Genomic DNA, 68,189 nt, shown 5'->3' with positions numbered 1-68,189 from the left:
CAATTCATTTTTTCCAATTGAGGGGCATTTTAGCGTGGCCAATCCATCTACCCTGCACATCTTTGGTTTGAGGGAGTGAAACCCACGCAAACATGGGCCGAATGTGCAAACTCCACACGGGCGGCGACCCAGGGCCAGGATCAACACGGGTCCTCAGCGCCATAGGCAGCTGTGCTAACCACTGTGCCCCCGTGCCGCCCTGGCGACCCAGCATGATGAACAAAAATGGAATGACAAACTAAAGAAGTTTGACAGACTTTAGGACGTTAGCGAAATAGATCCTAGAGTAGCAGAGCAAGCTCAACGAATCGTTCATGGAGTCTCAGAACGATAGAGCACCGAGGAGGCCATTCAGCCCATCAACTCTTTGAAAGAGCTTCACAATTAGTCCCATGTGCCCTGTTCTTTCCCAATAGCCCGAGAACCTAGATTGATGAACTGAGGATGGATGGGGGGGGTGGGTCAGAATATCCCAGTTCCTCCTTTTTAGAAGCAATTTTCAGACCGGTAATATTTATCAAAGAAATATGGCCCTGAGTGAGGCACCGAGTGGAGCAGCACATGATTGTTCCCTTTGCTAAGTTAACATAGCTCAGTGGGAACTCCTGCTGTTGGCACGTCTCTGTGAACCGTGAGAGGATTGAGGCAGGGCGGCTGGGCAGCTATTAATATAGACCCTAGCCAACAACGGAACACCGCGCTCGGGAGGAGTGAGGTAGGTTGGCGAAGGATAAGGAGCAGGATGCTGTTTGCTGTATTTTTTTTTTGTAAAAAGGAATTTGTATCGATGTATATTTCTGTTAGAACTGCTTTATCCCAGGGCAGCAGGGTGACGCAGTGGTTAGCACAGCAGCCTCACGGCACCGAGGTCCCAGGTTCAATCCCGGCTCTGGGTCACTGTCCGTGTGGAGTTTGCACATTCTCCCCGTGTCTGCGTGGGTTTCGCCCCCACAACCCAAAGATGGGCAGGGTAGGTGGATTGAACACACTAAATTGCCCCTTAATTGGAAAAAATGAATGGGGTACTCTAAATTTAAAAAAAAAAAGAACTGCTTTATCCTTTCCCCGGTGCAGGGTCTACTAGGCCCACACTCCGGAGTCCCACCACATAGCCACTCCCTCCAGACTCTGGCCACATGTCCTGACCCAACCAGGTGGTGTTCAGCCCGTTCACCATCCTGAAGCACCTGGAGGAAGAAAAGGTAAAGGACTGGCCCTTTCCGGGCCCCCACCAAGGCCAGTCTCAGCCTGACTAGACCACGGGGCATGAGGCCTTGCCAGCGAAGCGGGAATGCCCCAACCAACCCGGAGCGACAGGTGCCCGCCCGTCCCCACCGGAGGGTGAACCCAACCTCACTGCCCCACAAGACCAGACCGGCCCATGTACAACCCCCCCCTCCAGTGATGCTGACACCGCCACCATCATCCAGGACCCCTCCGAATACAATCACTTACCTTACGCAAAGCCAGCCCTGCCATTCGAGAGCAGCTGCCGACCCAGGAAGTGGGGAAAACGTGCTGGTCTGAAGGTGAAACTTAAATTATGCAGCTTCAAGACTCCTCTCCCCAGCGTAATCCTGGCGAAAGTCCAAGTGATTGAGAACAAGGTGGACGACCTCTATGCTAGAGGTCAGAAACTGCTGTGTGCTCTACTTCATCGAGACGTGACTCACTCCAGCCACACCCGATAGTGCCATCCAACCCAAAGGTTTTTCAATCCACCGAATGGATCGCACGAAGGCCTCAGGCTTGACGAAGGGCCGGAGTGTTTGCCTCCTCATCAACACCACCTGGTGCCTCGCGTGCCACTGCTCCCCAGACCCAGAATACCTAACCGTGAAGTGTCGCCCTTTCTACCTCTCATGTGAATTCACCTCTGTACTCATCACAGCTGTCTACATCCCACCCTGGCGGAAGTGAAGAAAGCACTTGACGAACTACATTATACCATCAACAACCAAGAAACAAATCACCCCGAAGCCCTGACAATCGCGGCTGGAGACTTCAACCAGGCCAACCTCAGCAAGGTTCTACCCAAACTCCATAACATACCTCCTGCCCCACCAGAGGTGCAAACACCCTGGGCCACTGCTACACGAGCATCAAAGGTGCCGACCACTCCATTCCCCAAGCACACTTTGGCAAATCTGACCACAAGGTTTTCCAGTTTACAAACAGCAATTCAAGCTGAGCCAGTCAAGAAAACCGTACAGTGCTGGTCTGAGGACAATCTCCACCACTGCTCAGAGTCTGTGGACTGGGCCATATTCAAGGCGACGGCAGCTAACCTGGGCAAGTACACAACCACTGTCACAGACTTCATTAATCAGTGTGTCCAGGACTGTATCCCTAAAGAAGACAATAGGGGTGAAATGAAAAATGAAAATCGCTTATTGTCACGAGTAGGCTTCAATGAAGTTACTGTGAAAAGCCCCTAGTCGCCACATTCCGGCGCCTGTCCGGGGAGGCTGGTAAGGGAATCGAACCGTGCTGCTGGCCTGCCTTGGTCTGCTTTAAAAGCCAGCGATTTAGCCTGGTGAGCTAAACCAGCCCCTCTTTCCCCAATCGGAAACCCTGGCTCAACCAAAAGGTCCACTCCCTGCTGAAGTCCTGGACGGAGGAGTTCCAAGTCTGACGACCCTGACCTGTATAAGAAATCCAGGTACAACGTACGGAAAGCCATAAGGGATGACACAAGCCAATACCTTGATCCACTGCAGTTTCCCTATCACCGCACCGGTCCACAGCAGATACTATCTCCCTGGCTCTACAATCAACACCCAAACAACATGATAAGGACTGTGGTGGGTCGTATCTCAAACAACGACAAATCAGACTATAGAAGGGAGATAGATCACTTGGTTGCATGGTGTACCGATGTCCTCTCTCTAAATGTGGGAAAGACCAAGGAACTGATCATCGACTTCAGGAAGCATAGAATGACCCCTGCCCCTTCCCCATTCCCCCCCCCCTCTCCACATCCAGACATAGGAGCAGCTTCTTCCCCACAGCTACTAGACTCCTCAACGACCCCCCCCCCCCCTCGGACTGATTTGTTCCCACTATTCACGACACCCTATGCTGCTCTTGCTCATGTATTTGCTTTGTTTGGCCCTTGTTCCGCTCTGTAACCAATCACTGTTGATGTACCATTTGTCAATGTACTTTGTTGATTATTCTTTCTCTGACTACTGTGTCTGTCCCCTCGGCTGGAGAAAAATCCTTTTCACTGTACTTCGGAACATAGAACATACAGTGCAAAAGCAGGCCATTCAGCCCATCGAATCTGCACTGACCCACTTAAACCCTCACTTCCACCCTATCCCCATAACCTAATAACCCCTCCTCACATTTTGGACACGAAGAGCAATTTATCACGGCCAATCCGCCAAACTTTCACGTCTTTGGACTGTGGGAGGAAACCGGAGCACCCGGAGGAAACCCACGCAGACACGGGGAGGAAGTGCAGACTCCGCACAGACAGTGACCCAGCCGGGAATCGAACCTGGGACCCTGGAGCTGTAAAGCGACAGTGCTAACCGCTGTGCTACCGTGCTGCCCATACATGTGACAATAAATCAAATCAAATCTTGATGTTTTGCATCACGTTGGGCTGCTTGTTTTGGAGGTAATTGTTATAAAAGGAAAGACCATTGAATGTGATTCTTCTGTTTGCGGTTTATCACCATTCTGTCCTCTGCCATCATGGCTCCATGTACACCCTGAGTCAAATTCCCAATAAAAACAACTCTGCCTTAGATACTGTAACTAGACCTTGCCCTTGTAGTTATGATTATGGGTTGTGGGGTTGCTAGATAGGCCAGCATTTATTGCCCATCCCTGCAGTCCAGGTGGTGTAGGTACACCCACAGTGCTGTTAGGGAGGGAGTTCCAGGAGTTTGACCCAGTGACAGTGAAGGAACGGCCGATACAGTTCCACGGTAGGATGGAGTGTGGATACTACACACTACAGCCCCGCTGATGGAGGGAGTGAATGTCGAACGTGGTGGATGTCAATCAAGCGGGGCTGCTTTGTCCTGGATGGTGTTGAGCTTCTTGAGTGTTGTTGGAGCTGCGCTCATCCAGGCAAGTGGAGAGTATTCCATCGCACTCCTGACTTGTTGAAGCATTAATAGAATCATAGGATTTACAGTGCAGAAGGGGGCTATTTGGCCCATCGAATCTGCACCAGCCCTTGGCAAGAGCACCCTACGTAAGCCCCACACCTCCACGCTATCCCCTTTATCCCCGTAACCCCACCTACACTTTTTGAACACTAAAGGCAATTTAGCATGGACAATCCAGCTAACTGGCACATCTTTGGACTGTGAGAGAAAACTGGGGCACCCGGAGGAAACCCACGCACACATGGGGAGAACGTTCAAACTCCACACAGACCGTGACCCAGCGGGGAATCGAAACTGGGACCCTGGAGCTGTGAAGCAGCTGTGCTAACCACTGTGCTACCATGCTGCCCTCATTGTTTCTGTAATCTGCCAAACCTTCGCTTTGCACACCACCACCTGTATGCAAGCCATACTTTCTGTGATCACGTCGGTTCTTTAAAGATTTGTTTGTTCCCAGTCATGGGATCTACCTGTGTAAATTTATGATGCAGCTTCACACCTGCGGGACACCAATGCTGCTTCTCCTAATGCCCCAGCCTGTACAGCCTTCCCAATTTGCCCCTAGTCTGAGGTGTGGGTGATCCTCAGGTTAAATCGCCACCAGTCAGCTCTCTCCCTCAAAGGGGAAAGCAGCCTCTGGTCATCTGGGATGTTACTGCAGACAAAACCCCTCTGCTTCAGTCAACATGACTTGCCATAAGTTTTCTATTTAACAGGGACACAATACAAGATATTAAATGAACACGAGGCCAAAATATGGACCTTTAAAGTGGGAGATATATAATGCCCGTCTAACCTGGCCCACCCAATTAGTTTTCCAACCCGGCCCTCTCCTCAAGAGCCGAATCTTCGGAACGCCATCAATTAGTGATCCTGTCATATATCTTCCCCCATCCAACCCCCACACCGTAGAATTCCACCGCACCACAAACCCATCCTTCCCCCCCCTCACGCCTCTACTGTTTAACCGCCGTGGCAGGTGGCAAAGGAAGCAGAGGAAAGACGGTTTTGCTTTTAACGCAGCGAGTTGTTGTGATCTGGGACGGCCCGCCTGAAAGGGCCGGGGGGGGGGGGGGGGGGGGACAGCTTCAGTCCTAACTTTCCAAAACTGAATTGGATAAAGGCCAGAAAAGGTGAACGGTTAACCTATTCTGCGGGGGAAGAGCAAGGGACGTGGAGCCAATTTGGATCGCGCTCTCAAAAGGGCTGGCAGAGGCAGGATGGACTGAATGGCCTCTTTTTATGCTGCAGATTTCTGCCATTCATGGTGGGTGGTGGATTTGCCATCTGAGCCAGAGGGTTGGTTGTGGGGAGGAGGAGGAGGAGGAGGGGAGGGGGGGCGAAGGACAATATCAATCAACTTGTGAATTGATGGAAAGGATTGACGACCAGAAGCTGTTGAATTTATTAACTTGATTTTCCACTATCGGTCCAGTCTGTATCGATTCATAGCCTTGGTTTGCAGAGGTCATAGGGCTAGGAGGGAATTCTGTCAGAGAAGCTGCTTTTCATTCCTTCTCACCCTGAAGCCACATTCATAGAACATAGAACAGTACAGCACAGAACAGGCCCTTCGGCCCTCAATGTTGTGCCGAGCAATGATCACCCTACTCAAACCCACGTATCCACCCTATACCCGTAACCCAACAACCCCCCCCCTTAACCTTACTTTTATTAGGACACTACGGGCAATTTAGCATGGCCAATCCACCTAACCCGCACATCTTTGGACTGTGGGAGGAAACCGGAGCACCCGGAGGAAACCCACGCACACAGGGGGAGGACGTGCAGACTCCGCACAGACAGTGACCCAGCCGGGAATCGAACCTGGGACCCTGGAGCTGTGAAGCATTTATGCTAACCACCATGCTACCGTGCTGCCCCAAAGTGAGAGTGAGAGTTTTTAAAAAATAAATAAATTTAGAGTACCCAATTCTTTTTTTGCCCAATTCATGGGCAATTTAGTGTGGCCAATCCACCTACCCTGCGCATCTTTGGGTTGTGGGGGTGAGACCCACGCAGACACGGGGAGAATGTGCAAACTCCACACGGACAGTGACCCAGGGTCGGGATCAAACCCGGGTCCTTGGCGTTGTGAGACAGCAGTGCTAACCACTGTGTCCCCGTCCCCGTGTTCCCCCCCTCCCCCCTCCACCTGAGTGGGAGTTACTTTTAAAACCACTCTACACTAATCTTGGAAGTTTAAATGTTGAACATTATAATGGGTTAATTTAATTTAAGGGGGAAGGCTGATATTTGATTGCAGCAACAGAGCAGACTAATCCCGCTGCTTAGATACCAGGAGTCAAAGAACAGGCGGGTGGCTGTAAATTTCACTCCATCATGTGCTGCATGTTTCCTGGTGCTTCTCAAAAAAAAAATACTTGAGAGTGGGAATGTCGTGGGCAACATTATCCTGTGTCGGAGGGTCAGAGAGCTGCAGAGAACTACTCCTGGGACCTGCTTCATGGCAGACATTCCAGTGAGATATTAACCCTGGTTTTCAGATTAGGGTAAATTGAAATGGGAGCCGCTGATAAAGCTATACAATCGGCCTACTGTCTAATCTGCTCCGCCTCTGGAATCCTGCACACTTGAATAGGGTAAATAATACTGGCCAGAGGGTTGGTTCGTAACCACAGGACACTGACCAAAGTTAATCAGCAAAAGAACCAAGACGGGAAGATCAGAATATTCTTTTATGCCACAAGTTATGATCTGGAATAGACAGATGGAGAGGGTGGAGCATGCAACAACAACTTGCATTTACAAAGCTCCTTTACTGTGTTGTTATAGCGTCAGGATTAACATACTCCTCCTCCTCCTCTTCTTGGTACCATGCTCTTAGGAGACATGCTGGAAGTTGGCGAAGTGCTGCAATAGTTTGCCGTTGCCTCCCGCAGCATGGCTCACCAGGCATCCATAGAATCCCTAATGTGGGACACCACGGCAGCAAAGTGCTGTCCCTGGCTTCACAGCGCCAGGGTCCCAGGTTCGATTCCCCGCTGGATCACTTTCTGTGCGGAGTCTGCACGTCCTCCCAGTGTCTGTTTGGGTTTGCTCCGGGTGCTCCGGTTTCCTCTCACAAGTCCCGAAAGACGTGCTTGTTAGGTGAATTGGCCATTCTAAATTGCCCTGAGTGTCCAAAAAAGTTAGGAGTGATTATTGGGTTACGGGGATTGGGTGGAAGTGAGGGTTTAAGTCGGTCAGTGCAGTCTTGATGGGCCGAATGGCCTCCTTCTGTATTGTATGCTCTGTTCTAGTGCTGAAGGAGGCCATTCGGCCCATTGAGACTGCACCAACCCTCCAAAAGAGCACCCTACCTAGACCCCCCCCAACCCCCAACCCCATCCCCAACCCCCAACCCCATCCCCATAACCCCACCTAACCGGCACATCTTTGGAGGAAACAAACACCCGGAGGAAACCTTCTTCGCTCGCCATCCGGCATACGGGAAGGATTTACAAGCTGATAATCAACCTGTCGTGGCCACATTGTGATCACATCTTCCTTGGCCATCCAATCCTGAAGCGGGACTTGAACCTTGTGGCCCAGAGATAGGGATGCCTCACGCTGTGCCACAAGATGGCGACACAGGCTCCTCAAAAGCAACGATTATCAAACAAAATGTGACACCCGGTGAATATTGGGGCAGGTGACCAAAAGGAAATCAGGGAATTGTAAAGGACAGAAGGAGAATATTCAGCCCCTTGAGTCTGCATCCGCTGTTTCGAAGGGCAATCCACTTAGTCCAGTCTTGGGCTTTGACTCCCATACCCCTGTGTTTTCTTGTTCTCCTTCAAACGCTGGGGATCTTAAAGAAGGAGACGTTTAGGAAAGGCATTCCAGAGCTCAAGGCCGAGAAAGGCAAAGGTGAAGATATTACAATCAGAGATCATAGAATGTACAGTGCAGAAGGAGGCCATTCGGCCCATCGAGTCTGCACCGGCTCTTGGAAAGAGCACGCTACCCAAGGTTAACATCTCCACCCTATCCCCATAACCCAGTAACCCCACCCAGCACTAAGGGCAAGAGGCCTAATAGGAATGTGAGAAAGGAATTGAATAAAGAAGGAAATTACAGGGCTATGGGGAAATAATGCAGGAGTCGGACCAATTGCATTTCTCTTTTGAAGGAGCTGCACAAGTAGAGTGGCCCGAATGGCCTCCTGATTCTGTCAGCGGAGGGACTACACCTGATCTGAGTTTATATGGTGAGGCAGAGACTTTGTATTGTTTAACGGCTGAAAGCAAGGCCCAGACCTCCAGAGAGGCGAGAACATCAGAACTCGGAGGAATAGACCATTCGGCCCCTCCACTCTGCTCCCCCGTTCAGTGCAATCATGGCTGACCTTTGACTTCAACTCCACTTTCCTGCTCACCCCACATCCCTAAATTCCCTGAGAGATCAGAAATCCGTCTATCTCAGCCGCAAAATTCAATGATGGAGCATCCACATCTCTCTGGGGAAAGAGAATTCCAACGTACATTTCCCCACCAGCGAAGGGTTTCTGACTCAGCTCCTGATTCCGGTCTCTGTTAAAATTAAGCCCAATACGGGCAGCACGGTGGAGCAGTGGTTAGCGCTGCTGCCTCACGGCACCGGGTCCCAGGTTCGATCCCGGCTCTGGGTCACTGTCCGTGTGGAGTTTGCACATTCTCCCCGTGTTTGCGTGAGTTTCGCCTCCACAACCCAAAGATGTGCAGGGTAGGTGGATTGGCCACGCTAAATTGCCCGTTGAAGATGAATTGGGCACTCTAAATTTATATTTTAAAAAATTAAGCACAATATCTCTTTGCAACCTCTTTGTATCCTCCTCACAGCTTGCATTCCCACCTGGCTTTTTATTGTCTGCAAACGTAGATGTATTATTCTGTCTCTTCATCTAAGTCATTGACATAGATTGTAAATAGCTGAGGCCTCAGCAGTGACACCCCATTAACCATTAACTTGAAAATGCCCCATTTATCTTATGAGAGTAACGATTTTCACAAAAACGGGACAGAATTGTGGAATGTGATCCCCAAAACACCAGTTTATAAAAACTCTTGTGTTCTCATATCATAAAAACAGAACATATCCACTTCAGTCACTTCTGGAACAGTCATAAGGTTTATAAATGTGTCTTTAAATTTAAGGTCAAATGGAGGGGGACCTGGCCTGTTCTGAAGACTGCCTGTCATAAGATTGGGTGATTTAGGGCAGCACGGTGGCGCAGTGGGTTAGCATTTCTGCCTCATGGCGCCAAGATCTCAGGTTCAATCCCAGCTCTGGGTCACTGTCCGTGTGGAGTTTGCACATTCTCCCCGTGTCTGCGTGGGTTTCACCCCCACAACCCAAAGATGTGCAGAGTAGGTGGATTGGCCACTTTAAATTGCCCCTTAATTGGAAACAAAATGAATTGGGTACTCTAAATTTTAAAAAAGGACTGGGTGATTTGATTGTCAGAGATTAAAGAAAGGCTTAGATTATTTTACTAGGAAGAATCTGCAAGGTTTACACTAGGAGACAATGGCAGCAGCCTCTGAGTTTACAATGGGGAGCCTCTGCAACTCCCAAAGTCCCAGAAAGGTGTTGAAGGTATCAGGTTGTAAACAGTTGTGCATAAAATGTCCATTTACTTGAGTTGTGGGTCTGCATTTCTACCTGGATGCAAGGTTTCATATTTCCATGGGGAAGAAGAGGCCAGAGGGAAGCCATTTTTGAGATCAAGTTACAGGCTTCCCTACAAATTAAGGAATATTTCAGCAATTCTGTGATCGGCCGTGGAAAAGGACTGTTTTGGCTTTGTGAGTTACCATAGCTGGATGTGAGGGGGCAGTCTCTCATTGAAGAGATACATCCTGCATGCATGTAAGGATTCTGGGGGAAAGGCCAGGTGGAAGAAGAATTATTGGAACAATTTTACCGCTGGTGGTCGATTTCAGAAACTCTCTGAAAACTGAGGAAATCGCCTGGGATGGTCATTCCAATTGCAAGTCGGGGAAACAGTTGAAAGCTGGGAGCAACTGTGGACTGTTTGCTATAAAGACTGTAATTTTATGGTGAGTGCAATGGGTAATAAGTACAAAATGGCACTGTTACTCTCTGTAGTTTAAAGTATGAGTTGCTTACAAATAGTGTTTGGTTAGTGTTGTTTTTAGTGATTTGTTACAGTAAAAGTTTGAAAATGTGAACCTTGTCATGTCATTCTTTCATCTATCAATTGGAAGTTCGAATGAGATCTCTTGGGATCTGAGCACGATGAAGCAACAGCCCTGGATCTGCCACTGCGAATTTCTAATTGGACAGCCTCACAGGCTGCCACAGGAACACTTGTCTGTTTGCGTCTCGCTTAGTTTCTGCACAGGTTTATCTGGAAAACAGGAGGATTCATGGCTGAGGGTTTCTCCGTACAGTCAGTTATTGAGGGCATGTGTGTGTACAGTCAGTTATTGAGGGCGTGTGTGTACAGTCAGTTTTTGAGGATGTGTGTGTACAGTCAGTTATTGAGGGTGTGTGTGCGTACAATCAGCCAAGGGTGCATTTGTACAGTCAGTTATTGAGGGTGTGTGTACAATCAGTTATTGAGGGTGTGTGTACAGTCAGTTATTGAGGGTGTGTGTACAGTCAGTTATTGAGGGTGTATGTGTACAGTCAGTTATTGAGAATGTGTGTGTATTTCTGTACAGTCAGTTATTGAGGGTGTGTGTACAGTCAGTTATTGAGGGTGTGTGTACAGTCAGTTATTGAGGGTGTGTGTGTACAGTCAGTTATTGAGAATGTGTGTGTACAGTCAGTTATTAAGAATGTGTGTGTATTTCTGTACAGTCAGTTATTGAGGGTGTATGTGTACAGTCAGTTATTGAGAATGTGTGTGTACAGTCAGTTATTAAGAATGTGTGTGTATTTCTGTACAGTCAGTTATTGAGGGTGTATGTGTACAGTCAGTTATTGAGAATGTGTGTGTACAGTCAGTTATTAAGAATGTGTGTGTATTTCTGTACAGTCAGTTATTGAGGGTGTGTGTGTACAGTCAGTTATTGAGGGTGTGTGTGTACAGTCAGTTATTGAGTGTGTGTGTACAGTCAGTTATTGAGGGTGTGTGTGTACAGTCAGTTATTGAGTGTGTGTGTACAGTCAGTTATTGAGGGTGTGTGTGTACAGTCAGTTATTGAGTGTGTGTGTGTACAGTCAGTTATTGAGGGTGTGTGTGTGTACAGTCAGTTATTGAGGGTGTGTGTGTACAGTCAGTTATTGAGGGTGTGTGTGTACAGTCAGTTATTGAGGGTGTGTGTACAGTCAGTTATTGAGGGTGTGTGTGTACAGTCAGTTATTGAGGGTGTGTGTGTGTACAGTCAGTTATTGAGGGTGTGTGTGTACAGTCAGTTATTGAGGGTGTGTGTGTACAGTCAGTTATTGAGGGTGTGTGTACAGTCAGTTATTGAGGGTGTGTGTACAGTCAGTTATTGAGGGTGTGTGTGTACAGTCAGTTATTGAGGGTGTGTGTACAGTCAGTTATTGAGGGTGTGTGTGTACAGTCAGTTATTGAGGGTGTGTGTGTAGTCAGTTATTGAGGGTGTGTGTGTACAGTCAGTTATTGAGGGTGTGTGTGTACAGTCAGTTATTGAGTGTGTGTGTACAGTCAGTTATTGAGGGTGTGTGTACAGTCAGTTATTGAGGGTGTGTGTGTACAGTCAGTTATTGAGGGTGTATGTGTACAGTCAGTTATTGAGGGTGTGTGTGTAGTCAGTTATTGAGGGTGTGTGTGTAGTCAGTTATTGAGGGTGTGTGTGTAGTCAGTTATTGAGGGTGTGTGTGTAGTCAGTTATTGAGGGTGTGTGTACAGTCAGTTATTGAGGGTGTGTGTGTATTTCTGTACAGTCAGTTATTGAGGGTGTGTGTGTACAGTCAGTTATTGAGGGTGTGTGTACAGTCAGTTATTGAGGGTGTGTGTGTATTTCTGTACAGTCAGTTATTGAGGGTGTGTGTGTACAGTCAGTTATTGAGGGTGTGTGTACAGTCAGTTATTGAGAATGTGTGTGTATTTCTGTACAGTCAGTTATTGAGGGTGTGTGTGTACAGTCAGTTATTGAGGGTGTGTGTACAGTCAGTTATTGAGGGTGTGTGTGTATTTCTGTACAGTCAGTTATTGAGGGTGTGTGTACAGTCAGTTATTGAGGGTGTGTGTGTACAGTCAGTTATTGAGGGTGTGTGTACAGTCAGTTATTGAGAATGTGTGTGTATTTCTGTACAGTCAGTTATTGAGGGTGTGTGTGTACAGTCAGTTATTGAGGGTGTGTGTACAGTCAGTTATTGAGGGTGTGTGTGTACAGTCAGTTATTGAGGGTGTGTGTGTATTTCTGTACAGTCAGTTATTGAGGGTGTGTGTGTACAGTCAGTTATTGAGGGTGTGTGTGTACAGTCAGTTATTGAGGGTGTGTGTACAGTCAGTTATTGAGAATGTGTGTGTATTTCTGTACAGTCAGTTATTGAGGGTGTGTGTACAGTCAGTTATTGAGGGTGTGTGTACAGTCAGTTATTGAGAATGTGTGTGTATTTCTGTACAGTCAGTTATTGAGGGTGTGTGTACAGTCAGTTATTGAGGGTGTGTGTACAGTCAGTTATTGAGGGTGTGTTTGTACAGTCAGTTATTGAGGGTGTGTGTACAGTCAGTTATTGAGGGTGTGTGTACAGTCAGTTATTGAGGGTGTGTGTACAGTCAGTTATTGAGGGTGTGTGTGTACAGTCAGTTATTGAGGGTGTGTGTAGTCAGTTATTGTAAGTGTGTGTACAGTCAGTTATTGAGGGTGTGTGTAGTCAGTTATTGTAAGTGTGTGTACAGTCAGTTATTGAGGGTGTGTGTAGAGTCAGTTATTGAGGGTGTGTGTACAGTCAGTTATTGAGAATGTGTGTGTACTGCCGCTTGGGCAGTCAGCTCTTTGCCTCGGACATGCAGCTGAAGGTGACACCGGCGAAGTCGGGGAGCGAGGCCAGGCTGAGGCCTTTCCCTGTCATGTGCATCATTTTCTTCATCCGTCACTGATTGCCCATTGGCTCAACAAACTAATAAAAACCAATCCTGCAGAAGAAGTTCCTCTGCAGGTGGCTGCTCAGTTGGGCAGCAGTGACAGCCCCCCCCCCCCCCCCCCCCTCAGGGAAATGTGGAAGACAGTTATGATGCCCTCTGAAGTCGAATAGCAGCCACAGTGTCAGTGTCCTGCCGAGGAATGGGTACTGATCCAGTAAATGGCGACACTGTGGGAGATGGGGAAATGGTTGGGGAGTTGCAACACTTGCCTTCGCTCTGTTAAAATTCGAAGACTGTGGGGCAGAAACTAAGAGTTTCCTCCTCGTGTCCTGTCTTGTACAGCAGCAAATGCCGTTAATTACAGCGGCTGTTCTGTGGCAGCTGTGTGGGATTATTTCCCAACTTCCACCACTCCTTCCCTCAAGGCGTGGGGCCTGCTGTCACAGAGCTCCACGGCTGGAGGGAGAGAAAGTAAGAACGAGCCTGCAACAGGCTGACAGCCCCTCCCTGACAACCCCTCCTGTGGCCCCCAGCCCAACTCCAATGGCGTTTCCCTGCTAAAATGGGGCTAACTGAGCACAGACCTGGGCCTGTGCTTGCAACCCCAGTGTGATCTGTCCTGACCTCCATCCTGACACGATATGAAACATAATCCAGTAAAACCCAGGCTGGCACCAGAGATACAATCACAAAAGCTGCTGCATAGTCTTGGAAACTCAACTGGGTCACCCATGTCCTTCAGAGTAGGAAGTCTACCCAGATTACTGTGCCACACAATGGAGTTCACTCTTCAAACCCTGGGGCAACTAGGGCAGGGCTGTGAACCAACCCTGTCAATCGACACCCACGCCCTAAGAACAGATAACAATTAAAACAAACGGGATCCTTATGAGAGCTGGGATCTGATTATCTCAATGCTTTGCCTTCAGCGTCACTGGCACTGCGATTGGTCTCCTATGGAATGTGTCACCAAGGCTTCATGATGTGTACAACTCTCTTATCAAATCTGTGCCAACTTCCCTTCTGCCAGAGGGTGACCCAGCTTGACCTCACACAGACTCTGATCAGTCTCATCGTATTTGTTGATGGAGATATCGGAGCTCCCTCACCATCTGATTTTAGGCCTTGACCAGACAATTCACACCGCTGCTCCTGTGGCTATAGGACCCTGTTTTCACCACTGACCCAAGCCGAGGCCTCACAGGGGCAGTGCTGGGGTTTCGGAAAGGCCGGGTCAAAGCAGGGATAGATCCCTGCTGCAGCACGCCCACTGACTTCGGCTGCCAGGCACAGAGGACAACAAAAGAGCGGACAGGGCTTGAATGCAACGTCTCTGTGGTCAAAGAGCCACTGAGGGCAGCACGGTGGTGCAGTGGTTAGCACTGCTGCCTCACGGCGCTGAGGACCTGGGTTCGATCCCGGCCCCGGGCTCCTGTCTGTGGGGAGTTTGCACATTCTCCTCGTGTCTGCGTATGTTTCACCCCCACAACCCAAAGATGTGCAGGATGGGCCACGCTAAATTGCCCCTTAATTGGAAACAAAATAAGTCTAAATTTATTTTTTTAAAACAGCCAACTGACGATCATCATCAAGGTTCTCACATGTAGAACAAAGAACAAAGAAAATTACAGCACAGGAACAGGCCCTTCGGCCCTCCCAGCCTGCGCCGATCCCAGGAACAGGCCCTTCGGCCCTCCCAGCCTGCGCTGATCCCAGGAACAGGCCCTTCGGCCCTCCCAGACTGCGCCGATCCCAGGAACAGGCCCTTCGGCCCTCCCAGCCTGCGCCGATCCCAGGAACAGGCCCTTCGGCCCTCCCAGCCTGCACCGATCCCAGGAACAGGCCCTTCGGCCCTCCCAGCCTGCGCCGATCCCAGGAACAGGCCCTTCGGCCCTCCCAGCCTGCGCCGATCCCAGGAACAGGCCCTTTGGCCCTCCCAGCCTGCGCCGATCCAGATCCTTTATCTAAACCTGTTGCCTATTTTCCAAGGTCTACTTCTCTCTGTTCCCTGCCCGTTCATATATCTGTCCAGATGCATCTTAAATGATGCTGTCGTGCCCGCCTCTACCACCTCCGCCGGCAAAGCGTTCCAGGCACCCACCACCCTCTGCGTAAAAAACTTTCCACGCCCATTTCGGGCAGAGATGAGAAATTTTCTTCATGGAGAGGGTTGCAAATCTCTGGAATTCTTACCACCAGTGAACTGCGGATCCTCGGTTGTTGGGTTGAGTATATTCGAGATTGAGATCGATAGGGTTTTGGACTCTAAGAGAATTAGGAAGCATGGAGATCAGGGGGGGGCAAGTAGAGTTGAGGTCAAAGAACCCCTTTATCTTTTTTAATGTGATGTGGAGATGCCGGCGTTGGACTGGGGTGAGGACAGCAAGAAGTCTTACAACACCAGGTTAAAGTCCAACAGGTTTGTTTCAAACACGAGCTTTCGGAGCACAGCTCCTTCCTCAGGTCCTTTCTCCACCTAGTGTTTGAAACGGCAAGACTTCTTACTGTTTTTAAATGTGAAGCAGGCTGGATGGGCAAACTCCTGCTCCTGTGTCTAAAGTTCCTATCTACCTCCAGACACCTGACAATATAGCTCCATTGATGGCGCACAGTCTGCATTTCACAAGAACATTGAGCCCGAAACTGAATTGGACGGAACACTGCCACCTGGCAGCTGATCCGCACCAGTCTGCGCCAGGTAACATCTGGAGACCAGTTAATGGTGAGTAAAGGTGGTGAGGATAGAAGGGTACAGAGGGGATAATGTTTGAAGACAGGCAGGCATGGGGGCAGGTTTGGTTTGATTGAGGGGCCATGTCAAGGCTGCTGTTGGGCAAGGGCAGCACGGTGACGCAGTGGTTAGCACTGCTGCCTCACGGTGCCGAGGATGAGAGTTCGATCCTGGCCCCGGGTCACTGTCCGTGTGGAGACTGCACATTCTCCCCGTGTCCCAGCCCCACAAACCCAAAGATGTGCAGGGTAGGTGGATTGGCCACCCTAAATTGCCCCTTAATTGTAAAAAAAAAATTAATTGGGTACTCTAAATTTATATTTTTTTTTAAAAACTGCAGTTGGGTCATTAACTGCACAACTGTCAGCTCCTCTTCACTCAGGGATTACATTCTATTTGCCATTGTTCTCACTGTAGGGGCTGGTTTAGCACAGGGCTAAATAGCTGGCTTTTAAAGCAGGCCAGCATCAGGGTTCGATTCCCGTACCAGCCTCCCCGAACAGGCGCCGGAATGTGGCGACTAGGGGCTTTTCACAGTAACTTCATTTGAAGCCTACCTGTGACAATAAGCGATTTGCATTTCATTCTTTTAATTTGTAGGGGCAGAAAGGGACATTCAGCTTGAATCTCCCGCACTACCCCCACCCAAGATGATAAAATCTCACCACCACCTCGGAAATCCCAAGAGCTGCCGGCACGATTACGCAGTGGTTAGCCCTGCTGCCTCACGGCGCCGAGGTCCCAGGTTCGATCCCGGCCCTGGGTCACTGTCCGTGTGGAGTTTGCACATTCTCCCCGTGTCTGCGTGGGTTTCGCCCCCACAGCCCAAAGACGTGCAGGGTAGGTGGATTGGCCACGCTAAATTCTCCCTCAGTGGAAAAAAGGATTGGGTTCTTTAAATTTTTAAAACATGATGCTTATTTTGGACCCCCCCAGGCTAGGAAATGGAAGTCCATGTGGGATGAAGAGCAAGATCAGAATCTGCTGTGATAGCTACTGTAGCTGAATAGTCTGCCGGTACTCACATGGTTACGCATGACTACCTAAGTGAAATCCCAGAGGTAATCATAGAATTTACAGTGCAGAAGGAGGCCATTCGGCCCAGCAAGTCTGCACCAGCCCTTGGAAAGAGCACCCCACTCAAGTCCACACCTAACCTTTTTTTTTGGACACTAAGGGGCAATTTAGCACAGCCAATCCACCTAACTCGCACATCTTTGGACTGTGGGAGGAAACCGGAGCACCCGGAGGAAACCCACGCAGACACGGGGAGACAGTGACCCAAGCCGGAAATCGAACCTGGGACCCTGGAGCTGTGAAGCAACCGTGCTACCCACTGTGCTACCGTGTTCCTGAGAACTGACTCGGAAATCATTAAACAAAGGACATGCAATCCTTTTGACCAGTTTATTTTCCCTCCCTCATTGCTGTATTTAGACATTTAGTCGCAGGGGCAGCTGTGTATCCTGCTGCAGAATCATTCATCCACTTCCTGTACTGAGTTAGTGATAAGGAACAATCTGTGCTAGAAGCCATCTGTGGGAGGAACAGCATTGAGTTAAATCGATTTCACTCGGATGTGTGTGTGGGAATTATTTCATCATTTCTGTTTGAGTGGGAGTTATCCTCTTGTGACTGGCAGGGTAAGAGGAGCTCGCCACCTACTCCCTCAGCCCGGTATCCACACACACACACAATCCCATCGCTGTGTTTAAAAGTCACTGAACCAAATGGCTTAAGAAATCGATCAGCCCTGTACGCAGTCTGGAGAATTAACGTCCCACAGCCAGATCACAGGAATAATCTGGCCAAACCCAGGCTTGGGGAGTTCAAAGTACACGGAAACCTGGCACCGAATCAAACTGCTAACTCTTGTCGATTGGATTTCCGAGTTAGGGAGTTGCTGATTATATACGGAGGCATTGCTAATTGACCGGCCTCGCTAATTAGGCTGGGCAGAGGCGGGGTGACCTGTCAATAGAGACTGGCTACTTTCCAGCTGCCTGCAAGGCCCAACCTCAGAAAGAACAGAGACTGGAGGCGCTTCAGCCCTTCAAACCTGATCGAACCTTTAGTTAGATCATAGCGGGCGTGTCGTAGCTCTCATACCCACCTCATTTACCCCCGCAGATACTGCCCAACCTGCCGTGTTCCCAGCATTTCTTACTTTTAGCCTGTTAAGCAGCCAAGTCTACTTCCCCCCCACTTGAATCAAACTCAACTGGCTTCTCCTAGCCTCCTCCAGATGGCCCTCAGCGGGCTCTTGGTACAGGGGAGGGGGGGGATGGAACGTTGAACCAAGGTTCAGTCTGCCCCCTCAGGTGGGCATGTAAAGGTTCCTCTGGCACTGTCTGAAGGCGGGCAGGGAAGATCGCCCGTTCCTATCCCTCAATCAGCATCATTAAAACAGATCAGATTTGTTCTTTGTGGGATCTTGCTGTGCACAAGTTGACTGCCCTGTTCCCGACACCGACTACAACAGTGACATCATCGGCTGGAAAGTTCTGTGCAATGAAGGTGCAAGGCGCTATCAAAATGCAATTCTTCATTTTCCCCTTACAGCCAGGACCTTCAAGTCTAACACTGACTGTCTCCCCCCCTGGTCACCTATTCTCGGACATCTCTGCGTGTTTCAGTTTGAAATCATGTTTGCTGTCACTTCTGAACGGTGCCCTATAAATGTAAATTGTTGTTGATCCCGGCATCGTCCCTGGTTAATACAGAGCTCGAGGCCCAAGTGTAAGGGATCCGCCCTCATCTCTGCTTTACATCCGATAGCCCTCAGACTAGAGAATCACATTCTTGCTTTGACTCCACATCCTGGAGAGAAGGGAAGGATGGTTTAAGGAAAAAAAAAAGGAACCTTCAATTTGCTGTGAAAATTTATTTAAAATAAATCTGTTACATTGGTGGCAGGATTTAAACATTTTAAACAGTTGAATTCAGAATTTGATTACAAAGTGAGCATTGTGCGAATCAGTTTTTTAAAAAAGCTCAATTTGACGATGAATTGAAAGATCCCAAACTCCTCGGCCGCGTCCCCCGATTTGTGATTTGCTGCAAGGGAATTCTTCAGATCACAACTGGTACCACCAGGACAGAGAGAGAGAGAGAGAGAGAGGGGGGGCGAGCAGAACAATGCTAGGCGTTGCTGCAAAGGACTTGGAACACGCTTGGGTGTCTGAGATGGGCAATAGGGAGCCTTAAAATTCACAGTATGGTGTGTATTGGGTGCAAAAACGATGATCAGGACGAGAAGCAACCAAACCCCCACGAGACGACGCAGCAGTTGCGTGTCAGTGATATCAGTTAAAACAAGTTCAGTGGGGCCACTGCGAAGAGTTCCCGCTGAAAGGTTTTGGTCAACAGCGGCTGAATTTAAATATTTAAAAAAACAGCAGCTCCAGTCCCACTTCTAGCCTTCCGTGAAGTTTTCAAACCCTGACTGCTGCCCCATTCATATTCGACCCTCTGATCTTTCCTCAATTCAGTACAAGCTAAGTGACTACCAAGATATCTACTGGGAGTCGTGGAGTCCAGCTTGATCCTTCCCTCAATCCCCACGATAAAAGCATTATTTAGCAAAGATACACCGACAAGTGAATAGGGCTGCAATCCTAGCCTATTACACATCACCCACCCGTTAGCTCAGTTTGCCCAGGCCAGTTTTACCGGACCGTTATTGTCTTGCTGGAGATCAAATAACTCAGTCAAGATTGATGTTTGAAACCAAGTTCCTTCCCAGTGCGGTTAAAATTATACCTTTAATCTTCCATCCAATTAGTCACAGTGACGGCCTCAGTCCTGCCAACATTTTCATGATTTTATTTTAAATTACGATAAGTGTCATTAGCTAAATTTCAGCAGACAGTAATGAAATGAAATGAAAATCGCTTATTGTCACGAGTAGGCTTTAAATTAAGTTACTGTGAAAAGCCCCTAGTCGCCACATTCCGGCACCTGTCCGGGGAGGCTGACGTACCGGGTTTGACTGAACATTCATCATTTTGATTTCAGGCTCGATCAGAGAACTCCCCTAATAACTGGCAATCAGCTTCGTGAAACATGACCGGTTTATTCAACAGGAGCTGGGAATCCTCTTCCCAGCTAAAGTTTAAAAAATAATAATTTAGAATACTCAATTCATTTTTTCCTATTTAGGGGCAATTTAGCGTGGCCAATCCACCTGCCCTGCACATCTTTGGGTTGTGGGGGTGAGACCCATGCAGACACAGGGAGAATGTGCAAACTCCACACGGACAGTGACGCGGGGGCCAGGATTGAACCTGGGGCTTCAGGGATGTGAGGCAGCAGTGCTAACCACTGCGCCACCGTGCTGCTCTAGCTGAAGCTTTATTTAAAGGATCGACTATGCTTTATTATTTTGGAGTACAGTGTGAAGCCGGTTACTCACAACGATTGTGTGCCGTATGGCAGGATGTCAATGAGACCTCTCACCGTGCTGTTAGCTCCAGCACAGAACCAACAGCAGAGGAAAAGAACTGAAATCACCAGATTGTTCCCCTATAAATTGCAGCTGATATGACGGACAAAGTCAGGGCCAGTTGAGCAATGTGAAGAGGAAAACAAATAGGACCAGGAGTTGACGCATGCTGGCTCTATCGTGTTATTTTGTAAAATACATTTAGAGTACCCAATTTTTTTTCCCCCCTAGTTAAGAGCCAATTTAGCCTGGCCAATCCACCTGCCCTGCACATCTTTGGGTTGTGGGGGTGAGACCCACGCAGACACGGGGAGAATGTGCAAACCCGGGAGCAGCAGGGTGGCGCAGTGGGTTAGCACTGCAGCCTCACGGCGCCGAGGTCCCAGGCTCGATCCCGGCTCTGGGTCACTGTCCGTGTGGAGTTTGCACATTCTCCCCGTGTCTGCGTGGGTTTCACCCCCACAACCCAAACATGTGCAGGGTAGGTGGATTGGCCACGCTAAATTGCCCCTTAATTGGAAAAAAATGAATTGGGGACTCTAAATTTCAAAAAGAATATGCAAACTGCACAAGACAGTGCCCCAGGGACGGGATCGAACTTGTCCTCAGTGCCGTAAACTGCAGCGCTAACCACTGCGCCACTTTGACACCCCATATGGTTCTATTTTAAGCACCATTTAACTTTGAGATTTATATATTTTCCTCCCCAATTTGTCTAACCTTCATCAGATTACTGCAGTAAAAAAAAATATTCAGTAGGCCCCACCAAATTATGCAGTTTCATGGCACTGGACATAATCCAGGATTATCCTCTCACTTTAATCTGCCAGTCACAATCTGATTTGACCATCAGTCAATGTGCTGACCGACTGGGTAGGTGCAAGAAGCACTAATGGAAGATTGATGTACAGAGGACACAGCAGCTTAAAGTAGAGAGCTTTATATGTTCAGGGCAAGCTGGTTCTCTCCTTCCCTCCCAGGGCCATTCATAAAGAATGTGCATCAGCCAGGCTATTTAACCATGTGTTACACCACAGGCTTGATCTGTTCTCTCCTTAGCCCAGGGATACAGAAGCCCTGTGCAGCTGTGGCCACGCCCAGGGTCAGAGAATTCCATATTGGAGGGGGGGGGGGGGGATTGAACCAGGGTGGTCTGTTCCTGGTGGCCAGGCCCACCACTTAGCAGTGCCCGCTGCAGATAGATTGACAGATCTGCCATGCACGCTGAGCCAGGTGGTACCTTACACCGGCACTCTGTGCCAGGGGGAGAGGGTGCAACCTCTGCCTTTTAATTCTGTCAACCATCAATTACTCAGGCATGTAACCTGCCAGAGCCACAACAAGGGAAGACGCCTTCTTTCCCTCGCCAGCTTTCACTTCCCCTTTTACAGCACAGGATGTGTTGGAGGCCACAGCTTTGTACACAGGTGAGGAATGAGGATATTGAGAATAAATTCATTACAACAATCCGTGAACCAAGACTTTAAAAAAAAAAACAAGCTTCTCTGCTGTCCTAGAATTCTAATATTCTGCATTCATTAGAATATTTTTGTTAAAACTTCTTGTTCATTTGTGTTAGGGCGAAGTTCGGCAGGGCAGTGTACATGATTGATAACCGGAAACAGGGCTCACTTTCAGCAACAGAGGGCGACTGCTCACTGTCCCCCACACCCAAAGCCAGACAAAAGGAAACAGCACATTTAGAATTAAAATGATTAACCAAAGGCAGGGGTGTTTGTGGCAGCATCCATTTCAAACCTTCTTTTTCACAGGAAGCAGTTATACGAGTGTCCAGGTCACTGACTAAAACAAAATCCATTCCCCCCACCCCCGCCCTTTTTATTTATAAATGGAGGATGTGATTTTTCTACCATCCTCTTGTACTTTGTCTGGCTGGGCCCAGATACATGGCCTTTCAGTCATTGCTGATCACCCACATCACCAGTTATCAGGACTTTACAACTCTTCACCCCCTGAAAACGTTTCCCCACTGCCTTTGTTCGGTTGTTCAATGCAAATCAAATCGACGACTTAGATCGATGGGGAGCTCCTCGTCTTCAGGTGTCTGCTGTGACGCTGAGGCAGAGTGCAGCACTGGGAGAGGCCGGAGAACTTCTCAGAAAACATGGACATGGAGACAGGAAACGCAGGAAATTGGGAGCTGTGGGGCAGCGAGGAAGGGAGAGCGGAATGGAACTGCAGGTCGTGCACTGGCTTCCTGGAGGTAATGCACAGCAGACAGAGCAGGATGGAGAGCACGTGGTTATGCTGGTGGAACAAGGATTCCCGGCTGCAGGCTGCCACGAGGTAGCTGGAGTAGATTCTGTTGTGTCTGGCGTGCAATAAGTGGCTAAATATTTCAGAACATGACATGAGACAGCAGCCTCAGTTTTGGGAAGATTTACTAGCTCTAGAGTGGGTAGCGGCTGGGATTTCAGCCAGGCAGGTGTGAGTAGCAGCATCTCTGGCCTACTTTACAAAACAGAGGAACATGTGGCTGGAAATTGAAAAATCACACGACAGTCACCCCATAAAACCTTTACAAGGCCATCAGTCCAGTCACCATCAAATCAGCTTCTTGATGAAGACTTCCAGGTCATCTTCACTTTTCACGCCGACGAATTTGCCCATGACATCCCCGTCCTTTAGAGCGATTACTGTCGGGACCACAGTCACCTGCAAATCATTGAGGAAACACAGAATTCTTACACTCCTGTAACTGCAACTTTGAAAATGAAAATATGTCACTATTAGATCACAGTGCAACTGTTTATTGGGAATCAGTGACTCAAAAGCAGCCAACTCGGTGGGGAATCATTGAAACACACAGGAGAGGCCATTTTGTCCAGTTTGCTTGTGCTAGCCATTTGAAAGCGTTATCCAATCAGTTCCATTCTCCCCTGCTCTTTCCCCAGAGCCCTGCAATTCTCTTCCCCTCACTTCGATGTTTATCCAAATCACAGTTACTATTGATTCTGCTTCTAGGGCAGCACGGTGGCGCAGTGGGTTAGCCCTGCTGCCTCACGGCGCCAAGGTCCCAGGTTCGATCCCGGCTCTGGGTCACTGTCCGTGTGGAGTTTGCATATTCTCCCCGTGTCTGCGTGGGTTTCGCCCCCACAACCCAAAGATGTGCAGGGTAGGTGGATTGGTCACGCTAAATTGCCCCTTAATTGGGAAACAAAAAGAATTGAGCACTCTAAATTTAAAAAACACTCTGCTTCTGCTACCCATTCAGGAAACTTATTCAGACCAGAACAACTTGCTGCATTTAGAAATTCACTCTCCCTGTCAATTGCCTTAAATCTTGGTCCTCCTGGCTATTGGCTCTCCTGCCAGCGGAAACAGTTCCACCTTACTTCTTCTATCAAACCCCTTTGTGATTTTGAACATTTCTGTTCAATATCCTCTTAACCTTCTCTGCTGCAAAGAGAATCATTGCAGAATCTCCAGTCTCTGCGCAGAAAGGGGGACACAGCGAAGTCCAGAGCTGGAGATGCTACAAGAACAGATATTGTAGCTCAGCACCTTTTCAAATTGATTCACGTACAATGACTTGTGTTTAAGTCTTAAGTAAGAGAACACGGTAGAGATGATGATACAAGCAAATTACTGCGGATGCTGGAATCTAAAAGAGAAAAATGCTGGACGATCTCAGCAGGTCTGACAGCAACTGTGGAGAGAGAAGGCAGCTAAGGATTCGAGTCTGGATGACTCTCTGTTAAAGCTCATGATGCTGATCAGAGTGCTGCATTAAACCGCCACTCAGTCAGATTTGCTCATGTTGGGTTGGGGAAGGAACATTTCCCAGAGGATGGCCACTCTCAGCTCTACCAATAGCACTGTAGGAAGGCGCGTTCGGCTGAACCATCTGCAATGGGGGTCAGGGCCTCTTTAACACACCTCACTTGAAAAGCAGCTCCTGCGATAACAAGACCATAAGATTTGGGAGTAGAATTAGGCCATTCAACCCTCCAACATTCAATCATGGCTGATATTTTTCTCATCCCCATTCTTCTGCCTGGAACCCCTGATCCCTTGATTAATCAAGAACCTATCTATCTCTGTCTTAAAGACACTCAGTGATTTGGCCTCCACGGCCTTCTGCGGCAAAGAGTTCCACAGATTCACCACCCTCTGGCTGAAGAAATTCCTCCTCATTGGGGCCTCACGGTAGCATGGTGGTTAGCATCAATGCTTCACAGCTCCAGGGTCCCAGGTTCGATTCCCGGCTGGGTCACTGTCTGTGTGGAGTCTGCACGTCCTCCCCGTGTGTGCGTGGGTTTCCTCCGGGTGCTCCGGTTTCCTCCCACAGTCCAAAGATGTGCGGGTTAGGTGGATTGGCCATGCTAAATTGCCCGTAGTGTAAGGTTAATGGGGGGATTGTTGGGTTACGGGTATACGGGTTACGTGGGTTTAAGTAGGGTGATCATTGCTCGGCACAACATTGAGGGCCGAAGGGCCTGTTCTGTGCTGTACTGTTCTATGTTCTAACCGGAGCCAGACCGCCAGCAGAGTCACACAGATTGATGATGCTGGGCGCTGGAGAAGCTTTATGCCAGTCCGGTGTTTCCAGTTGTGCTGTGCTGCGTGGCTCCCCTAACACACTCCATCCTCCAGTACACACAAAGCCAGTGTCTCCAAGGAACATTCACGTGTAGCTCCTCCATAGAGACATGGGACAGAAGCGAACATTGCAGCATGCAAACATCCAGTCGCACCACTACGTCCTTCCCGTCAGGACGTGTGACGGTTGGTAAGAGGAGAAACACAAGTTGTGTGGATGGTGCTAGTTCGAACATTTTCCAGGTCAGGAATGATTCCATGGGCTTAACTCACTCGCCACGCCCCCATTACCCAGAATCCTGTGCTCTGATCCGATATCCCGGATCTGAAGCCCTACGTTTACCATATATTTTTGGAGTGCAAAATCTGTCACTTTTACCTGGAATGACTGGAGTTAGAGAAGATATTCCAACGATGTGGGGAACAAACAGGGGAGTGGGATATGGAAACTTTCAAAAGGACATTGGGCCAAATGGCTTCCTTCTGAGCTGGATGATTCCGTTTCACCTCTACAAGCCTCATCAGCATCGCAGAAAGTCCAGGCACAATCCCTGGATGCTCTGCAGCTCCTGCCTGGACTTTCTGCGATGCGGTCTGATAAAGCCTCACAGAGACCCCCAATATAATCCCCACCCCCGAGGCCTCACCAAAGCTCTGGGTGGCTGCCCTCCCCCACCCACACGTGGCCTCTGGACATGAATGCGGCAGGGTGAAGAAAATAAACCAACATCTCCCAATCGTTGACTCTTTGCACTGTACCTCAACTCCTTGAAATTCCATTCGGGTCAAACATCTGCTCGCTCCCCCACCAGATTTACTGCACATTCCATTCAGGAATGTACGGGAGATAAATCGACCGACTGGACTGGACTGGACTGAACCCAAGTTAAACAGGTCTGTTTAGCTGCTGTGGGGTGAGTCAGCGAGCTTCAATTCAGGCACGCCAACCATGAAAGGACAGATGCTGTGGCTTCAGGTTAGATGAGGTTCAATAGGCACAGGGAGGACAGTTCCCTGGACAAATCGGGGCAGAAAGCATTCACCCGACAGGTTTCTTTCTCCAGCTCAATCATGCTTAAAATGCTAAATTGGGCCCCAATCAAGATTGGAATTTGAACTTGCACAATGCACAGAGCGAATGCCTGGCTGCTTCTACAGTCAACTAATTCTACACTGTGATAAAAACCGAATCCACGTCATTGCCTCGGAACAGCTCTGCAATGCTCAAGACAGATTAGCTCAGAGCGTTTCACTTTCGCCTCAGTGAATCTTCCCTCAATATTCTCCGCCCTCAAAAGCACCCGATCACAGAAGCAGAGTGTCCAAATCCTTACCCCAAAAGGGAGGGCAACAGTGACGGTCGAGTCTGCAACTCACACAGGATTGACGGGCACTTAATTACTCCAAAGAGGAATGGGAATATGGTTCTGGCAGGCCTCTCATCTTCCACCCTCCATTACCCCAAGGTGGTGGCGTAGTGAGTGGTATTGTCACAGGCCTAGTAATCCAGAGACCCAGGATAATCCTCTGTGAGACCTGGGTTTGAATCCCACCTCGGCAGATAGTGAATCATAGACTCCCTACAGTGCAGGAGGCCATTCGGCACATCAAGTCTGCACCGACTCACTGAAAGAGTACCCTACCTCAGCCCAATCCCCCACACTATCGCCATAACCCCACCTAGGGGCAATTTAGCATATCCAATCCACTCAACCTGTACATCTTTGGACTGTGGGAGGAAAGCGGAGCACCCGGAGGAAACCCACGCAAAAGGAAGGAGAAAGTGCAGACTCCGCACAGACTCTCACTTGAGGTCGGAATTGAACCTGGTGCTGTGAAGCAGCAGTGCTAACCACTGTGCCGCCCTAAATTTGAATTCAATAAAAGTCGAATGATGACCATGAAAACCATTGCTGATTGTTGCAAAAAAACCATCTCGTTCACCAGAATCCTACAGTGCAGGAGGCCATTCGGCCCATGGAGTCTGCACCGGCCCTTAGAAAGAGCACCCAACTTAAGCCTACATCTCCACCCTATCCCCGTAATCCAGTAACCCCACTTAACCTTACTATTGTCCTTCAGTGAAGGAACTCTACAGTCCTTCCCCAGTCTGGTCTACATTTGACTCCAGACCCACAGCAATGTGGCTGGCTCTTAACGACCCTCTGAAATGGCCGAGCAAACCACTTCAAAGGCAATTTGGAATGGGCAGTTAATGCTGACCCAGCCAGCGATGCCCAAAATCCACAACTCTCCCGCTCATGCCCTAACTCGCACGGAGTCTTGTTCACCCATCCATCCTTCACACAATGACTTCCACTGGCTGCTTAATTGTTAAATTCTTATCCACGCTTCCAAATCCCTTCATGACCTCGCCCTTCCCTATCTCTGTAATATCCTCCAGCCCTGCAATCCTCTAAAATCCCCTCTCACACCCGGTTCCGGCCTTTTGCTTGTACTTATTTATTCGCTTGTCGAGAGGTCAGAGGCAAACCCATTCAATCCGGGTCAGATACGGAACTTTGGACAGATGGAGACTCCATACTTTCCGACACCGGAAAGCTTCACCTTCATCCAAGGAGCGTGTACGAGGGCCAAAGGGACCCAAAACCATTTCCTCCATTTTTGTCAGCAGCAAACAAGGTAAGAGAAAATGGTGGGTTGCGCAGGTCGGCCAGCGTGGGTCACGCAGGTTGGCCGGCGTGGGTCGCGCAGGTCGGCCGGCGTGGGTCGCGCAGGTCGGCCGGCGTGGGTCGCGCAAGTCGGCTGGCTGGTAAAAATGGGTCCCCGGAAAAAAAATTTAAAGAACGCGGCTCCAATGGTTTGGACAGGAGCTACAGACTCCTCGGCACCAGAGAAAGGGGGTGGGACTCAGCTTGATGGATTGGCTGGTGGTTATGAATTGGCCCAAAAGGCCGTACTCTGCCCAGTAACAGGTGGCGATTGGACCCTATCCCAGTGGAACGATTTTCAGAGTCCTGAGGAGTTTGAGTTTGACTCCTGGCAGCAGAAGGACAAGATCCTACTCTCTCTCGCCTCAGTGTTCTCTCCAGAAAGGCTGTATTTCTGAGTCTGCAGCAAAACTAAATGAATGAATGTACAGGAAAACCATTACAAGCTGCAAACAAAGACGAGAACCTTCTCTCTCCCCCCAGAAAGGGTATGTTTCTAAAACTACAGAGACCTGAATAAACCTACAATAAAACCACAAACTTAAAGCAAGGTTACATTTGCTGCATATTTAATTCTCGTGTTTACATCTGTAATTATTGGGCAGCGAAGGGCCAAAGACTTTGGGTCTTTTTCAAAGAATTATTGGTTAATTCACCCGTGTTGTGACTCCAGGTCAAGTGGGGCTGTAATTGACCGTGCACTAGCCCAGGGCAAGTGGGGCTGTAATTGACCGTGCACTAGCCCAGGGCAAGTGGGGCTGTAATTGACCGTGCACTAGCCCAGGGCAAGTGGGGCTGTAATTGACCGTGCACTAGCCCAGGGCAAGTGGGGCTGTAATTGACCGTGCACTAGCCCAGGGCAAGTGGGGCTGTAATTGACCATGCACTAGCCCAGGGCAAGTGGGGCTGTAATTGACCGTGCACTAGCCCAGGGCAAGTGGGGCTGTAATTGACCGTGCACTAGCCCAGGGCAAGTGGGGCTGTAATTGACCGTGCACTAGCCCAGGGCAAGTGGGGCTGTAATTGACCGTGCACTAGCCCAGGGCAAGTGGGGCTGTAATTGACCGTGCACTAGCCCAGGGTGCCATAATAAGTGAATCAAGGCACAACGCTGGAAGGAGCATTAAATCCTGCAAGTGTGTTGTTTCGTTCTGCTGCTTCGAGCCAAGTATTGGTTTGATAAATGAAGCTCAGCAAATGTGCAGATTGGGATGAGTTTTTTTAAACAAGTCCTTTTGTCCAGCATCAAGTAACGTAATTACATGCCGATACCTGGCTGCACAGCGGTGCAGTGGTTAGCCCTGCTGCCTCACGGCACTGAGGAACCGGGTTTGATCCCGGCCCCGGGTCACTGTCCGTGTGGAGTTTGCACATTCTCCCCGTGTCTGTGTAGGTCTCACCCCCACAACCCAAAGATGTGCCGGGTGGGTGGATTGACCACACTAAATTGCCCCTTAATTGGAAAAAAGAATTGGGTACTCTAAATTTATGGGAAAAAGGAAATACATGCCCATACCTTGTACTCGATGGCGAGGTCTGTGTGATCGTCTATGTCAACTTTTGCCAATACAACCTTCCCTTCCTGTTTCGCCACCATCTTCTCGAGTCTCGGACCAAGAGTGCGACAGGGGGCGCACCAACTGATGGAGCAGACAAAGAGACAGTGAAGGTGGCTGCGTTTACAAGGATGACAATTATTACTTTAACATCAATCGTCTCAACACCCCACTTGCATTTTGAGCACAGTCCCCAGGAACCTCCAGCACCTCACCTAAATGGTGATTTGTTACTGGATCTGACGCACCAAGTACAGGCGGAATATTCCACTTCTCAGTCAGAGTCTTACAGCAAAGAAAGAGGCCTCTCGGTCCATCATGGCCATGCCGGACATCAAGCACCTACCTATTCTGATCCCATTTTCCATCGCTTGGCCTATAGCCTTGTCTGCTGTGGTGTTTCAAATGCTCATCAAAATGCTTCTTAAATGTTGAGGGTTCCCACCTCTCCCACCCTATCAGGCAGCGACTTCCAGATTCCCACCACCCTCTTGGTGAAAAGGTTTTTCACGCAATCTCCTGCTCCTTGCCTTAAGTCTGTGCCCCCCTGGTTATTGACCCCATTACTGGGGTTAGGTGGATTGGCCATGCTAAATTGCCCGTAGTGTAAGGTTAATTGTTGGGTTATGGGTATACGGGTTACGTGGGTTTAAGTAGGGTGATCATTGTTCGGCACAACATCGAGGGCCGAAGGGCCTGTTCTGTGCTGTACTGTTCTATGTTCTATGTTCTACTAAAGGGAAAAGCTTCTTCCTAGCCATGTCCCTCATTATTTTGGCCTTCACTGCACGAATGAAAGCAACCCCAGCCGAACCAGCTTCTCTTCATGGCTGCAGCCCCATCCCAACCAGCTTCTCTTCATGGCTGCAACCCCAGCCCAACCAGCTTCTCTTCATGGCTGCAACCCCAGCCCAACCAGCTTCTCTTCATGGCTGCAACCCCAGCCCAACCAGCTTCTCTTCATGGCTGCAACCCCAGCCCAACCAGCTTCTCTTCATGGCTGCAACACCAGCCCAACCAGCTTCTCTTCATGGCTGCAACCCCAGCCCAACCAGCTTCTCTTCATGGCTGCAACCCCAGTCCAACCAGCTTCTCTTCATGGCTGCCAAGATCAGCATAATCCTCAGGCTTGTAAACAGCTTGCTGTGTTTAACCAACAGCTGTTACTTACATTGAGGTACAGGTGAGGCACCAGGGTTTGGGAAACGGCCAGAGTTGATGTCATTGACTGGATCCTGTCCTTGACCTGCATTGACAGACTCACATACCAGTATAAGCTGCTGGACAGTAATCAGAATTTGGAACGCTTGTCGATTCTTTTCCTGTTCTATCCCAGAGATAACAAAGAACATATACAGCCCCTTCGGCCCTCCAAGCCTGCGCCGACCATGTTGCCCGTCTAACCCAAAACCTCCTACACTTCCGGGGTCCGTACCCCTCTATTCCCATCCTATTCATCTATTTGTCAAGACGCCCCTTAAACATCACTATCGTACCTGCTTCCACCCCTCAACCAGCAACAAGTTCCAGGCACCCACTACCCCCGGTATACAAAAACTTCCCTTGCACATCTCTAAACTTTGCCCCTCGCACCTTAAACCTATGTGCCCTAGCAATTGACTCTTCCACCCTGAGGAAAAGTTTCTGACTATTCACTCTGTCCATGGCCCTCATAATCTTGTCGACTTCTATCAGGTCGCCCTTCAACCTCCCTCGTTCCAGTGAGAACAAACCGAGTTTATCCAACCTTTCCTCATAGCTAATGCCCTCCATACCAGGCAACATCCTGGTAACCCTCTTCTGTACCATCTCCACTGCTGGTAGCATGACGACCAGAATTGAACACTATATTCACTAAGGTTCTGTACAGCTGCAGCATGACTTGCCAATTTTTGTACTCAATGCCTCAACCGATGAAGGCAAGCATGCAAGATGATGGCCAAAAGACATCCCTCCCCCACACACACACATCCCCAACCACACACACCAAATCTGTGCCTGCCCTGAACTGTACAACGTGGTACGGTAACGAACAGTGCCTTTAATGATTGAGTCCAATGATCTCCAGAAACCGTATTATTCTAAGACAGGTACCAAGCCAAATATGATGTTCCTTGTGATGGTCAAATCCGATGTTCTTACCCTCCTCCAGTTCATGCAAACTAACCCCCTCCAAAAAATAGGATTCCAGAGCCTCTCTCCACATCTCAGTAACATCAAAGCTGGACATTTTCCAAAGCCTGTAACGCACTGTTAAGTAGCAGCTCTCAATTAAACTCTGCAACCCGGGGATTCTGCCGATCCTGGTAGCCATGAAATGGGGGCATCAAAGACACTGGCACATGGCTCACCCAGATTTTTATGGCTGTTACCTTCCACAAGATTGTTACCTTCCACAAGCAATTGGCATCCTATTTTTGGCAGAAGTGTACGTTACCCCACCTTTCATTGAATTCCACCGAGCATTCATCCAGCCAGCTGTGCCACACACTACTACGGATCTGTTAACACACACCATCTCCCAACACCAACCCTGCCATTCTGCTGCAATTGTAATCATTTTGTAATAGAAAGAGAAAACACAAGTGAAGACGCCACTCAGTAAAACTCAGCTTTGCCACACTGTGTTGCCTTGATTATTTTTATAATTATGCAGCTCTTATTAATAATCGTTATTATTAAGCATCTCCTTGAGGCCTTTTCCTGCCTAGTTAATACTCTGCAAATACAAAAGCTAAAAAAAAAGGGATTTTTTACTAAGAGCTACCATCTCACTGAGGTTACCCCCAATCCACAACTAACAACCTGCTCCGAAAACTCTGTTTACACTACATTTTGAAAGCAATGGCACAGCAGCTTACACAATATTCTTTTTTTTTTAAATTAATTCACTCAGTTTTCCAATATCAGCAGACCTCTCTTTTTTTTTTAAAATGTCAGTATCTGGATCCACCAAAAACTCAGTTTTTCCATGGGTATACCATATTTGTGTACTAAGTTTTGTTGAAATCTGCTCATTTGTTTTTGACCAAAATTGTTTATAGTCAAACAGACTAGCAACCAGGTGATCTCATTGTCTCTTGCTACCTCTGCACTGAAGGTGGGCAGAAGTAGAGAGAAAATTGATCAGCATGTCAGGAGAGGGGAATACTTCAGGTATCAGAGCTTGGGACAAAACTTGAGAAAGTTTCACACTTAGCTAAATTAACCAGCCCTCATGTAGACGCTGAATTTCTAGCTTTTTTTTTATATAAACCTTCCAGAGTTTTCAGAGCAGGTTATTGGATGTGAATTGGCCTGAAGCCTTCTCAGTGAGATGGACGATTACAATTGGGTAATTGTAATAATGCTGAGTCACCACAACATGGCAGAGGTATGCGCTATACCGTGTGCCAACTTGGTTTATTTCTTTCCATTCCCTCCCCTTAATTTCTCTACCGATTTCAACATTCTTGCCTTGGGATAAAAATGTTACAGGTTCAACAACTACTCAAGAGACTCGAGCACAGAGGCAGCACAGTGGCGCAGTGGTTAGCACTGCCGTCTCATGTCGGCGAGGACCCGGGTTTGATCCCTGCCCCAGGTCACTGTCCGTGTGGAGTTTGCACATTCTCCCCGTGTCTGCACGGGTTTCACCCCCACAACTCAAAAGATGTGGTTAGGTAAGTTGGCTACGCTAAATTGCCCCTAAATTGAAAAAAAAAGAATTGGGTAGAACATAGAACATAGAACAGTACAGCACAGAACAGGCCCTTCGGCCCTCAATGTTGTGCCGAGCCATGATCACCCTACTCAAACCCACGTATCCATCCTATACCCGTAACCCAACAACCTCCCCTTAACCTTACTTTTATTAGGACACTACGGGCAATTTAGCATGGCCAATCCACCTAACCCGCACATCTTTGGACTGTGGGAGGAAACCCACGCACACAGGGGGAGGACGTGCAGACTCCACACAGACAGTGACCCAGCCGGGAATCGAACCTGGGACCCTGGAGCTGTGAAGCATTTATGCTAACCACCATGCTACCCTGCTACCTCAATGTATATTAAAAAAAAAAGAGACTCCAGCACAGAAAATATACGCCAACACTCTACTGAAATGCTGAAGGAGCACTGCGCAGATGGAGGTCCTGTCTTTCATATGGTACTTTAAACTGCAGCAATGCAGCATAGTGGTTAGCACTGTTGCTTCACAGCATCAGTCCCAGGTTCAATCACAGCTTGGGTCGCTGTCTGTGCTAAGTCTGCACGTTCTCCCCATATCTGTGTGGATTTCCTCCGGGTGCTCCGGCTTCCTCCCACAAGTCCCGAAAGACGTGCTGTTATGTGAATTTAACATTCTAAATTCTCCCTCTTGTGTACTCGAACAGGTGCCGGAACGTGGCGACTAGGGGCTTTTCACAGTAACTTCATTGCAGTGACAATAAAGATTATTATTATTATCTGTTCTCTAAGGTTGAGGTAAAAGATCCCATTGCTATTCGAGCAAGAGGAAGGGACTTTTCCCCCTGGTGTTCTGCTCAATATTAAGTCATTAACCAATTTCAAGAAACAGATAAAGTCATTATCACATTGCTCTTGCTGCGCACACGGTGGCTCTTATGACAACACTTTACTAGTTGTTCATTGGCCATAAAACGCTTTGGGACATTGTGCCTGTGCTGTTGTGATTCTAAACAGAAGTCTTTCTCTTTCCCTTTTGCCTCACACATACATCAAGGGTACTGTTTAGTAAAAATTGGCCAGACAATGTGACTGAAATGCACTGCCTAAAACAGCAGTGGAAGCAGATTTGAGTGCTTATCTCAATGGGAATTGGAATCAATATTGGAGGAGAAAACATCTGCAGGGCTATGAGGAAAGAGCAGGTTAGTGAAGCTACTGGACAGCTCTTTCAATGGGCCACACGACATGCTGTATAACTCCATCTGATGAAGAAATACACAGATACATACATACATACATAGAAGATAGGAGCAGGAGGCCTTTTGGCCCTTTGAGCCTGCTCTGCCATTCATCACCATCATGGCTGATCATCCAACTCAATGGCCTAATCCTGCTTTCCCCCCATAGCCTTTGAACCCATTCTCCCCAAGTGCTATATCCAGCCGCCTCTTGAATATATTCAAAGTTTTAGCATCGAATTCCACAGGCTCACTACTCTTGTGAGAAGAAATGTCTCCTAAATCCTCAGAACCTCTGGTTCTGGACACACCCATCACTGGTAATATCTTCCCTGCATCTACCCTGTCTAGTCCAGTTAGAATTTTATACGTCTATGAGATTCCCCCCACATACTTTCGACTCCAGCGAGAACAATCCCAACCTGGTTAATCTCTCCTCATAAGACAGTCCCACAATCCCTGGAATCAGTCTGGTAAACCTTCGCTCCACTCCCTCGAGAGCAAGAACATCCTTCCTCAGAGAAGGAGACCAAAACTGTACACAGTACTCCAGGTGTGGCCTCACCAAGGCCCTGTATAATTGCAGCAACACATCCCTGCTTCTATACTTGAAACCTCTCGCAATGAAGGCCAACATACCATTAGCCTTCTTTACCGCCTGCTGCACCTGCATGCTTACCTTCAGCAACTGGTACACAAGGACACCCAGGTTCCGCTGCACACTCCCCTCTCCCAATTTACAACCATTCAGGTAGTAATCTGCCTTCCTGCTTTTGCTTCCAAAGTGACCTCACACTTATCCAAATTATACTGCATCTGCCATTGATTTGCTCATTCGCCCAACCTGTCCAGATCTTGCTGTAGGATCCCTGCATCCTCGTCACAATTCACCCTCCCACCCAACTTGGTATCATCTGCAAACTTTGAGATGGTACATTTTGTTCCCTCATCCAAAGTGGGAATGAGTAACAAGGCTAGATTTTCTCCCCTCCACCTATGACGTGTGATAGGATCGATTCTCTGTGGCATTGCTCATTCTTGCTGGGCAACTCTTCCAAAGACCCTGCCAGCCCTTGGCATCATCCCCAATGAGCCATTCTTCATGTAGCAGGCCAAGAAATTAAATGACTATTCAAGCACAGGAGACTTCACAGCTGAACACAGTGTCTCATTGTGCAGTGAAAGGAATCAGGAGCTGATGTCCTGAAGAATTCATGCAAACGTATGAAATAGGAGCGGAGGTAGACCACTCAGCCCATCGAGCCTGCTCTGCCATTCAACAAGATCCTGGCTGATCTGTTTACGTTTTGAATTCCACATTCCCCAGCTACCCCCCGCTATCTTTGCCCAACAAGAATCTATCCACCTCAAAAATATTCAATGACCCCCAACACCGCCTTCACAAGTCGAACAATCCTCAGAAAAAAAATCTTATCTCTACCCTAAAAATGGCGACCCGCAAGAGGGAACATTCTTTCTACGTCCATCTTGTTGAGACCGTTTAGCATCTTATATACGTCAATCAAGTCAATCAACTCTTCTCGACTCCAGTGGAAACGAGCCCAGACTGTCCAACCTGCCCTCATCAGACAACACTTATTCCAGGTATCAATCTAGTGAACCTCGTCTGAACCGCCTCCAATGCATTTACACCCTCCCTTAAATAAGGGGGCCAAAACTGCACAATATTCGTGATCTGGTCTCACCAATGCTCTGCATAACTGAAGCGTAAGCATCTTTATTTTCAGGTTCATTCCTCTTGTAATAAGGGATGACATTCCATTGGCCTTCTTAATTACTTGCTGTATCTGCATACTAACTTTTTATGACTCGTGCACTAGAACACCTAGATCCCTCTGCACCTCAAGAATTCTGCAACCATCTTTCCTTTATAATAATCTACAAAAATAATCTTTATAAGCGTCACAAGTATGCTTCATTGCAGTTCACACTGCAATAAAGTTACTGTGAAAATCCCCTAGTCGTCACACTCTGGCGTCTGTTCGGGTACACTGAGGGAGAATTCAGAATGTCCAATTCATCTAACAAGCACTAATTTCCCACCATCTGCCAAGGGGCAACCCAGAGGGAGGGGTGCGGATTGTTGATCCTTCAATGATAGTTTGCTAGAGGCAAGGTATAGCTCTGCAATCGTTTGTGCCAGTACAGAGTAGGTCATCAGTGAATACTTGCTCAGGCCGCAGTCTAATTACAAGTAATGCTCTGCAGGAATGAGTAATAGTAATAAACCAATAGCTTTAAATTGATCTTCTACTGCACAGGTCTTCAAAGCTGAAAGCCACCTTAAATCAGCTAACCTTTGAACTGCCAGAAGTGATGCAATCCCTGTCCCCCTGGACTAGCCAGTTTAGTGAATTTCAGCTCACATGCAATGGTGATGAATCAATTTAAGTAACACAGCGACTGCAGTGCCGAGAACATTGGCGCCAATTTGGGAACTAAATTATCTGGTTCAATGTACAGGATGAAACTAATAGTCTAATTTATTTATAAGTGGAATAATATATGGATGCAGAGCAAAAAGCTAGAGCAGTAGGGGCGGATGGTGGCACAATGGTTAGCACTGCTGTCTCACAGCACCAGGGACCCAGGATCGATTCAGACCTCGGGTGACTGTCTGTGTGGAGTTTGCACATTCTCTCCGTGCCTGTGCAGGTTTCCTCTGGGTGCTCCAGTTTCCTCCCACTGCCCAAAGATGTGCACGTTAGATGGATTGGCAATGGGGGGGATGCAGAGGTGGTGGCGGCTATGGACGCGGAGAAGGCCTTTGACCAGGTGGAGTGGGAGTACCTGTGGGAGGTGCTGGGTAGGTTTGAGTTTGGGGAGGGGTTCATAGGGTGGGTTAAATTGTTATACCAGGCCCTGGTGGCGAGTGTATCGACGAACCGGTTGAGGTCAGAGTACTTTAGACTATATTGTGAAACGAGGTAGGGGTGCCCCCTGTCCCCCCTGCTGTTTGGCGATTGAGCCATTGGCTAAGGCGCTAAGGGAATCTAGAAGCTGGAGGGGTTTGGTTCAGGGGGGAGGAGCACCGCGTCTCACTATATGCGGATGATTTGCTTTTATATATTACGGATCTGGTAGAGGGGATGGGGGAAGTTATGCTGACCCTCAGGGAGTTTGGAGACTTCTCGGGGTATAAGCTTAATGTTGGGAAGAGCGAGCTCTTTGTGGTGCATGCGCAGGGCCAGGAAAAGAGGTTAGAGGAGCTGCCGCTCAAGATGGTGGAGAGGAGTTTTCGGTATTTGGGTATTCAGGTGGCCAAGAGTTGGGGGGTCTTGCATAGGCTCAATCTGGCACGGCTGGTGGACCAGATGGAGAAGGGCTTTAAGAGGTGGGACATGCTTCCACTCTCCCTAACGGGCAGGGTGCAGTCTGTCAAGATGACGGTCCTCCCAAGGTTTTTGTTCGTGTTTCAGTGCCTGCCCATCCTCATCCCCAAGGCCTTTTTCAAGCGTGTGAGCAAGAGTATAATGGGATTTATGTGGGCCAATACAACCCCGAGGGTTAAAAGACTGTTCTTGGACGGGACTTTTGCCAGCTTCAAGGCACTGGAGGAGAAATTCGGGTTACCCCCGGGAAGTGCCTTTAGGTACATGCAGGTTCGGGCGTTTGTCAGGAAGCAGGTCGGAGAATTTCCATTGCTCCTGCCCGAAGGATACAGGACAGGGTGATTTCGGGTGTGTGGGTCGGAGAGGGTAAGATCTCGGAGATATACCAGGAGCTGCAGGAGGCGGAGGAAGCCTCAGTGGAGGAGTTGAAGGGCAAATGGGAGGAGGAGCTGGGTGAGGGCCTGTGGGCTGACACCCTGGGCAGGGTCAATTCCTCCTCATCTTGCGCCAGGCTCAGCCTGATCCAGTTTAAAGTGTTACACAAGGCGCATATGACAGGGGCGAGGATGAGTACGTTTTCTTGGGGTGGAGGGCAGATGTGTGAGGTGTTCGGGGAGCCCAGCAAACCACGCCCATATGTTCTGGGCGTGCCCGGCGCTTGCGGAGTTCTGGAAGGGCTTTGCAAAGGTTATGTCCAAGGTCTTGGACACTCGGGTAAAACCGAGTTGGGGTATGGGAGGATCCGGGAGTGCAGGAGTCGAAAGAGGCCGGAGTTCTGGCCTTTGCCTCCTTGGTAGCTCGGAGAAGGCTCTTGCTCTTGTGGAGGGACGCGAAGCCCCCAAGTGCGGAGGCTTGGATCAATGACATGGCGGGGCTCTTAGGTTGGAGAAGATAAAGTTTGCCTTGCGAGGGGCAGCACGGTGGCGCAGTGGTTAGCACTGCAGTCTCATCGCGCCGAGGTCCCAGGTTCGATCCCGGCCCACTGTCCGTGTGGAGTTTGCACATTCTCCCAGTGTCTGCGTGGGTTTCGCCCCCACAACCCAAAGATGTGCAGGGTAGATGAATTGGCCACGCTAAATTGCCCCTTAATTAGAAAAAAAATTATTGGGTACTCTATTTTTTTTTAAATATTTCAAAGGCAAAATACTGCAGATATGGATTGGAAACCTAAAAATATAACAGAACATGCTGGGCCTACTCAGGAGGGCTGGCACCATCTGTGGAGAGAGAAAAACCACTCAGATCTGTGACTTTTCAGAATGTTTGTACTTCCTGGAGTATCAGCTCTTGGGTGACCTGTTTGAGACATTTGAGATAATTAAAAAGGGGTGGATAGGATAAATAAAGAACTATTTCCTTTGTTGGGGATTTCTTGAACAAGGGAGGGAGGTGCATAACTTTAACATTAAAACTAGACTGTTAAGGCGTGGTGTCAGGAAGCCATTCAGGTCACTGTCCGTGTGGAGTTTGCACATTCTCCCCGTGTTTGTGTAGGTCTCCCCCCCACAACCCAAAAGATGTTCAGGGTAGGTGGGTTGGCCACGCTAAATTTCCCCTTAATTGGGAAAAATAAGAATTGGGTACTGTAATAGTTTTTTTTTAAAAGGAAGCCGTGCTTCGCACAAGGATGCGCCCCCCCCCCCCCCCCCCCCCCTTCCCCTCCATTAGAACTTTTCTATTAGGCAAGTTAGGCATTAAAGATGACAGAACCAAGGTGGATAGGCAGCGTGGAGATGCATGTCAGCCATGATCTAACTGAATTGGGGGAACAGACTCGAGGGACTCGAGCTTTCTGTTGGCAAGTTCTGTAAACTGACAGCGATGGTTTACGTATTCTCATCGGTTGGTCCATGTAGTGTTTCTCTTTTTCCTATTAAGGGACAATTTTGCACGGCCAATCCATCTAACCTTGGGTTGTGGGGGTGAAACCCACGAAGACACGGGGAGAATGTGCAAACTCCACACGGACAGTGACCCAGGGCCGGGATTCAAACCCGGGTCCTCAGCGCCACAGTCCCAGTTCTAACCACTGCTCCTCATGCCGCCCTGTGACAGCCATTTTTTTCCCCATAAATTTAGAGTACCCAATTCATTTTTTTCCAATTAAGGGGAAATTTAGCGTGGCCAATCCACCTACCCTGCACATCTTTGGGCTGTGGGGGCGAAACCCATGCAAACACGGGGAGAATGTGCAAACTCCACACTGACAGTGACCCAGAGCCGGGATCGAACCTGGGACCTCGGGGCCGTGAGGCAGCAGGGTTAACCCACTGCGCCACCCCGTGACAGCCATTTTGATCACACAAACAGCAACGAGATAATGGCCAATCTTTTGAGAATATTTGAGATATTGGTTTGAGAACACCAGGGAGAAAGCCCCTTTTCTTCGCACTCGTGCTGTACGAGTGTAGGGTCTTTTATTTCTACCTGAGAAAGTATGTGGGAGTGGTTTAAAGTCTCCTCTGAGAGAAAGTATATCAGCACTACACTGGAGTCTCAACCTAGACTTTGTGATCAAGTATCTGGAGTGGGATTAGAACCCAAACTCATACCAACAGTGTGACTGAGTTCAGTGTGATCGAGTTCCTCGTATTATTTTTAATTGGCAGCAGAATGTTCCCACCTCAATTTTTTAAATTCATTTATGGGATGCTGGTCTTGCTGGCGACGACAGCATTTATTGTCCATCCCTAATTGCCCCCGAGAAGGTGGTGGTAAGCTGCCTTCATGAACCGCTGTTGTCCATGTGGTGCAGATACACCCACAGTGCTGTTAGGGAGGCAGTTCCAGAATTCAGACCCAGCGACAGTGAAGGAACGGCTAAAATATTTCCAGATCAGGAACTTTTAGGTGGTGGTGTTCCTAAAAATTTGCAGCCCCTGTCCTTATGTATGGTAGTGGTTATGGGTTTGAATGGTGATGAAGAAGCCTTGGTGAGTTCCTGCAGTGCATCTTGTAGATGATACACACAGCTGCTATTGTGGATTGATGATGGAGAGAGTGAATGTTTGTGGAAAGGGTGCCCATCAAGTGGGACTGCTTTGCCCTGGATGGTGTCGAGCTTCTTGAGTGTTGTTGGAGCTACACTCGTCCAGGCAAGTGGAGAGTATTCCATCACACTCCTGACTGGTACATTGGTGGACCGGCTTTGGTAGTCAGGAGGGGAGTCACTCGCCGCAGGATTCCTAGCCTCTGACCTGCTCTTGTAGTCACAGTATTTATATGACTAGTTCAGTTCAGTTTCCCTCAGGATATCAATAGTGGAGGATTCAGCGATGGTAATGCCATTGAATGTCAAGGGACAATGGCTAGATGCTCACTTGCTGGAGATGATCATTGACTGGTACTTGTATGATCAAGCCTAAGCTCCTGCAGGGATCTCCTGGAGCCGAGATGACTGATCTTCAACAACCACAACTATCTTATTCTGTGGTCAGTATGACTTCAACCGGTCAGTATGACTTCAACCGGTGGAGAATTCCACCCCACTCCACTTCCCATTGACTCCAGTAATGTGGCCTTGATATTAAGGACAGTCACTCTCACCTCTTAGAGTTCAGCTCTTTTGTAGACAACTCACTAGTGTAAAAAGTAGAAAAACGTGCACCACTGAAAATTTAACTTAATTCACATTCCACCTGGAGCGCAAGAGATACAGCATAACAGTGAAGCTACAGAAACATAACAGTGAAACTACAGAAACATAACAGTGAAACTACAGAAACATAACAGTGAAGCTACAGAAACATAACAGTGAAGCTACAGAAACTAGTCAACTACATGAATATATGAAAGAGGTGGTTTTATGGGGAAAAGTTGAAGCCTAACTTAATAGATGTTTATAAGATGATGAGGGGGATAGAGAGAGTGGACGTTCAGAGACTATTTCCTCAGGTGGATGTAGCTGTTACAAGGGGCATAACTATAAGGTTCAGGGTGGGGAATATGGGAGGGATGTCCGAGGTAGGTTATTTACTCAGAGAGTGGTTAGGGTGTGGAATGGACTGCCTGCTGTGATAGTGGAGTCGGACACTTGAGGAACTTTCAAGCGGTTATTGGATAGGCACACGGAGCACACCAGAATGACGGAGTGGGATAGCTTGATCTTGGTTTCGGACAATGCTCGGCATGTAGCCACCTGGGGTGGCCAAGTCCCGATTACAAAATGGACACTTGCAGAGAATGAAGGGAAAAATGTACAATGCTGAGAAAGCAAGCAGGCGCAAGGTTTGTCTGTTGATTGGAGTTTGCAGCTCCCAGACCAGACCGATACTGCAAAGCCATTACCGTACTAATCAGCCATCTCCGGGGACAAGAGAGAAACATTTAGGTAAACGATACTGAAGCAGACACCCCGGCGCCAGAGGAGACTAGAACAAAGCCGGCCAACGGCCACCTAGGGCCCGCCCAGCAATCAGGGCAGCCACCCCTTTATTGGAGGAAATCGATACCAATGATCAGGATACGGTCCAATTAATTGGGACCAAGTTCAAGGACCGCCCAAAAGCACGCAAAGCCCCTTTGGGTATAAGAAGCCCCCAAGAGAGAATCGCTCTTCTTGGCCTTGGCTCTCAGCGACGAGAGAACAACTAAGAGCTCCACCAGAACAACTAGGTCCAAAGTCAACGCACGCTACGAGATAGACGTTCCTAGCTACTATTCCGTACCAGCTCCACCCCAGCAGCCTCAGAACCGGACAACGGCCATTGTTCCTCTGACTGAGTGGGTGCCCGAAGCTAAGTATAGGCTTTAGTAGTACTGATAGTTTAGTTGGTAGAGTTTGTGCACGAGTATAATTGACTGGGGTGTGTCAATAAATGAGCATTGAGTTTGAACTTACTAACTGGTGTATCGAGTCTTTGATCAGTATTCGGTTTTGAACCTTGTGGCGGTATCGAAAGATACCTGGCGACTCTTGAGCAAACGTAATTAGAATTAAGGACGGTGACCATATTAACCGCCATAAACAGAGCCAATTAAAGAGAGAACACAACGAGCAACAGACACAACATCGAGGGTTGAAGGGCCTGTTCTGTGCTGTACTGTTCTATGTAATTATACATTCTAGTAATTTGCTGACACCAGATGTGAAGCTAACTGGTCTACAAATCCTTGCTTTTGCAGATACCATTCTTAAACAGCTGAGTGACGAGCAGCATTCCAATCTAAAGGAATGGTTCCGAATGGATTGGATCTGAAGGCACCGTTCCTATGGATTGGATTGGATCCTGGGACTGGGCGTTAAAGTGTCTCAAGCAGGCTTTGAATTAGCCTCTGACTATAGCGCATTGGAGTGTCTCCATCCCCTGCTGGAAAGCTACTTCATGAAATGACCTTGGGCAGAACCTCCTGTGACTCCACCACTCAGAAGGACCAGAGCAGTTGGCACATTGGAACACCACAACCTCCAAGTGCCTCTCCAGTCTCACACCGTCCACGACATGGACGTATAATGCCGTTCCTTCATCGTCGCTGGGTCAAAATCTTGGAACTCTATCCCTAATGGGACCTAGCGATCCCCCTCAATGCACAGATTTCAGTGATTCGAGGTACAAACAATGCCCAAAATCCCAAGAATGATTTCTAAAATAGAATCAACGCAGCTGGTAGTGAGTGCAGCCGAACAGGACTCAGTTGAGACTGCCTTGAATTAGCATTTGCCTGGCATTTCCACAGTTTAAGCAACTTCAGCTGCAGTGAAAGATGAAGTTTCTGCATTTTACTGAACAGTTGAGAGAGCTTTAATTTGCTTCTAACTCACAGCATGATGGATTGTAGATTGCGTAACTGGGACAACTGAAAAATATTTTTATCGCCAGCATGAACACCTCTTATCTTGATGAACACTAAAATTCACAAAACAAGCAGCCACAGGATCAGTACTTCCTTTGTTTCTCTTTACTGGAGGTTCAGACTTCCTCTTTATTCCACTCGAACAATGAAAGCAGGTAAGAAATATCAAAATCTTTCCAAGATACTATATACTTCCTTTTTTCAACAAGACAAACTCGAAGGAGAGGGAAGTTTAAAGAAAGCACCACTTCCCTCTCTTCTGAGGGCAGTGAAACATACCACGGTATTCGGCAGGCATCAGCAGATCGCCAATATCTGAGCAAGGTGGCTCTTCAGCATGAATCAACTTGACAAGCAAGCACTTGGCAGGACATACCTGATATGTGCAAGAACTAGTCACCGAGGCTCACAAAGCAAAGCAATGGTTCGTTATCAGATATTGAAATGAAATGAAACGGTAGCATGGTGGTTAGCATAAATGCTTCACAGCTCCAGGGTCTCAGGTTCGGTTCCCGGCTGGGTCACTGTCTGTGCGGAGTCTGCACGTCCTCCCCGTGTGTGCGTGGGTTTCCTCCGGGCTCTCCGGTTTCCTCCCACAGTCCAAAGATGTGCGGGTTAGGTGGATTGGCCATGCTAAATTGCCCGTAGTGTCCTTAAAAGTAAGGTTAAGGGAGGGGTTGTTGGGTTACGGGTATAGGGTGGATACGTGGGTTTGAGTAGGGTGATCATTGCTCGGCACAACATCGAGGGCCGAAGGGCCTGTTCTGTGCTGTTCTATGTTCTATGAAATGAAAATCGCTTATTGTCACGAGTAGGCTTCAATGAAGTTACTGTGAAAAGCCCCTAGTCGCCACATTCTGGCACCTGTTCGGGAAGACTGGTATGCGAATTGAACCTGCGCTGCTGGCCTGCCTTGGTCTGTTTTCAAAGCCAGCGATTTAGCCCTGTGCTAAACCAGCCCCATAACATTCTTGCGAGAAGGCTGATCACAAAGGCCCTGTTTCTGTTGTTGGTGGCAATGGTGGTTCAGTGGGCACTCTCCTCAATGAGCAAGAAGGCATGAGTTTAAGTACCCCTCCGGATTTTGAGCACGGAACCCAGGCCGACACTTCCAGTCCAGTCCCAAGGGAGAGCCACACTGAGGAAAGTGCCGTCTTTCAAATAAGGCATGGGAATGGAAGCATTGTGGTAATATTACTGGACTAGAAATCCCAAAACCTGTTCCGGATAAGAGGTCAGTTCCCACCACAGCAAGGGCAGCACAGTGGTTAACTCTACTGCCTCACAGCGCTGATGATCCGGGTTCAATCACGGCCCTGGGTTAATGTCCGTGTGGAGTTTGCACATTCTCCCCGTGTCTGTGTGGCTTTCACCCCCACAACCCAAAGATGTGCAGGGTAGGTGGATTTGCCGAGCTAAATTGCCCCGCAATTGGAAAAAAAAATGAATTGGGTACTCTAAATTTATTTTTATTTTTTTTAATTCCCACCACAGCAGCTGGAGGAATGGTCAACAATCCATTAAACAAAGCCGAGAACACAAAGCTAGCATCACTAATGAAACAACTGTTTGGTTGTAAAACCCATCTAGTTCATGAATGTCCCCGAGGGAAGGAAATCTGCCCAGTACGGCTGATTTGTGACTCCAGCTCCACAGCAATGTGGTTGAATCTTTTTTTAAAATAAATTTAGAGTACCCAATTCAGTTTTTCCAATTAAGGGGCAATTTAGCGTGTCCAATCCACCTACCCAGCACATCTTTGGGTTGTGGGGGCAAAACCCACAATCCAAAGATGTTCTCCTCCACGGGGAGAATGTGCAAACTCCACACGAACACTGACCCAGAGCCGGGATCAAACCTGGGACCTCGGCACCGCGAGACAGCAGGGCTAACCCACTGCACCACCGTGCTGCCCGTGTGGTTCAATCTCAACTGCCGGCCGGAATGGCCGAGCAAGTCACTCAGTTGTATCAAAAGCTCGACAAAGACGATAAAAAGAAAAATGATCGGGCAGGCCACCTGACAGCAATCTAGATATTGGATGCGGCAAAGACACGGTCATCACAGTTGACCCTGGAAAATCCCTCTCATTAATATCTGGTGCCAAAATTAGGGAGAGCTGCCCCACAGAAAAGTCAAATGCAGAATCACACATCACCATCCTGTCCTCGCCCACCAGCAGGGCAGACCCACCAGAGAAGGTGGCACAGCAATATAGGGATTGGAGGGAATGACCCCGGGAGTACTCAACATCAAGAAAGTTTTATGGTATCAGGTCAAACAAGGGCAAAAGAATCCTCCTGCTGCGTGCCACTCAGCAGGGGCTGGTTTAGCTCACTGGGCTAAATCGCTGGCTTTGAAAGCAGACCAAGCAGGCCAGCAGCACGGTTCGATTCCCGTACCAGCCTCCCCGGACAGGCGCTGGAATGTGGCGACTAGGGGCTTTTCACAGTAACTTCATTGAAGCCTACTCGTGACAATAAGCGATTTTCATTTTTTCATTTCAATCTCCTTTAGCTGATAAATAACTTCACCACTCTGAACAGCACTTGGGAAATGTATTCTGGATCACTGTCCATCACCAAGAGTGTATTAGCAGCACCACTCCTAGTGGCGATCGGTCAAAGGATTAAAGGGGACATGAGGGAACACTGTCATCTGGGGGGGGGGGGGGGGGGGGGGGGCAGTGAAGAGTGTCTGGAATTCACGGACTCAGTTGGCGGTTGAGGCTGAAACACTCGTTCTCATTGAAAAGGATGCGTACCTGAAGGGTTGTAACCAGCAAGGTAGTCGGCAAGGGGCTGGCAAGGGGGATTAAAATAAGCGGCTAGTTTCTTTTCTTCTCATTTTGGGCCAATGCAGACATGCTGGGTTGAGTGGCCTCTTTCTGTGCCAAAGTCTTTCTACTGACCGAGTTGGTCAAGTTCTGAAGAACATATCTGCCAGACTAGGTCGACAGCAGGTGGTGAGGTGAACCAGCAAAGAGGGAAAAACCTACTTGGCATCACCCTCACAAATCTACATGTTGCAGATGCTGTGTCCATGGAGAGGCCACTGGAAAGTCCTTTGGGGATAAAGTCTCATCTTCACACCAAGGATATCTTCATGTGCTATCACTGTGCTAAGACTCAGAACTAACCTATCAGGTCACATTTAAGCATCCATAAGGCATTGTTGGCCATCAACAGCGGCTGACTTGTATTCAACCACAATTTGAAAATAAAATGAAATGAAAATCGCTTATTGTCACGAGTAGGCTTCAATGAAGTTACTGTGAAAAGCCCCTAGTCACCACATTCCGGCGCCTGTCTGGGGAGGCTGGTACAGGAACCGTGCTGCTGGCCTGCTTGGTCTGCTTTCAAAGCCAGCGATTTAGCCCAGTGAGCTAAACCAGTAACCGTATGGCCCAGCATATCCTCCACTCTACCATTACCATCAAACCACGTTCAATGCTGGAGTCAGTTAGGAGTATTATAGAACATGCCAGGAGCAGCACTACAAATACTTAGAAATGAGGGGCACGGTAGCACAGTGGTTAGCACAGTTGCTTCACAGCTCCAGGATCCCAGGTTCGATTCCCGGCTTAAGTCACTCTGGGCGGAGTCTGCACGTTCTCCCCGTGTCTGCGTGGGTTTCCTCCGGGTGCTCCGGTTTCCTCCCACAGTCCAAAGATGTGCAGGTTGGATGGATTGGCCATGCTAAATTGGCCTTCGTGTCCAAAAAGATTAGGTGGGGTTACTGGGTTATGGGGATCGGGTGGAGGCATGGGCAGGAGGCTCTTACTTATGGGACAGCATGATGGCATAGTGGTTAGCACTGCTGTCTCACGGCACCAAGGTCCCAGGTTCGAGCCCAGCTAAATTGCCCCTTAATTGGAAAAAATGAATTGGGTCTAAATTTATTGTTAAAAAGTGCGGTGCTCTTTTCAGAGACTGGTGACGACTCGATGGGCCGAATGGCCTCCTGCGTTGTAAAATCTATGATCAACTCTGTGAATTCTGTGAACTACAGTACAGGACTACATGCATTTTAAAAAATAAATTTAGAGTACCCAATTATTTTTTTTCCCAATTAAGGGGCAATTTAGCGTGGCCAATTCACCTACCCTGCACATCTTTGGGTTGTGGGGGTGAGACCCACACAGACACAGGGAGAATGTGCAAACTCCACACAGACAGTGACCCAGGCCTGGGATTCGAACCCGGGTCCTCAGCGCCGTAGGCAGCAATGCTAACCACTGTGCCACATGCCGCCCAGGACTACATGCATACTATGCAGAGCAAGTAGCATGCTATGCAGGATGGTTAGCACTGCTACCTCACAGGGCCAGGGACCCAGATTCAATTCCCACTTTGGGCCACTGTCTGTGTGGAGTTTGTACTTTCTCCACAAAGAGCTGGACACAAGAGCCGAATTCCAGAGGTGAGATGAGAGTGACTGCCCTTAATGCCAAGGCAGCATTTAGATCCAGTGTATCCAGGATGTAGTCAATGAGTATCAGATCAGGGGAAACCCTCTTCACTGGTTGCAGTCATGCCCAGCTCAAAGGAAACTGCTTGTGGTTGTTGAAGGTCAATCATCTCAGTCGCAGGACATTCCAAAATGGCACTCTTCTGGGCCCAACTACCTTCAGCCACTTCAATGATCCTCCCACCAACATAACGTTAGAAGTGGGGATGCTAGACGCACACCCTAGCACACCTCAGCAATCATTCCCATTATACTGTGCAGTCCACTGGATAATCACTTTTTTTGTTATTTAAGTGTACCCAAATATGTTTTCTCCAATTTAGTGTGGCCAATCCACCTAACCTGCACATCTTGGGTTGTGGGGGCAAGACCCACGCAGACACGGGGAGAATGTGCAAATGTGCAAACAGTGACCCAGGGCCAGGATTCAAACCCGGGTCCTCAGCGCCGCATTCCCAGTGCTACACTGCGTCACAAGCCGCCCAATAATCTCAGTTTGTTGACACAACTTTGGTCAATTTGATTGTGAAGATAATGCTCTACATCAAACGGATTTCAGTCCAATCGTTCTTTGAGTCGAGAAAGGGGAATTTAGGAGGTTAGAGATGGCACCGAGAACGGAAAGAGGCCAGCTTCTACTGTTGAGAGATTACAAGCTCAGGTTTTAAAGCACACACAGTAGCTGAGGCAAAGGGAAGGCTGAAGGGGGCAAAGATGTCTTAATTCTTCCCGTTCGATCAAAGAATGAGCCAGAATGAGAAAGACATCCCAGGGAAAAGCGTGCAGGGGAGCTCGCAAGCAGCAAGGGCCAATGTCACCATTCTCAGCAAACTTCCCATTTATGTAACACTTCATCACAGTTCTGAAACACTTTATCCAGTGTGTGTGCGCATGAACAGCCAGGGCCGGGTCCAGCTGTAATGCTCCTGCAGTCAAATAGTCTACTGGCAATCACTGGGCTGACATGGAGAAACAGTCAGTTTAAGAGAAAGCCCATTTGGGGCTGAAGCGGTGATGGTGGGGAAGGGAAGTTGCAAAAGCAAAAACATGCGGCTGTTATTACTTCCTCACTGAACAAATGCAAGGGTTGCAAGTTCTCCTCCAGGTCTCACACCATTCTGCTGTTTCCCTCATCGATGTTGGGTCGACATCCTGGAACTCCCTACCTAACAGCACAGCGTGCGGAAGCACTTTTACCAAATGGTTTCAATAGTTCACTATTTGTTAAGGGCAATCAGAGATGGGCAATAAATACTGATCTTACCAGCAACGCCCATAACCTGTAAAACATTTTAAAAATTGAACTGCACTTTTCTGTTCCCCTCAGCCATTGCTCTGCAATTTGGATTTCAACACGGAGACAGTTCCCAGGCCATGAGTTGCGGGGTTATAATGCTGCAAGTTAGGCAGGAAAACGGCAGTACCGGGGGAGCTTCAGTCCCCATGCACCAGGGCTCAAGTGGGCAGCACATTAGCACAGTGATTAGCACTGTAGCTTCACACCTCCAGGGTACCAGGTTCCATTCCCGGCTTGGGTCACTGTCTGTGTTGAAGGTGCACGTTCTCCTAGAGTCTGCGTGGGTTTCCTCCGGGTGCTCCGGTTTCCTCCCACAAGTTCAAAAGACGTCTCTTAAGTAATTTGGACATTCTGAATTCTCCCTCTATGTACCCGAACAGCCGCTGGAGTGTGGTGACTAGGAAATTTTCACAGTAACTTCAATGCAGTATCAATGGAAGCTTGTAAAGATTATTTGATAAATAATAATCTATATGCATCACAAATAGGCTTACATTAACACTGCAATGAAGTTACTGTATTAATCGCCTGTTCGGGTACACAGAGGGAGAATTCAGAATGTCCAATTCACCTTATAGCAGCAGGGTAGCATGGTGGTTAGCATAAATGCTTCACAGCTCCAGGGTCCCAGGTTCGATTCCCGGCTGGGTCACTGTCTGTGTGGAGTCTGCACGTCCTCCCCGTGTGCGTGGGTCCGGGTGCTCCGGTTTCCTCCCACAGTCCAAAGATGTGCGGGTTAGGTGGATTGGCCATGCTAAATTGCCCGTAGTGTCCTAATAAAAGTAAGGTTAAGGGGGGGTTGTTGGGTTACGGTTATAGGGTGGCTACGTGGGTTTGAGTAGGGTGATCATGGCTCGGCACAACATTGAGGGCTGAAGGGCCTGTTCTGTGCTGTACTGTTCTATGTTATAGCACGTCTTTTGAGACTTGTGGGAGGAAACCGGAGCACCCGGAGGAAACCCACGCAGACTCAAGGAGAACGTGCAGACTCAACACAGATAGTGACCCAAGCCGGGAATTGAACCTGGGTCCCTGGCGCTGTGAGGCAGCAGTGCTAACCATGGTGCTACCGTGCCGCCCAAAATCCCAGCTTCAGCAGCTGCAGGAACTCTTCTCCCTTTCTCTCTCTCCCTCTCGTCAGAGCCCAAGCCAGTTCAGGTATGCTCGCCACATCACTGTCGAGAGGTACAAGGCCGCTCGCCACATCACTGTCGAGAGGTACAAGGCCGCAACTTAAAATGCCAAACTTACTGCAAATGATTACAATTCACAGTCTGTGTAAACACTGTAATGGGTGTGGGAAATGGAAACATGGGAATTCACAGCCAACAGATTCTTGTTTTTGAAGGGAATGCAGCAGCTACCGAGGTGAATCAGCGTTTGATAAAAAGCAATTACTGCAGATGCTGGAATCTGAAACTGAAACAGAAAATGCTGGACACTCTGAGCAGGTTCTGACAGCAGCTGTGGAGATTGAGAACGGAGCTAAAGTTTTGAGTCTGGGTGGCTCTTTGTCAAAACGGTCGTATATGACTGAGAGCTCCCTGCTCCTTTGAAATAAGTCATGACCATTTGAAGGTCGACACAATTGACTTCAACAGTTGCTCCTCCCTGGCATTATTCTCCTGTGGTGTCATTGCTACCTGTCTCCACACCAAAGGACCTGCATGCCTTACGTCATGCCTTTTGTGACCTCACGATGTCCCAAAGAACTTTCCAGCCAATTAAGTACTTCTGGTGTATTATCCCTTTGATACACCAAAGGACGGCAGCACGGTAGCATTGTGGATAGCACAATCGCTTCACAGCTCCAGGGTCCCAGGTTCGATTCCAGCTTGGGTCACCGTCTGTGCGGAGTCTGCACATCCTCCCCGTGTGTGCGTGGGTTTCCTCCAGGTGCTCCGGTTTCCTCCCACAGTCCAAAGATGTGCAGGTTAGGTGGATTGGCCGTGATAAATTTCCCTTAGTGTCCAAAATTGCCCTTAGTGTTGGGTGGGGTTACTGGGTTATGGGGATAGGGTGGAGGTGTTAACCTTGGGTAGGGTGCTCTTTCCAGGAGCCAGTGCAGACATCGATGGGCTGAATGGCCTCCTTCTGCACTGTAAATTCTATGTAAATTCTATATGATACACCAAAGTTAATTTGCATGTCGTAAAAGCCGACAATGTGGTGGCCAGATATTCAGTTTTTGTGACCTTGGCTGAGAATTAAATATTGGTCAGACAGCTTCACAACTCATTCAAAGGGCAGCCCCTGCAAATAGATAAGTCCCCTGGGCCAGATGGGATTTATCCTAGGATTCTCTGGGAAGCCAGGGAGGAGATTGCAGAGCCTTTGTCCTTGATCTTTATGTTGTCTTTGTCGACAGGAATAGTGCCGGAAGACTGGAGGATAGCAAATGTTGTCCCCTTGTTCAAGAAGGGGAGTAGAGACAACCCTGGTAATTATAGACCTGTGAGCCTTACTTCGGTTGTGGGTAAAATGTTGGAAAAGGTTATAAGAGATAGGGTTTATAATCATCTTGAAAAGAACAAGTTGATTAGCGATAGTCAACACGGTTTTGTGAAGGGTAGGTCATGCCTCACAAACCTTATTGAGTTTTTTGAGAGGGTGACCAAACAGGTGGATCAGGGTAAAGCTGTTGATGTGGTGTATATGGATTTCAGTAAGGCGTTTGATAAGGTTCCCCACGGTAGGCTATTGCAGAAAATAAGGAAGTACGGAATTGAAGGTGATTTAGCGGTTTGGATCAGTAATTGGCTAGCTGAAAGAAGACAGAGGGTGGTGGTTGATGGCAAATGTTCATCCTGGAGTTCAGTTACTAGTGGTGTACCGCAAGGATCTGTTTTGGGGCCACTGCTGTTTGTCATTTTTATAAATGACCTGGAAGAGGGTGTAGAAGGATGGGTTAGTAAATTTGCAGATGGCACGAAGGTCGGTGGAGTTGTGGATAGTGCTGAAGGATGTTATAGGATACAGAGGGACATAGATAAGCTGCAGAGCTGGGCTGATAGGTGGCAGATGGAGTTTAATGCGGAAAAGTGTGAGGTTGTTCACTTTGGAAGGAGTAACAGGAATGCAGAGTACTGGGCTAATGGCAAGATTCTTGGTAGTGTAGATGAACAGAGAGATCTCGGCATCCAGGTACATAAATCCCTGAAAGTTGCCACCCAGGTTAATAGGGCTGTTAAGAAGGCATATGGTGTGCTAGCCTTTATAAGCAGGGGGATTGAGTTTCGGAACCACAAGGTCATGCTGCAGCTGTACATAACTCTGGTGCGGCCGCACCTGGAGTACTGCGTGCAGTTCTGGTCACCACATTATAGGAAGGATGTGGAAGTTTTGGAAAGGGTTCAGAGGAGATTTACTAGGATGTTGCCTGGTATGGAGGGAAGGTCTTACGAGGAAAGGCTCAGGGAATTGAGGTTGTTTTCGTTAGAGAGGAGAAGGCTGAGAGGTGACTTAATAGAGACATATAAGATAGTCAGAGGGTTAGATAGGGTGGACAGTGAGAGTCTTTTTCCTCGGATGGTGATGACCAGCACGAGGGGACATAGCTTTAAATTGAGGGGTGATAGATATAGGACAGATGTCAGAGGCAGTTTCTTTATTTAGAGAGTAGTAGGGGTGTGGAACGCCCTGCCTGCAACAGTAGTAGACTCGCCAACTTTAAGGGCATTTAAGTGGTCACTGGATAGACATATGGATGAAAATGGAATAGTGTAGGTCAGATAGGCTTCAGATGGTTTCACAGGTCGGCGCAACATCGCGGGCCGAAGGGCCCGTACTGCGCTGTAGTGTTCTATGTTCTAATTCCCTGCAGTGTCAGGTCCTGAACCCACAACATTCTGACTCAGAGGCAACAGCGCTACTAACTCAAGCTACGGCAGGCATCACAATGCAGTCCAAAAAGTCTTTCCAAAAGGCCCTGCAAGGTCATCGCTGGAATGTTTCATCAAGATGAGCAGCACGGTAGCATCGTGGTTAGCAGAGTTGCATCACAGCTCCAGGGTCCCGGGTTTGATTCCCGGCTTGGGTCGCTGTCTGTGCGGAGTCTGCACATTCCCCACGTGTCTGCGTGGGTTTCCTCCGGGTGCTCCGGTTTCCCCCCACAGTCCAAAGATGTGCGGGTTAGGTGGATTGGCCATGATAAATTGTCCTCAAGTGTCCAAAAAATGTTAAGTGGGGGTTACTGGGTTACGGGGATAGGGTCGATACGTGGCCTTCAGTAGGGTGCTCTTTGAAAGGACTGGTGGAGACTTGATGGGCCAAATGAACTCCTTCTGCTCAGTAAATTCTATGATGATTCTATGATCAATGGCTACCTACGGACAACACCAGTGACAAACACAAAATCAGCTGGGTGGAGGTCGGCCAACTGTAGACCATCGTCACCATGGAGACCTGGCTGGCACACACTAACCACTCTGGATTGCCTGCACAAGATTTCAAGCAAGCAAAGGTGGACCACTTTGGGCAGCAGAATAATGCACTTACGGCAAAGTTAGGTGAGTACTATAGGGAGAAAGGAATAGAAGGATATACTGAGGGGGTAAGATGAGATGGTTGGGGGGGGAAGAATCGTATGCAGCATAAACACCAAGCGAATGGAGAGAACAGTCTGTTTCTGTGTTGGAAAAGCTTTGCAATTTGTGGTAAGTGGCTTTCTGAATGAATTGCAGCACCTCATAATTCTCTGCACATTCTAGGAGGGTGCCACGCCTGGGAGAGGGTGCCACGCCTGGGAGAGGGTGCCACGCCTGGGAGAGGGTGCCACGCCTGGGAGAGGGTGCCACGCCTGGGAGAGGGTGCCACGCCTGGGAGAGGGTGCCACGCCTGGGAGAGGGTGCCAAGGAAATTTCAGAGAATTGGTACTAGGGATGAAGGACTTCAGTTTTGTGGAGAGAATGAAGCTGCCGTTGTTCTCCTCAGAGCAGAGGTGGTGATGGAAAGATTTAACGGAAGGGTTCAACATTTTTTAAGGGATTTTAATGTGTAACAATGGGCCAAACGGTAACACAGTTCGCACTGTTGCTTCTCAGCACAGGGACCCGGATTCGATTTGAGAATTGGAGCAGCAACACTGAAGCCACCGTGCACAGCTCTCAGCAGCATTCGCCTCGGTGGCCAATTCCAATCACCTCCCTGGCTGTACCCAGCAGCAGTGTCTCCAGGCCCTGCTGAAAATAAGCTGAGCTTCAACTCCAGAACACTCCACCCATGCCTTCCCTAACTGCCTGGGAATCCTGGCCTCAGCTAAGGGTCTAAGAGGCCAGTGGAATCACTCCCACTGACGCTTAATCCACAATCTGTTAGCTCAGCAAAGATCAAAGATTTTTTCCTGGTTGACATGACTGAGTAATTATAACACGTGATGCATCCCTCAACCATTGGGAAGCTAAACAAATTCATTTGGGTAAAGAAGAAAAAGCAATGTTGGCAGAAGTCAACGTGAGGCATTAACTCGCAGCTTCCTTGTCCTCCGACGTTGCAACAGATTTTTGCAGTATTTAACGCAAGAGCTACGGAGCATGAAGGCCCTGGGTCGATACCAACAGCCACAAATCTTAGCCGAGGTGTGAGCAAATAGAACAACATTTCAGAGGTGGATCAACCAGGAATAATCCTGGATCTCACTAACAGTCACCAGGAACTCTCACTTTTTCTTTTAAATTTAGAGTACCCAATTCTTTTTTTTCCAATTAAGGCACAATTTAGCATGGCCGATCCACCTACCCTGCACATCTTTGGGTTGTAGGGGTGAGATCACGCAGACAGAGGGAGAATGTGCAAACCTCACGCAGACAGTGACCCAGAGCAGGAAGCCTCACTTGCGTGAGAATTTAAGGATATTAAGCAAGGGTAGAATTGGGTTCAGTTGCAATGCCCCCGGTCGGTCAACTGGATAACAGGACCCAGGGCAGCACGGTAGCATTGTGGATAGCATAATTGCTTCACAGCTCCAGGGTCCCAGGTTCGATTCTGGCTTGGGTCACTGTCTGTGCGGAGTCTGCACATCCTCCCCGTGTGTGCGTGGGTTTCCTCCGGGTGCTCCGGTTTCCTCCCACAGTCCAAAGATGTGCAGGTTAGGTGGATTGGCCATGCTAAATTGCCCTTAGTGTCCAAAATTGCCCTTAGTGTTGGGTTGGGTGGGGTTACTGGGTTATGGGGATAGGGTGGAGGTGTTGACCTTGGCTAGGGTGCTCTTTTCAAGAGCCGGTGCAGACTCGATGGGCCGAATGGCCTCCTTCTGCACTGTAAATTCTATGAAAATGAATTGGCGAAAAGGCAGAATCCCAACAAGGGTCGAAACAAAAAGGCACCAACTCACGTTGCATGGAAATCCACCACAACTGGTATCTTGCTGTTGATGACTCGGTCGGTGAAATCGAGTTGATTCTGTACGTTGAAGGTGACATTGCAAGCTGGAGAGTCACTGAAGCTTCTGGCTGTGTGAGGGTTTGCTCGGTGTTGAGTGGTAATCCCTGTGCCGCGCTGGGAGAGGGAGCTCAGGCTAGGCAAGAATGCTGAGGACTGAGATCGCACTGGAGCAGAGGACTTCCTAAGGGCCAGGGACACGAACCGCCTCAGCAAAAGCCTTTGAGCCATCTGCAAAGGCAAGCAGTTAGCGTTAGGATGTGCATGCAAATGAATTACAGCGACAGACTGCCACACACTTAACAGAAAATTATAGGGTCACAGAGTCCAAAGAATTTTGAAATAAATCATTGTGTCTGCATCACACAACCGTTGAATTTATTTATCCCTGCAACAAAGAAGGCTCCATTCCGAATAGGAATTCCCAGATCATTCCCCTGCGGGCAGCAGGGTAGCATGGTGGTTAGCATAAATGCTTCACAGCTCCAGGGTCCCAGGTTCGATTCCCGGCTTGGGTCACTGTCTGTGCGGAGTCTGCACATCCTCCCCGTGTGTGCGTGGGTTTCCTCCGGGTGCTCCGGTTTCCTCCCACAGTCCAAAGATGTGCGGGTTAGGTGGATTGGCCATGCTAAATTGCCCGTAGTGTTCTAAAAAGTAAGGTTAAGGGGGGGGTTATTGGGTTACGGGAATAGGGTGGATACGTGGGTTTGAGTAGGGTGATCATGGCTCGGCACAACATCGAGGGCCGAAGGGCCTGTTCTGTGCTGTACTGTTCTATGTTCTATGGTTGCCATGGTAGCTCTCAGGCTGGATAGCAGCAAGATAATAATAATCGTCATTGTCACAAGTAGGTTTACATTAACACTGCAATGAAGTCACTCTGAAAAGCCCCTAGTCACCACATTCTGGCGCCCTTTCGGGTACACAGAGGGAGAATTCAGAATGTCCAATTCACCAACACACACGTCTTTCGGGGCTTGCAGGAAGAAACCGGAGCACCCGGAGGATGCACACAGGCATGGGTAGAACGTGCAGACTCTGCACAGTCAGCGACACAAACCGGGAATCGAACCTGGGACCCTGGTGCTGTGAAGCAACAGTGCTAACCACCGTGCTACCATTCCACCCCATATGCAGTGGGTCACCGCAAGGTTTGTTTGCTTCATATCTTCACACATTCCATTGGGGAATAGCTGGGAAGTGTTGGCAGGCTGGTTATCAGCCTGCTCAACCAAGGGATGAATGTTCCACCTATGACCAACAAATCCAGGAATGAGTCTTGAACATGGAGCCTCATGACCTCCATCCCAGACTGGGGAGGCAACAATCAGCTACAGTCTGACCGGTAACCAGTGTCTATGTGTGGAGATCAAGCGAGGACCCGGTCAGGTTTAATTGTGGCTCTCCTGTAGTTTGGCTCTCCTGAACAGTAGGCACATGGTTGAAATAATCAAGGGCTCCTGGCATGGAACAGGCTGGAGGAGCTGAATGGCCTAGCCCTGTATTGATGGAACTGTACCCAAATGAAGAGTCAAAGCCATCCCACCCAAAAACATAGCTGGCACAGTGCAGAAACCTCAATGCCTCAGCAAAGGCTCAAGACTTCCCTCTCCATAGGACTGAGTAAAGGGCAGGAAATTTATGACTAAGCCGCAGAGATACAGAACTATTAAACGGTACTTCAATGGTCTGTGCAGATACATGTCATTGCATTCCAGTTGTAGCAATGGAACCTCCGCTGTACTGAGTGGGTAAGGAACACCCCAACAGGTCAGAGAGGAATAAAGCAGGTCACATGGATTTGTTCTAGCCACCACCTAAAACCCAAGAATTCATTTTGTGGCCATGCACTGGCACACGGTGGCAGGGCTGGGTGAGGAGAGAAGGCAGGCACAAATTATTTGGACTGGGTTACTCGCAGTCGTACAACAGTTTACAGCGTGATCAGACGCTCTCACTCTGAACAGCCTCCCCGGACAGGCGCCGGAATGTGGCGACTAGGGGCTTTTCACAGTAACTTCATTGAAGCCTACTCGTGACAATAACTGATTTTCATTTCATTTTCAACAGCTATCAAGCAACACCCGATCCACCAGTAAATTATGATGCCACAGATCACGGTTACAGGATTTTTTCTTTCAGCACCCTCCTCCTCCACCCAGGCTTCATCTCTCGCTGTCTCACCGGGTTTATCCCAAAGGGTAGTTAAGAGTCAACCACATTCCTGTGGGTCTGCAGACACCTATAGGCCAGACCAGGTAAGATTGGCAGATCTTCCCCCTTCCCCCCCACTCCGCCTTGAAGGACATTAGGAAGCAGCTTGTTTTTTTTATGACAACACGTGATAGTTTCAATAGAGGAACTTTCAATTATTAGATTATTAGCTGAATTTAAATGACACCAGCTGCCATGGTGGGATTAGAACCCATGACCACAGCATGGTTGTCAATTATGATTATGAATATTCCTGGAGGTTGTCACAACTCCACCCCCACCCCCCAATCCCAGCCATTAGTCAGCCAACACTTTTTAAAATAAATTTAGAGCACCAATTCATTCTTTCCAATTAAGGGGTAATTTAGCATAACCAATCCACCTACCCTGCATATCTTTGGCTTTTACATAAGAACTAGGAGCAGGTGTGGGCCATCTGGCCTGCTCCGTAGGTAGGCTTGGACAGAATGCGCAAACTCCACAAGGACTGTGAACCAGGGCCAGGATCGAAACCAGGTCCCAGGCGCTGTGAGGCAGCAGTGTTAACCACCATGCCACCCATTAGTCACACAGCCTTCCAATGTTAATAGGAAAGCTAGGGATTCATTCCCCAATTGGCAGCAAGGGGCAGCAGGGTAGCATGGTGGTTAGCATAAATGCTTCACAGCTCCAGGGTCCCAGGTTCGATTCCCGGCTGGGTCACTGTCTGTGTGGAGTCTGCACGTCCTCCCCCTGTGTGCGTGGGTTTCCTCCGGGTGCTCCGGTTTCCTCCCACAGTCCAAAGATGTGCGGGTTAGGTGGATTGGCCGTGATAAATTGCCCGTAGTGTCCTAATAAAAGTAAGGTTAAGGGGGGGGGTTGTTGGGTTACGGGTATAGGGTGGATACGTGGGTTTGAGTGGGGTGATCATGGCTCGGCACAACATCGAGGGCCGAAGGGCCTGTTCTGTGCTGTACTGTTCTATGTCCTATGTTCTAATTGGATGGTGCCCAACTATCAACCGAACGGCCTCCCCCAATTTTCAACATTTAAAAAAATAAATTTAGAGTACCCAATTAATTAAAAAAAAAAAAAATTTAGAGTATTCAATTCATTTTTTCCAATTAAGGGGCAGTTTAGCGTGGCCAATCCACCTACCCTGCACATCTTTGGGTTGTGGGGATGAGACCCACACAGACACGGGGAGAATGTGCAAACTCCACACGGACAGTGACCCAGAGCTGGGATCGAACCTGGGACCTCGGTGCTGTGAGGTAGCAGGGCTAACCCACTGCGCCACCGTGCTGCCTAATTCATTTTTTCCAATTAAGGGGCAATTTAGCGTGGCCAATCCACCTACTCTGCACATCTTTGGGTTGTGGGGGTGAAACCCACGCAGACACGGGGAGAATGTGCAAACTCCACACGGACAGTGACCCGGGGCCGGGAGCGAACCTGCGACCTTGGCGCCGTGAGGCCGCAGGGCTAACCACTGCGCCACCACGATGCCCTAATTTCCAACATTTTTAATGGGTAAAGAGGTTGACAGTAATGTGCCGATGGTCTGCCTCCGGATTTGCCCCCAGCAGTAAGGTCCTGGAGGGTTGGCAACCCCCTAACCTCAGAGCAATAGCCCCATTTGTCAATGGCTAATCCAGTGACTTTCCCACCACGCTGCCCTCTCCACCTTGCTTCCCCCCTTTATCTCTCTCTGTCCCCTCCCCACTCTGCGGATTTCAATGTCACTCCCGGGGTTTGCTTTATACTCTTTTCGCCCCCTCACCTCTGCCTTCCACACGCTGCCACAGCCACTTCCGGTCTACACAGGCGTCACTTCCTGGAGACGGCTTCCCAGACGCCTTGGCGGTTTTTGGCAAGCGGCAGATGCAGCCTGACGTCCTCGCCCGTCAAACAGGGGGTTGCAGGGCGGCACAGCGTTTGATTCCTTTCGCTCCGGGCAAGCGCGGTCTCGGGGAGTGGTGGGGAGGGAGGGCAGCGGGGAGAAGGTAATAGAGAGCGGGAAGCTGCGTCGGCCATCTTTGTAAAGGCAGTGGGCGTGGTTAACCCACTGTCACGTGGCGTAGGGCGAGGCCCCGCCCAGTTCCTGCTTTGAGTTAAAGGAGCTGCATTGTGGTGGTGATGTCACTAAATCAGTGGCCCTGGTTCATGCTCTGGAGGGGTGGGGAGAGACATGGGTTCAAATCCCACCATGGCAATTCATTCTTTTTCTCATAAATTTAGAGTACCCGGGCAGCAGGAGGTGCAGTGGATAGCACTGGGACTGCGGTGCTGAGGACGCGGGTTCGAATCCCGGCCCCCTGCCTGACTGGAGTTTGCACATTCTCCCTGTGTCTGCGTGGGTCTCACCCCCCACAACCCAAAGAAGTGCTGGTTAGGTGGATTGGCCACGCTAAATTGCCCCTTAATTGGATAAGAAAAATAATTGGGTACTTCTAAGAATAAATAAATAAACTTAAAGTACCCAATTCTTTTTTTTTAACCCCAATTAAGGGGCAATGTAACATGGCCAATCCACCTATGCCGCCACGGGGAGAATGTGCTAACTGCACACGGACAGTGACCCGGAGCCGGGATCGAAACCGGGTCCTCGGCGCCATGAGGCAGCAGTGCTAACCACCGCGCCACTGTGCCACCCTCCCATGGCAATTCATAAATCTAGAATATATGGACAGCACGATGGCGCAGTGGTTCGCGCTGCTGCCTCATGGTGACGAGGTCGCAGGTTCGATCCCAGCTCTGGGTCACTTCGTGTGAAGTTTGAACATTCTCCCCGTGTCTGCGTGGGTTTTGCCCTCACAACCCAAATATGTGCAGGGTAGGTGGATTGGCCGTGCTAACTTGCCCCTTAATTGGAAAAAAATAATTGGGTACTCTGAATTTATTTTTAAAAAATAAATCTAGACTATAAAGCCAGGCTCAGTAACGGTGTCCATGAAACTATCATCGATTGTTGTAAAACCCATCTGGTTCCCCGGTGCCCTTTAGGAAAGGAGATCTGCCATCCTTACCCTGGTCATGTTACTCCAGACATACAGGAAGGTGGTTGACTCTTAACTGTCCTATATTTGGATCCAGCAGAGGGCAGCAGAGCAGAGCTACTGATTGGCTGTTCCGAGGAGATTTGCATACGTGCAGTGCGGTCAGCCTAATTTGAAGGTGGTTTGTGGAGGGGCTGTTGTCAAGTGACAGTTAAACCTGAAACACTTCCTCAGTGTTTCTCCTCCTACCTCCTCCTCTAACCAAAAAAAAACAACCACGGTCATTGGGAAGTGGGAGCAGGGGCCTGTCGTGAAGGTGAGTGAGTACTTTTAAATTTGCTTACCTTTCAGCGGGAGCGGCCTCCGGATTTTCGGCGGGAACAGGGGCCTGTCGTGCAGGTGAGTGCCTGTGACAAGTCGGGCGGTTGCTAAACCCGAGACACTACACTTGCAGTGTCCCCCATCCTTCCACCTCCTCTAACCGAAGGGTTTGAGGGAATATCAGGTAAGAAGCTTGCGCAGGTCAAAGAGACACAGCCGGAGTGATGCACATCCAGAGTGGGAATTGCAACTTGGTAATTTGGTGCAGTGAGGTAATTCGGTGCAGAGTGAGAGAAGGTGCTTTTTCGGAGGTGCTTTTTAACCCTGGTAAGTGACTGGTAAGTAGTTTTTCTTTTCATTGTCTAATTTATTTATTTTATTTTGAAATTGTTGTTGTATAAGTTTACCTAAGGTTTAAGACATGGCAGGAGATCCCAGACCCGTGTCATGCTCCTCGTGTGCGATGTGGGAGCTCAGGGACACGTCCACTGTCCCTGGCTCTTTCACGTGCAAGAAGTGTGTTCAGTTGCAGCTCCTGTTAGACCGCTTGACGACTCTGGAGCTGCGGATGGACTCACTTTGGAGCATCCGCGATGCTGAGGAGGTCGTGGATAGCACGTTTAGCGAGTTGGTCACACCGCAGGTGAAAATTAATGAGGGAGATAGAAAATGGGTGACCAAAAGAAAGAGCAAGAGTAGGAAGGCAGTGCAGGTGTCCCCTGCGGTCATCTCCCTGCAAAACAGATATACCGCTTTGGATACTTTTGGGGGAGATGGCTCACCGGAGGAAGGCAGCAGCAGCCAGGTTCATGGCACCGTGGCTGGCTCTGCTGCGCAGCAGGGCAGGAAGAAAAATGGCAGGGCTATAGTGATAGGGGACTCGATCGTAAGGGGAATAGACAGGCGGTTCTGTGGACGCAATCGAGACTCCAGGATGGTATTTTGCTTCCCTGGTGCAAGGGTCAAGGATGTCTCGGAGCGGCTGCAGGACATTCTGGGGGGGGAGGGTGAACAGCCAGCTGTCGTGGTGCACATAGGCACAAACGATATAGGTAAAAAACAGGATGAGGTCCTACAAGCTGAATTCAGGGAGTTAGGAGTTAAACTAAAAAGTAGGACCTCAAAGATAGTAATCTCAGGATTGCTACCAGTGCCACGAGCTAGTCAGAGTAGGAATGTCAGGATAGATAGGATGAATGCATGGCTCGAGGGATGGTGCAAGAGGGAGGGATTCAAATTCCTGGGGCATTGGGACCGGTTCTGGGGGAGGTGGGACCAGTACAAACGGTCTGCACCTGGGCAGGACTGGAACCGATGTCCTAGATGTGTTTGCTAGAGCTGTTGAGGAGGGTTTAAACTAATGTGGCAGGGGGATGGGAACCGATGCAGGAAGTTGGAAGGTAGTAAAACAGGGACAGAAGCAAAAGGAAGTAAGGGGGAAAGTGCAAGGCAGAGAAGACATAGTCAAAAATCAAAAAGGGCGACAGTACAAGGCACAGTGACTGAGGGGAGCTCAGTGAATAGGCCCAGTAATACTAAAAGGAGTAAAACTGGAGATGTTAAGATTCAAACCAGAGGTAAAAAAAACAACATAAGTGTACTTTACCTGAATGCTCGTAGCTGCTGTAGTGTTCTATGTTCTATGTTCTATTCGGAATAAAGTAAATGAGTTGATGGCGCAAATCATCGTGAATGACTATGATTTAGTGGCCATGAGGCAGCATGGTGGCACAGTGGATTAACCCTGCAGCCTCACAGCGCCGAGGTCCCAGGTTTGATCCCGGCTCTGGGTCACTGTCAGTGTGGAGTTTGCACATTCTCCCCGTGTTTGCATGGGTTTCGCCCCCAGAACCCAAAGATGTGCAGGCTAGGTGGATTGGCCACACTAAATTACCCCTTAATAGAAAAAAATGAATTGGGTACTCCAAATTTAAAAAAAATGATTTAGTGGCCATTACTGAAACATGGTTAAAGGATGGTCACGACTGGGAGTTAAATATCCAAGGGTATCAAACTATTCGGAAGGACAGAGTGGATGGTAAGGGAGGTGGTGTTGCTCTGTTATTTAAGGATGACATCAGGGCAATAGTTAGGGATGATATTGGTGCTATGGAAGATAAGGTTCAATCCATTTGGGTGGAAATCAGGAATAGTAAGGCGAAAAAGTCACTGATAGGAGTAGTCTATCGGCCACCAAATAGTAACGTTATGGTGGGGCAGGTAATAAACAAAGAGATAACTGATGCATGTAGAAATGGTACAGCTGTTATCATGGGGGATTTTAATCTACATGTCGATTGGTTTAACCAGGTCGGTCAAGGCAACCTTGAGGAGGAGTTTATAGAATGTATCCGCGATAGTTTCCTAGAACAGTATGTAATGGAACCTACGAGGGAACAAGCGGTCCTAGATCTTGTCCTGTGTAATGAGACAGAATTGATTCATGATCTCATAGTTAGGGATCCTCTCGGAAGGAGCGATCACAATATGGTGGAATTTAAAATACAGATGGAGGGTGAGAAGGTAAAATCAAATACTAGTGTTTTGTGTTTAAACAAAGGAGATTACTATGGGATGAGAGAGGAACTAGCTAAGGTAGACTGGGAGCTAAGACTTTATGGTGGAACAGTTGAGGAACAGTGGAGAACCTTCCAAGCGATTTTTCACAGTGCTCAGCAAAGGTTTATACCCACAAAAAGGAAGGACGGTAGAAAGAGGGAAAATCGACCGTGGATTTCTAAGGAAATAAGGGAGAGTATCAAATTGAAGGAAAGAGCATACAAAGTGGCAAAGATTGCTGGGCGATTAGAGGACTGGGAAATCTTTAGGGGGCAACAGAAAGCTACTAAAAAAGCTATAAAGAAGAGTAAGATAGAGTATGAGAGTAAACTTGCTCAGAATATAAAAACAGACAGTAAAAGTTTTTACAAATATATAAAACAAAAAAGAGTGGCTAAGGTAAATATTGGTCCTTTAGAGGATGAGAAGGGAGTTTTAATAATGGAAGATGAGGAAATGGCTGAGGAACTGAAGAGGTTTTTTGGGTCGGTCTTCACAGTGGAAGACACAAATAACATACCAGTGACTGATAGAAATGAGGCTATGACAGGTGAGGACCTTGAGAGGATTGTTATCACTAAGGAGGAAGTGATGGGCAAGCTAATGGGGCTAAAGGTAGACAAGTCTCCTGGCCCTGATGGAATGCATCCCAGAGTGCTAAAAGAGATGGCTAGGGAAATTGCAGATGCACTAGTGATGATTTACCACAATTCACTAGACTGGGGTGGTCCCAGTGGATTGGAAATTAGCAAACGTGACACCACTGTTTAAAAAAGGCGGTAGGCAGATAGCAGGAAATTATAGGCCAGTGAGCTTAACGTCGGTAGTAGGGAAGATGCTGGAATCTATCATCAAGGAAGAAATAGCGAGGCATCTGGATAGAAATTGTCCCATTGGGCAGACGCAGCATGGGTTCCTAAAGGGCAGGTCGTGCCTAACTAATTTAGTGGAATTTTTTGAGGACATTACCAGTGCAGTGGATAACGGGGAGCCAATGGATGTGGTATATCTGGATTTCCAGAAAGCTTTTGACAAGGTGTCACACAAAAGGCTGCTGCATAAGATAAAGATGCATGGCATTAAGGGTAAAGTAGTAGCATGGATAGAGGATTGGTTAATTAATAGAAAGCAAAGAGTGGGGATTAATGGGTGCTTCTCTGGTTGGCGATCAGTAGCTAGTGGTGTCCCTCAGGGATCCGTGTTGGGCCCACAATTGTTCACAATTTACATAGATGATTTGGAGTTGGGGACCAAGGGCAATGTGTCCAAGTTTGCAGATGACACTAAGATGAGTGGTAAAGCGAAAAGTGCAGAGGATACTGGAAGTCTGCAGAGGGATTTGGATAGGTTAAGTGAATGGGCTAGGGTCTGGCAAATGGAATACAATGTTGACAAATGTGAGGTTATCCATTTTGGTAGGAATAACAGCAAACGGGATTATTATTTAAACAATAAAATATTACAGCATGCCGCTGTGCAGAGAGACCTGGGTGTGCTAGTGCATGAGTCACAGAAAGTTGGCTTACAGGTGCAACAGGTGATTAAGAAGGCAAATTGAATTTTGTCCTTCATTGCTAGAGGATGGAGTTTAAGACTAGGGAGGTTATGCTGCAATTGTATAAGGTGTTAGTGAGGCCACACCTGGAGTATTGTGTTCAGTTTTGGTCTCCTTACTTGAGAAAGGACGTACTGGCACTGGAGGGTGTGCAGAGGAGATTCACTAGGTTAATCCCAGAGCTGAAGGGCTTGGGTTACGAGGAGAGGTTGAGTAGACTGGGACTGTACTCGTTGGAATTTAGAAGGATGAGGGGGGATCTTATTGAAATATTTAAAATTATGAAGGGAATAGATAGGATAGATGCGGGCAGGTTGTTTCCACTAGCGGGTGAAAGCAGAACTAGGGGGCATAGCCTCAAAATAAGGGGAAGTAGATTTAGGACTGAGTTTAGGAGGAACTTCTTCACCCAAAGGATTGTGAATCTATGGAATTCCGTGCCCAGTGAAGCAGTTGAGGCTCCTTCATTAAATGTTTTTAAGGTAACGATAGATAGTTTTTTGAAGAAAAAAGAGATTAAGGGTTATGGTGTTCGGGCCGGAAAGTGGAGCTGAGTCCACAAAAGATCAGCCATGATCTCATTGAATGGCGGAGCAGGCTCGAGGGGCCAGATGGCCTACTCCTGCTCCTAGTTCTTATGTTCTTATTAGAAAGACGGAGGTTGAGGGGTGACCTGACAAAGGTCTACAAGATTATGAGGGGCATGGATAGAGTGGATGGGCAGGCACTCTTTCCCAGGGTGGAAGGGTCAGTCACCAGGGGGCATAGGTTTAAGGTTCGTGGAGCAAGGTTTAGAGATGAGCAAGGCAGGTTTTTTACGCAGAGGGTGGTGAGTGCCTGGAATGCATTGCCAGGTTTGTGTGGAAGCAGATACATTAACGGCGTTCAAAAGGCATCTTGAAAAATACATACATAGGATGGATATAGAGGGATACGGCACAAGGAAGTGCTGAGGGTTTTGCAAAGGTTGGTATCATGACAGGTACAGGCTTGGAGGGCCGAAGGGTCAGTTCCTGTGCTGTATTGTTCTTTGTGAAACGTTCAGTTCAAGGGCCATTAAGGAGGGGCGATTAATGCTGGGTTTGCCTGTGACACCCACATCCTAAATAAATGGCTACAAAATCATAAGCTGGGAACAGCTGATGTACTATGTCAATCAAACCTACTGCCTGGCTTTCCCTTTCCTTCGCTCCAAATCTTCAAATTGCCTCCGGATGTTCCAAATCCATAGCTGTTCCTTTATGCAAAGTCATCTCTCGGATTAAAGCAGCACAGTCTGATTCAACAGTTGCTGAGTTAGCTGGTCTTAACCCAGATGGTGATACAGGTGCCATGTTGGCATCGATGCCCTGTTAAATTGATATACCTGTCTTGTCCTGATCACTGACCTGTGCTGGGTATGTGTCAATGGTTGATTGAGGACAGCCTGGAATGATGCCTCCTGTATTCATAATCTGGCAATGCTCACTTTGTGGGGTACGCAGGAAGAATGTGGATTCCGATGGGGCACTGGGCAGGTCCTCACACCTCTGGAATTGTACTCACTGAAAGTCAGTGCCTTCAGGAGAACTGGGAAGAAACGTTTCTTCCGAGTAACACTGTGTCAACCTACTTCAGCCAAGTAGAGCATATGATACAAGCAAGGAAAACATAGGTATAAATAATCACTATGTAAATATGTTAAGATATATGTGAAATGAAATAAAAGTTGCCCCAGTCCCCAAGCATCACAGGCTGCTCTCCCCTTTCGAGAGAGCGCTGACTGGTGGTGATTCAACCTGAGGGTCACCACACCTCAGGCAAGGGGCAAGGTTGGGAATTGAACCCGTGCTGTTGGGGTATCACGAACCAGCCATTCAGTTAACTGAGCTAACCGAACCCCAATATGTATCTGAAATATGTGTAAGTCAAATTGAATCTAAACTTCTGCCCGACGAGCATCAGTTGAAATGAAAAAAAATGAAAATTGCTTATTGTCACGAGTAGGCTTCAAAGAAGTTACTGCGAAAAGCCCCTAGTCGCCACATTCCGGCGCCTGTCCGGGGAGGCTGGTACGGGAGTCGAACCGTGCTGCTGGCCTGCTTGGTCTGCTTTAAGAGCCAGCGATTTAGCCCAGTGAGCTAAACCAGCCCCTTGAAGTTTGAGTCATTGCGAGCTGCACTCAGGAATTAAAGGGACACAGAAAGGTGATTTTCTTTCCAGTTGTCCTGCACAGACCTGCCAGGCTCCAGGCGATGTTTAAAAGCATTTAGTGGTTTTCCCATGTGCTCCCCATGCCCCACTTTCTGGGCTGCATCTTTTTGGCAGGTTACCAAGCTGTTAAATCAACTCTTCCAACAGCTCACCTTGCTCCCACCTCTAACAAAATATCTCAAACTGTATGTTATATATAAGTAATGGCAAAAGAGAGAAATAAGTTGCTCTTATTACCAGGCAGCACGGTAGCATGGTGGTTAGCATAAATGCTTCACAGCTCCAGGGTCCCAGGTTCGATTCCCGGCTGGGTCACTGTCTGTGTGGAGTCTGCACGTCCTCCCCCTGTGTGCGTGGGTTTCCTCCGGGTGCTCCGGTTTCCTCCCACAGTCCAAAGATGTGCGGGTTAGGTGGATTGGCCGTGATAAATTGCACATAGTGTCCTAAAAAGTAAGGTTAAGGGGGGGGGGGGTTGTTGGGTTACGGGTATACGGTGGATACGTGGGTTTGAGTAGGGTGATCATGGCTCGGCACAACATCGAGGGCTGAAGGGCCTGTTCTGTGCTGTACTGTTCTATGTTCTATGTTATATACCTCATTTTATGACTTCAGGACATCCCAAAGCATTTCACATCCAATGAAGTACTGTTTTTTTAAAAATTGAAGTGCAGTTGATGTGGCAATGTAGGAAAAGGTACAGCTAATTCATACATAGCAAGATCCCACAAACAGAAGTGTAATTTACAGTGCTAACCCACTGTGCCCTCTTGCACTGTAAATTCTATGGAAAGGGCCAACCCTAATGCAGTGGGCCAGGCTTCCTCAGCAGATGGAGGATGTGGGCGGCGCTATAGACTAAAGGCCTTAACTCCTCCGGAGTTGACTTTCCGCAGGTCCTACCATAAAATTCAGCATCCCCACTGTGTGGACTGGAGAGGAGAGAGCACCGTGATAGGCTGTATGTACTCCGGGTCTGAGATCCGGGTATGTGCTCCGGGTCTGAGATCCGGGTATGTGCTCCGGGTCTGAGATCCGGGTATGTGCTCCGGGTCTGAGATCCGGGTC

At 48.5% G+C, this 68,189-nt stretch overlaps 1 protein-coding gene across 1 annotated transcript; it reads right to left on the bottom strand.

Moving 5' to 3' along the window:
• Positions 1–21,781: 21,781 nt before the first annotated feature.
• Positions 21,782–59,506, bottom strand: txn2 (thioredoxin 2). The gene is made up of 4 exons (XM_038783662.1): positions 59,281–59,506; positions 55,258–55,535; positions 29,064–29,187; positions 21,782–22,988 (listed from the first exon to the last, which is right to left on the bottom strand). Exons 2-4 carry the CDS (start codon positions 55,533–55,535, stop codon positions 22,878–22,880), a joined length of 513 nt encoding a protein of 170 aa, XP_038639590.1. The 5' UTR covers positions 59,281–59,506; the 3' UTR covers positions 21,782–22,877.
• Between the last annotated feature and the right edge of the window lie 8,683 nt (positions 59,507–68,189).

Source organism: Scyliorhinus canicula, chromosome 23 (genome assembly GCF_902713615.1).
Source record: "Scyliorhinus canicula chromosome 23, sScyCan1.1, whole genome shotgun sequence".
NCBI lineage: Eukaryota > Metazoa > Chordata > Chondrichthyes > Carcharhiniformes > Scyliorhinidae > Scyliorhinus > Scyliorhinus canicula.
Note: the sequence above shows the minus strand (reverse complement) of the source record. Positions and strands in the feature narration are given on the sequence as shown.

What these genes read in the sequence shown, in the direction of transcription:
- txn2 (XM_038783662.1), bottom strand. Translation starts at nt 55,535, where the DNA reads ATGGCTCAAAGGCTTTTGCTGAGGCGGTTCGTGTCCCTGGCCCTTAGG. An exon ending in GTGGTGGATTTCCATGCAAC is followed by an intron (nt 29,188 to 55,257) that starts GTGAGTTGGTGC and finishes CTGCTCCATCAG; the next exon opens with TTGGTGCGCCCCCTGTCGCA. An exon ending in ACCTCGCCATCGAGTACAAG is followed by an intron (nt 22,989 to 29,063) that starts GTATGGGCATGT and finishes AATGATTTGCAG; the next exon opens with GTGACTGTGGTCCCGACAGT.